This window comes from Chelonia mydas, chromosome 9 (assembly GCF_015237465.2).
Source record: "Chelonia mydas isolate rCheMyd1 chromosome 9, rCheMyd1.pri.v2, whole genome shotgun sequence".
NCBI lineage: Eukaryota > Metazoa > Chordata > Testudines > Cheloniidae > Chelonia > Chelonia mydas.
This window is the reverse complement of record NC_057855.1, coordinates 96,257,163-96,317,102: the sequence shown is the minus strand read 5'-3', so window position 1 is coordinate 96,317,102 and position 59,940 is coordinate 96,257,163. Positions and strand designations below refer to the sequence as shown.

Here is a 59,940-nt window from a genome sequence, read left to right as displayed (position 1 = left end):
CATCCAGACCACACCACCCGATCCATTGTCTACAGTCAAGTTCTACGATACAACTGCGTTTGCTCCAACCCCTCAGACAGAGACAAACACCTACAAGATCTCTATCAAGCATTCTTACAACTACAATACCCACCTGCTGAAGTGAAGAAACAGATTGATAGAGCCAGAAGAGTACCCAGAAGTCACTTACTACAGGACAGGCCCAACAAAGAAAATAACAGAACACCACCTTCAGCCTTCAGCCCTTCGCCCTCAGCCCCCAACTAAAACCTCTCCAACGCATCATCAAGGATCTACAATCTATCCTGAAGGACGACCCATGACTCTCATAGATCTTGGGAGACAGGCCAGTCCTTGCTTACAGACAGCCCCCCAACCTGAAGCAAATACTCACCAGCAACCACACACCACACAACAGAACCACTAACCCAGGAACCTATCCTTGCAACAAAGCCCGTTGCCAACTGTATCCACATGTCTATTCAGGGGACACCACCATAGGGCCTAATCACATCAGCCACACTATCAGACGCTCGTTCACCTGCACATCTACCAATGTGATATATGCCATCATGTGCCAGCAATGCCCCTCTGCCATGTACATTGGTCAAACTGGACAGTCTCTATGTAAAAGAATAAATGGACACAAATCAGATGTCAAGAATTATAACATTCAAAAACCAGTCAGAGAACACTTCAATCTCTTTGGTCACTCAATTACAAACCTAAAAGTGGCAATTCTTCAACAAAAAAACTTCAGAAACAGACTCCAGTGAGAAACTGCTGAATTGGAATTAATTTGCAAACTGGATACAATTAACTTAGGTTTGAATAAAGACTGGGAGTGGATGTGTCATTACACAAAGTAAAACTATTTCCCCATGTTTATTCCCCCCCCCACACACTGTTCCTCACACGCTCTTGTCAACTGCTGGAAATGGCCCACCTTGATTTTCACTACAAAAGGTCCCCCCACCCCCCCGCTCTCCTGCTGGTAATAGCTCACCTTACCTGATCACTCTTGTTACAGTGTGTATGGTAACACCCATTGTTTCATGTTCTCTGTGTATATAAATCTCCCCACTGTATTTTCCGATGAATGCATTCCACTGTAGCTCACGAAAGCTTATGCTCAAATAAATGTGTTCGTCTCTAAGATGCCACAAGTACTCCTTTTCTTTTTGCGGATACAGACTAAGACGGCTGCTACTCTGAAACCTAAAAGCAGATAGTCGTTTATATCTGGCCTGCTGATCTCTGACTGATCTCTGTCTGCTCCTGGCCCTGCTGGATACATAAGGACCAACTCTCAGTGGTTTTCTCTGCATCTGATCATGGGATGGTAACCTTAGGTAACCCCTGGAGACCTGAACTCCTAGCCATGCACCCAGAGGCGTTCCTTGGGTAGGGTGAATGAGGGTGACCGCTCCGGGTCCCGTGCTTTGGAGGGCCCTGTGGGCCAGTGCATTGGCCAGCGCGGTCGCTCCCAGAAGAGACGAATCTGTCACTTCTGTCCTGGACCCTGCACCCCCCTAGGGATGGCCCTGCAGGCATCTTCATAGGGTGGTGGGTGCCAAGGCAATGGTGCATCTGATAAGGGTAGCAAATTCCTAGTACACCCGATCACATATAGGCTTTGGAATTATGGCACCAAAGAGAAGGACAAGGTCTCAGCAGTCTAAACTAAGATCCCCTTTTATTGTGGAAGTCCTGTCTCTCCTAACCCCTGCTAGAACACTACTATACTGTATCTGCACTCGCTCTGTTTGAGGGCTGTTGCTCCATCACTTTCACAAACACTAAACCTACCCCTATGTCTTTACACAAATGTGTGAGTGGGTGGGGGTTTAAAGAGTGAAGAAACTAAGAGTAAAGACATTGGGCCAAATCTCTGGTGTAACTCCACTGGTTTGTAATTTCTGTGGGATTATATTAATTGATGAATCTGCCCTATTGGCACCAATGATTCTGAAAATGGCTTTAAAAATTAACATTGTAGGTCAGTTTATAGCAACATTTGCTGCTATTCTTCAAGAGGGTGCTGGTGAGTTATGGGGAGTGATGGTAGAAATTGTTGATCCTGATTGGTTGGGAAGACAAGAGGGCTACTGTTGTTGGTTTATCTTCTTACATGTTGTGTTTGATTTTTACTGTTCTTACACCTAGAGCCTGGGATAGGGACAGCTTAAAAATGAAATAAATCCTGTCCAGGTGATGAGATGGATTGTATTGATGCAACACAGATAACAGCGGGGTTGCAGACAGTCTCATTTTGTTGATGAATCATATGACGAACTGCTAGTTACGCTTGAGTGACCTTTTCTTTGTGTTGGGCTTAAGCAGTAACACCTACCTGAGAGAGCTGTGTTATGTGATCTGTCTCTAGTACATGTCACTTGACAAATACTATGTTTCATAGGGTGGTGAGAGAGTCGTGTGGCCAGATTCTGATTTCATGCGGGTGTAAACCTGGAGGAACTCAGATGAAGTGACTCTGAATTTGCCTCCAGAACAGAATTCACCCCTCATTCTATGAAAATTAACTTCCTAACAACCTCTTTTTTCTTGACTTGCTTTCATTTTTTTAATAAACAGTTTATTTCTTTGGCTTTTATTCTTTCTTCCATTTCAGCACTTCCCTGGCAAAAACCACCTACTGGGCACTTAATAAAAGTTCTTTCAGCTATAATTGTGTGGGGTAACAGTGACACCCAGTGGGTACTAAGATTAGTGTCAGGTTTCGGAGTTGCAGCCATGTTAGTCTGTATCTGCAAAAAGAGAAGGAGGACTTGTGGCACCTTAGAGACTAACAAATTTATTTGAGCATAAGCTTTCGTGAGCTACAGCTCACTTCACCGGATGCATTCAGTGGAAAATACAGTGGGGAGATTTATATACACAGAGAACATGAAACAATGGGTGTTACCATACACACTGTAAGGAGAGTGATCAGGTAAGGTGAGCTGTTACCAGCAGGAGAGCAGGTGGCGGGGGGGGGGAACCTTTTGTAGTGATAATCAAGGTGGGCCATTTCCAGCAGTTGAGAAGCACGTCTGAGGAACAGCAGGGGGAGGGGAATAAACGTGGGGAAATAGTTTTACTTTGTGTAATGACACATCCACTCCCAGTCTTTATTCAAGCCTAAGTTGATTGTATCCAGTTTGCAAATTAATTCCAATTCAGCAGTCTCTCATTGGAGTCTGTTTCTGAAGTTTTTTTGTTGAAGAATTGCCACTTTTAGGTTTGTAATCGAGTGACCAGAGAGATTGAAGTGTTCTCTGACTGGTTTAGAATGTTATAATTCTTGACATCTGATTTGTGTCCATTTATTCTTTTACGTAGAGACTGTCCAGTTTGGCCAATGTACATGGCAGAGGGGCATTGCTGGCACATGATGGCATATATCACATTGGTAGATGTGCAGGTGAACGAGCGTCTGATAGTGTGGCTGATGTGATTAGGCCCTATGATGGTGTCCCCTGAATAGATATGTGGACACAGTTGGCAACGGGCTTTGTTGCAAGGATAGGTTCCTGGGTTAGTGGTTCTGTTGTGTGGTGTGTGGTTGCTGGTGAGTATTTGCTTCAGGTTGGGGGGCTGTCTGTAAGCAAGGACTGGCCTGTCTCCCAAGATCTGTGAGAGTGATGGGTCATCATTCAGGGTAGGTTGTAGATCCTTGATGATGCGTTGGAGCGGTTTTAGTTGGGGGCTGAAGGTGATGGCTAGTGGCGTTCTGTTATTTTCTTTGTTGGGCCTGTCCTGTAGTAGGTACTCTTCTGGCTCTGTCAATCTGTTTCTTCACTTCCGCAGGTGGGTATTGTAGTTGTAAGAATGCTTGATAGAGATCTTGTAGGTGTTTGTCTCTGTCTGAGGGGTTGGAGCAAATGCGGTTGTATCGTAGAACTTGGCTGTAGACAATGGATCGTGTGGTGTGATCTGGATGAAAGCTGGAGGCATGTAGGTAGCCATAGCGGTCAGTAGGCTTCCGGTATAGGGTGGTGTTTATGTGACCATCGCTTATTAGCACCGTAGCGTCCAGGAAGTGGATCTCTTGTGTGGACTGGTCCAGGCTGAGGTTGATGGTGGGATGGAAATTGTTGAAATCATGGTGGAATTCCTCAAGGGCTTCTTTTCCATGGGTCCAGATGATGAAGATGTCATCAATATAGCGCAAGTAGAGTAGGGGCATTAGGGGACGAGAGCTGAGGAAGCGTTGTTTTAAGTCAGCCATAAAAATGTTGGCATACTGTGAGGTGATGCGGGTACCCATAGCAGTGCCATTGATTTGAAAGTGTACATTGTCCCCAAATGTGAAATAGTTATGGGTAAGGACAAAGTCACAAAGTTCAGCCACCAGGTTTGCCGAGACATTATCAGGGATACTGTTCCTGACGGCTTGTAGTCCATCTTTGTGTGGAATGTTGGTGTAGAGGGCTTCCACATCCATAGTGGCTAGGATGGTGTTTTCAGGAAGATCACCGATGGACTGTAGTTTCCTTAGGAAGTCAGTGGTGTCTCGAAGGTAGCTGGGAGTGCTAGTAGCGTAGGGCCTGAGGAGGGGGTCTACATAGCCAGAAAATCCTGCTGTCAGGGTGCCAATGCCTGAGATGACGGGGTGTCCAGGATTTCCAGGTTTATGGATCTTGGGTAGCAGATAGAATACCCCTGGTCGGGTTTCCAGGGGTGTGTCTGTGCGGATTTGTTTCAACAATTTCCATCCCAAAAGGTTCCCCGCCCCCCGGCTCTCCTGCTGGTAATAGCTCACCTTACCTGATCACTCTTGTTACAGTGTGTATGGTAATACCCATTGTTTCATGTTCTCTGTGTATATAAATCTCCCCACTGTATTTTTCACTGAATGTATCCGATGAAGTGAGCTGTAGCTCACGAAAGCTTATGCTTAAATAAATTTGTTAGTCTCTAAGGTGCCACAAGTCCTCCTTTTCTTTTTAAGATTAGTGTATAATTCATAAACATAAACATCCCCAGGCTATGGTCTATTTTCCCATTTTCCCATGCTGCGTGTTGGACAGAGTAACTATTATCTTGGCACATTTCGTGCCAGGTTATAATGGATAGCTCCAGCTCTAACAATGCAAGGATTAGCATCCTTTCAGAATAAAATAAAAATGAAACCCCACTCAGTAATATTTTTCTTTGCATACATAAATGCATTGTAAGAAAAAGCCATTACTAATATTTGACACAGTTATATTAAAAAGAATAAACAAATTGCTGCTTTGGTAGCTTATATACACAATGCTATACAAATATACTGCCATCATCCGATAAGGGGCTCTTGTTAAGATGGAAACCCTTGCACTGCATATTCTGGTCTCAAGGACAAGTGTCAGGCCCCGGCGTGCTGTAGCTAAAGTCTGCCTCACAGTGCACTTAATTCAGTCACTTGTACAGTAAGAAGAGTCACCACTTTTTCCTAAAAGCCCTACCTGGGCTGGTCCCTAGCATCATGGCCACCTCTCAGTCAATGCCTCTTCATGGCAGCGCTCAGTGGATGGAGCTGAGGTTCAAACCCCTTGGTAAGGGCCTTGAGATCCTGCGCTTACGCCAGCAGCAGCATAGCGTGGCAGTGGCATGGGCTAGGTTCCTAAGTACAACACCTCCCCACACCCCAGGACTCTCAGGCAGCTAAGATGCGCCGCAACTCATGCTGCTGCGGCTACATGGCTATTTTTACTTGAGCGAGCTTTGATCTAGCTGATCGAAGCTAGCTCGGATATATTTACAGGAGCTGCAGTTACACCTCCTGATCACGCTGAAGCATGCCCCTCGTGCCACACCGCAGAGTGGAAGGTGGTAGCCAGCACACTCTGTGGGAATTGGGCCAGCTGGTGTATATCAGAGTAGTTCAATGGAGCTATACTGATTTATACAAGGCCTCTTATCTAGGCTGCTTGCATCCCTGCTTTGGAACATTTCCTCCATTTAAACAAAGTCTAAAGCTAGTGCCCATCAATCCCATCCCTAACACAAATCCCTACAAAATACATTTATGAATATACAATGGAGAGATGTCTCTACTCTGCCTTTAGCATAATGCTCTTCAAGAGGTCCAGGAAACCCTCTGGAAGGGAATCTGTGTGCAGAGTACAACCGCAAAGACAACAGAGCCCTTGCCGTATCTGTGGGCATATCTGCACAGCAGCTGGGAGACCTGATTCCCACTGTAGGCAGACATACACGTGCTCGCTCTGTTATCTGTGTTGCATCAATACACTAGTGCGGTAAAAACGGCCGTGTGGCCGCAGCAGCGCAGATGGCAGCTCGGGCCAGTCTGACGCCCTCGGTGCATACCCGGGCAGCAAGCCCGAGCTCGTTGCCTATGCTTCCACCGCCACACGCTGCTATTTTTAGGCGCTAGCTCAAGCACAGCTAGAATGTGTATGTCTACCCAAGCGGGGACTCACATCTCCAGCTGCACTGTAGCCTTGCCCTGGATTTCCTCAAGAGGGTTGAAGATCCTGGAGTCCTTTGTGGAGTTAATCCCATATTCTTCCCTTTGCTATTTATCTCAGGGACTTTATATGCAAAAAGTATATAAATATATAAGCATATATATAAAAAGCTCAGTTCTCTCAACCCCTCCTGGATTATTCATTATTAGTATTTTGCACTTTTAGCACCTTTAATCCAAGGCTCTCAATATGCTTTATAAACATTAATTAATAAGGCCTCCCACAGATGGAGAAATGGAGGCTAAGTGACTTACTCAATGTCACACAGTGAATCAGTGCTCAAGAACAGAGTCTAGTAGTCCTAACTCCCAGTCCTTGGCTTCAGCCACAAATTATATATTGCAACAGGATTTCTTTGGGAGATGGGACGTGATAAAATGAAGCATTACTATGCATCACAGTGTAACCACAGATGGCCAGCTTGACTGTGGGGGAAAAGAAAGCAAAAAAGAATGACCCTCTTAAAGTATGTCTACACTGGAGCTGGAGGTATAATTTCTAGTGTAATTTCATGCCTGTGCCGGCTCTGATTGAGTTAGTTTGCTAAAAATAGAAGTGTAGCTGCAGCACCATGAGTAGTGGGAGGGGCTAGTCACCGGAGTACATTCTTAGGGTCTCAGATAGGATCATACTTGGGTTGACTAGCCCATCCTAGTGTTTGTGCCACTGTAGCTACACTTCTGTACTTTCCACTTTATGCATCCGATGAAGTGAGCTGTAGCTCACGAAAGCTTATGCCCAAATAAATTGGTTAGTCTCTAAGGTGCCACAAGTACTCCTTTTCTTTTTACTTCTATATTTAGCACAGGAGCTTGATCAGAGTTGACACAGTTATGGAAATTAAACCTTCCAGCTACAATAGAGACACACCTTAGGTTGGTGTGTATTGTAGTAGGCATGGGTTGGGTGTTGAATGCCCTATATCTAATAAAGATTTAAGCATGTGCCTAATTTTATTCACTGTGAGTAGCTCCCCTGACTTTCAGTGTGGGGGCCTCAGATTAATGGGAGTGTCAGATGTCCCTCTCAGGCTAGTTAGTGGGCCATACAGCACAGATTTCTGGAATAAATGACATTTATTTATTCATTTTATTTGCAAATCACTTTTCTCATCAAGAAGCCATGCCTCTTAGGTTTGTAATGACTAAAATAACTCTAATCATGGGAATCTCAGTGTCTGTATCCTTATTTCCCAGCTGCTTTATTTACTGTTGAGAAAAACAAGCTGTAATGTGATGAGATCATTTACCTGAATTGAATGGATATTCTGCCTTAGGCTTCAATCAATAGGCTGTTCATATCAAGCAAAGAGTGTTTAATAGCTTTTTGAGCAACAAATATTTGTTAATATTTCTTTTTTTAAATCAGCTTTTCTCCCCTTTTTTATACCCAAGTACCAGTCAAAAAGCAATCCTGGAAAAGATTCTTGTGATGTGATGCCTGCTGGTTTTCAGAGAACTGCATGGTAGAGAGCTTTAGTAGGGTTCTTGAAGTGTAATAATTCTGAAAGTGGTCTAATGAAAAATACAGAAAAGTGAAAAGAAATATTGCTAAAACCAGGGCTCCAGGGATGGTAATAAGTTATGGGTTGTGAGCTGGTGGAGGCTCCATCCAGCTCCACACAAAAACTACACAACTGGAGAGCCCAAAAGTTACCCATCTGGGAGCTTGTGTATTTAAGAAAGGCAGTTCCAAAATAAAACTACATATACCTACAAAAGGAGCCTTCCCTATAGACTTGGCTACTCCAAAGGGTCCCTCTCCTCTCCCAGACTTTAGTTCTCTCTGTCAGGGGCTTGTAGGGTCCCTCTCCTCTCCCAGAACCTGGTTCTTTCTGTCAGGGGTTCGCAGGGTCCCTCTCGTCTCCCAGACCCTTGTTCTCTCTGTCAGAGGACTCATGGGGTTCCTCTCCTCCCCCAAAGCCTGGTTCTCTCTGTCAGAGGGCTGTTTTATCCCCAATCATCAGCATCTGCCTCAGTGAATCAGCCGTAACTAATCTGCAGCTGCCAGTTTGGTTCCAACATCTGCTAGTTGAATGGGCAATAGGAGAATAGGTCCCCTGGCTAGTGGCTTGTCTTTGACCCAGTTCAGATGTGAATGGCAGAGTTTATCACCAAAAAGAAAAGGAGTACTAGTGGCACCTTAGAGACTAACCAATTTGTTTGAGCATAAGCTTTCGTGAGCTACAGCTCACTTTATCGGATGCATCCAATGAAGTAAGCTGTAGCTCACGAAAGCTTATGCTCAAACAAATTGGTTAGTCTCTAAGGTGCCACTAGTACTCCTTTTCTTTTTGCGAATACAGACTAACACGGCTGCTACTCTGAAATATATCACCAAAGTAATTTTTTGGTCAGTTCTGCTCCTTTCTGGTCAATACCTAAGTTACAAAACCATCATCACAGCCAGCTCTAACTGGCTCCTTGGATGGCAGTCTCAGCAGACAGAGCAAGAACTGAATGGGCCCCCCTGCCTTTACACTCCCAGAGATTGCTCTTCCTATCAAAGTCATAGTTCACTGGAGGGTTGATGCAGTGACTGCTTGCACTATTGCTGTTCCCCAGGTGGTATCTGCTGTGTCGGCAAATAAAGGAATTCAACTTGCTGCTAACTTTCATCAGCTCTAAAACACGTGGGAAGGAGAGTCACAATGTTGAGTAATTTAAAGATATCAGACATTATTAAATGCAGATATTTATCCACCTGAATTCCAGTAAGGATCACTGAAGGCCTGGCCAGTGACTGTATAAGTCAACTGTACATGTAAAACTAGTTTTAAACAGATAATTTGATATTACACTTCTGTATTTCACTTAACTCTCATTACTCACTTATAACCCTCTCCGCCCAGCTCACCACCATCTCTCCCACCTCCACCTCTGCGTTCCCTCTCTTTCCTTGTTGTCACTATTACATATAAATCTCACCCAAGATTAATCTATTTGCTTCCAGGGCAGTAAATGTCCATTCCAAGGTCTCATCACATCAAGTTCTTTCCAAGGCAACACTGTATTCAGAATCGATGATTCCAGCAAACCACAGAGAGACTCTCCTACTAAAATCAGGTATGAAATTGACTTCATAATTCATGTCAGTGCCAGTCACTAGTACCACTGCCAGGGTTATAACTAAGGAGTGGAGGTCTGGCGTGTTGAATGGAGGTAGCTGTTTCTGTCCCAGCAATCAAATGTTTCAGTTCAGTAGAAACTTTTTGCCTCCTTTCCACTTAATTTGCCTTAAGAAATCTGGTGATGATGGTGGAATTTAGCCTGAAAGTCTTGATCCTAAGGTCCAATTGCTGGCAGGGCTGGCAAAGGTGGTGTTATGGTCCCCAATCCTGAGCCCAAGCTCAGGCCAATGCAGCCTCCCTGACATAAGTCAAAGCAGCTTCAGAGTTGCTTTACCGCCTATCAGTTACAGAATGCCCAAGGGGCCATTGTCAAGCTGTGGATTGCTGAAGTGCAGTGACGCTCCAACCACAATCTCTCCCCTTCCCACTGGCCATCCCTGACATACCTCCTACACTGGAGGCTACAAAAGGCCAGTCAATCTAGCTCTACGCTACTTAGAGCTTCCTCCAAGCCAGGGGAATCTCCTGTGAGCTTTCCAGTACTGTGAGCTTTCCAGATGCGATACCATTCACAGTGCCCATCACCATGTATCTGAGCAGGGCAAAGTAGCCAGAATGAGGAGCCAAGGACTTGGATTTAAACCTTCACCATCTTTAAGATCTAACAGCTCACTGGCATTAGTAGTTTCTGTACTTTGAGATACAGTCTCAGCAGCTAGACTTCAGTGTATGTAATAGTCATCATCAGGTTGAAAGTCATGATGTTTTTCACACCTTGAATGCAGCAGATGTGTCTCTAAAATAAAGCAGGTAAATAAAGACAATGTAGCTGGAAAGAGCCTTTCACTGAAATTGTTAGAACATGGAAACACAGCCAGAGAGAGCAGATGACACTAAACTGGGAGGAGAGGTAGATACGCTGGAGGGTAGGGATAGGATACAGAGGACCCTAGACAAATTAGAGGATTGGGCCAAAAGAAATCTGATGAGGTTCAACATGGACTAGTGCAGAGTCCTGCACTTAGGACGGAAGAATCCCATGCACCGCTACAGACTAGGGACCAAATGGCTACGCAGCAGTTCTGCAGAAAAGGACCTAGGGGTTACAGTGGACGAGAAGCTGGATATGAGTCAACAGTGTGCCGTTGTTGCCAAGAAGGCCAATGGCATTTTGGGATGTATAAGTAGGGGCACTGCCAGCAGATCGAGGGATGTGATCGTTCCCCTCTATTCGACATAAGTGAGGCCTCATCTGGAGTACTGTGTCCAGTTTTGGGCCCCACACTACAAGAAGGATGTGGAAAAATTGGAAAACGTCCAGTGTAGGGCAACAAAAATGATTAGGAGACTAGAACACATGACTTATGAGGAGAGGCTGAGGGAACTGGGATTGTTTAGTCTGCGGAAGAGAAGAATGAGGGGGGATTTGATAGCTGCTTTCAACTACCTGAAAGGGGTTCCAAAGAGGATGGCTCTAGACTGTTCTCAGTGATAGCTGATGACAGAACAAGGAGTAATGGTCTCAAGTTGCAGTGGGGGAGGTTTAGGTTGGATATTAGGAAAAACTTTTTCACTAGGAGGGTGGTGAAACACTGGAATGGGTTACCTAGGGAGGTGGTGGAATTTCCTTCCTTAGAAGTTTTTATGGTCAGGCTTGACAAAGCCCTGGCTGGGATGATTTAATTGGGGATTGGTCCTGCTTTGAGCAGGGGGTTGGATAGATGACTTCCTGAGGTCCCTGCCAACCCTGATATTCTATGATTCTATGAAAAGGGAAAAAGCCCAATGGCTTCTGAGGGCAACCGAGAAGAAAGCTCAAAGCCGAGGATTTTTCAGATGTGAAATGCCAAAGGGGGCTAGATGGTGCAGTGAATTAATGAATAGCCATTCACCTCTGGGGACAAATCTTTACCTATGTCAATGCTGAGAATGAAGTGGGTGAAGGCATGGCCACAGCATGCTGCATTCCAGCAATCCCCATGGGTATAAGAGCTCCTATGAGCCTTCACAACTTGATGCAATGTAGAGCAGCTCTGAAGGTTGCACCAAGGGTCTGAAGGGGCAGAAAGGTGATAGAAAGGCAGGGTGTGCTTAGCACTGCATAGTACAGCGCGGTGTGCACCTGAATCTTGTATTACGAGCATTGCTGTTTTAAGCAAGAGCTTCATCATGGGAGAAACTGTTGCTAGGTGGTTAGTGTTTTTCATAACACTTCACTAACTCTTTTAATGTTTATAGGACTGCATCCTCTTGCATGTGCTTACACTTAATAGCAGCAATTCCAAGAATCTGACTGATATATTCCTTATATCTTTATCCTCCCAGGTAAAAGCCATCAATGCCGCATTTAGCTCCCTTCTTTTTCTACCCAATAATGAAGCCTCAGAAAGTGATTTCAATTTGCAGCATTGTTGCTTAAGTGAATCACACAAGGTTAGGTTCTCTGCTGCATTCAGTTTATGCTGGGCACAGCAGAGAGGACTCCCTGATTCTCTCCCCACACCTAGCCCCTTGCAAAGTTTACAGTAGCCAGAGGGCTTGCTCTAATCTGCGCTAGCTGAGTATGGTCCCATAGAAACCATATGCTAGCTGTGGATTGCTGGAGTGCATTGGACTCTGGCTACTCCCCTCCCCCTGAATGGAGGGCTGTGGTGATGGAAGGCATAGGAACCAGCTCCACTGGCTTGATATCGGCTGGGGACTCCCCACACTGCGAGAGAGAATGGATGGTCCAGTGCTTAGGACACTAGTCTGAGGAGCTGGAGGTTCTATTCCCTGCTCTGCCACAGATTTCCTGCAAATAAAGCAAATCACTTAGTCTCTCTGTGCCACAGTGCCCCTTCTGTAATATGGTGATGATATTCCTTCCCTATCTCACTGGGTGTGGGGGAGAGGATTTTGAAGTGCTCCGATACTTTGGCAGGTGGGGCCATATAAGTAGATAAGATAGATTGATGGGGATCCACAGATGGGGTCTAAAGGGAGCAGAGCAGTGCCAAGAATCTGTCCCATATAGTTTGTCCTGCTACAGTGAAGTTTTCTGTAACAGATACAATTGTAATAATGCAGAACAAACTAAAAGACTAAAAAAGACTGTTATGAACATTGTTGCACCAGCATGCTGGGCCCGATGCTCAAATAGCAGTAGCCAATGATTAAAGTGATAGTATGACCTTCAGCAAGCTCCAAAGTGGCTAAACTAATCAGGATAAAGTTGCTCCCGGTGAAGGAATCAGATCTTCATGAAAGATAGCAATACAATGGTGCTATGATGGCAATAAGAGAGATACAAAAGACAATGTTCAGGGAATTTTGCCAAACAGTGTAGCTGTGTTACTTTGAAAATGTAAAAGAAAGCTGGAATTATTTTGCTGAGCACAGAGGGGTGAAAGAACATACAAATGGGCACACTGGGTCAGACCAATGGTCCATCTAGTCCAGTATCCTGTTTTTCAACAGTGGCCAATGCCAGGTGCTTCAAAGGGAATGAACAGAACAGGGCAATTATCAAGTGATCCATCCTCTGTTGTCCAGTCCTAGCATCTGACAGACAGAGGCTAGGGACACTCAGAGCATGGGCTTGCATTCCTGACCATTTTAGCTAATAGCATGGACCTATCCTCCATGAACTAATATAATTCTTTTTTGGACCCAGTTATAGTTTTGGTCTTCACAACATCCCATGGCAATGAGTTCCACAGGTTGACTGTACATTGTGTGAAGAAATACTTCTTTTTGTTTCTTTTAAACTTGCTGCCTGTTAATTTCATTGGATGACCCCTGGGTCTTGTGTTATGTGAAGGGGTAAATAACACTTCCTTATCCACTTTCTCCCCACCAGTCATGATTTTACAGACTTCTAACATATCCCCCCTTCGTCGTCTTTGTTCTTAGCTGAACAGTCCCAGCCTTTTTAATCTCTCTTCATCTGGAAGCTGTTCCATGCCCCTCATTGTTTTTGTTGCCCTTTTCCCATTTCTAATATATTTTTTTTGAGATATGGCAACCAGAACTGCATGCTGTATTCAACGTGTTGGAGTATCATGGATTTACATAGGGGAATTATGATATTTACTGTCTTATTATCTATCCCTTTCCTAATGGTTCCTAACATTCTGTTGGCTTTTTTGACTGCTGCACTTTGAGCGGATGTTTTCAGAGACCTATCCATAGTGACTCCAAAATCTCTTCCTTGAGCGGTAACAGCTCATTTAGATCCCATGCTTTTGTATATATAGTAGGGATTATGTTTTCCTATATGTATTCCTTTGCATTTATCAACACTCAATTTCATCTGCCATTTTGTTGTGCAGTTTTGTGAGATACCTTTATAACTCTTTGCAGTCAGCTTTGTACTTAACTATCTTGAGTAATTTTATATCATTTGCAAACTTTGCCATGTCACTGTTTACCCCAGTGGTAGGCAACCTGTGGCCTGTCAGGGTAACCCACTGGCAGGCCACCAGACAGTTTGTTTACATTTGCATGGCTGCCTGCAGCTCCCAGTGGCCGCGGTTTGCCATTCCCGGTCAATGGGAGCTGCGGGAAGCGGCGGCCAGCACGTCCCTGTGGCCCGCACTGCTTTCCACAGCTCCCCATTGACCGGAAACGGTGAACTGCAGCCACTGGGAACTGCGGGCAGCCATGCAAATGTAAACAAACTGTTTGGTGGCCCGCTAGTGGATTACCCTGACGGGCCACAGATTGCCCACCACTGGTTTACCCCTTTTTCCAGATAATTTATGAATATGTGAACAGCACTGGTCCCAGTACAGCTCCCTAGGGGACAATGCTATTTACCTCTCTCCATTCTGAAAACTGACCGTTTATTCCTATCTTTTGCTTCCTGTCTTTTAACCAATTACTGATACATGAGAGGACCTTCCCTTTTATCCCATGACGGCTTAGTTTGCTTAAGAGCTTTTGGTGTGGGACCTTGTCAAAGGCTTTCTGAAAGTCCAAGTATACTATATCCACTGGATCATTCTTGTGCACGTTTGTTGACCCCCTCAAAGAATTCTAATAGATTGCTGAGGCATGATTTCCCTTTACAAAAGCTCTGTTGACTCTTCCCCAAAAAATCATATTCATCTGCATGTCTGATAATTCTGTTCTTTACTATAGTTTCAAACAATCTGCCTGGTACTGAAGTTAGTCTTATCGGCCTATAATTGCAAGGATCACCTCTGGAGTCTTTTTCAAAAATTGGCACCACATTAGCTATCCTCCAGTCATCTGGTACAGAGGCTGATTTAAGTGATAGGTTACATACCACACTTAGTAATTCTCCAATTTCATATTTGAATTCCTTCAGACCTCTTGGGTGAATACCGTCTGGTCCTGGAGACTTATTACTGTTTATCAGTTTGATCCAAAACTTTCTCTATTGACACGTCAATCTGGGACAGTTCCTCAGATTTGTCACTTAAAAAGAATGGCTCAGGTGTGGGAACCTCCCTCACATCCTCTGCAGTGAAAATCGATGCAAAGAATTCATTTAGATTCTCCGGAATGGCCTTGTCATCTTTGAGTGCTCCTTTAGCACCTTGATCGTCCAGTCGCCCCACTGATTGTTTGGCGGGCTTCATGCTTCTGATGTACTTAAAAAAATTTGTTGTTAGTTTCTGAGTCCGTTGCTAATTATTCTTCCAATGCTTTTTTGTCCTGACTAATTATACATTTACACATATCTTGACAGAGTTTATGCTCCTTTCTATTTATCTCATTAGGATCTGACTTCCAATTTTTAAAGGATATCTTTTTGCCTCTAACCGCCTATTTTACTCTGTTGTTTAGCCACGGTGGCACTTTTTTTTGTCTTCTTATTATTCTTTTAAATTTGGCATATACATTTAATCTGAGCCTCTGTTATGGTGTTTTTTAAAAGTTTCCATGTAGCTTGGAGTCATTTTACTCTTGTGACTATTCCTTGTAATTTCCATTTAACTAGTTTCCTCATTTTTGTGTAGTTTCCCTTTCTGAACTTAAATGCTAGCGTGGTGGGCTTCTTTGGTATCCCCCCCCCCCCAAATGTTAAATTTAATTATATTATGGTCACGATTACTGAGCAGTTCAGCTATATTAATCTCTTGGACCAGATTCTTTGTTCCATTTAGGACTAAATCAAGAAATGCCTCTCCAGTTGTGGGTTCCAGCACTAGCTGCTCCAAGAAGCAGTCATTAATGGTGTCTAGAAACTTTATCTCAGCATCCCATCCTGAGGTGGAATATACCCAGTCAGTATGGGGATAGTTGAAATCCTTCATGATTATTGAGTTTTCTATTTTTGTATTCTCTTTTATCTCCCTGAGCATTTCACAGTCACAATCACCATCCTGGTCAGGTGGTCGGTACTATATTCCTACTGCTATACTCTTATTATTCAAGCATGGAATTTCTAGCCACAGAGATTCTATGGTACAGTTTGATTCATTTAAGATTTTTACAATATTTGACTCTTATGCTTTCTTTCTCATATAGTGCCACTCCTACCAGCATGACCTACTTTGTCATTCCTCTATATTTTGTACCCTGGTATTACCATGTCTCATTGATTGTCATCATTACACCCAGTGTCTGTGATGCCTATTATATCAATATCCTCATTTAATACCAAGCACTCAAGTTCACTCATCTTAGTATTTAGACTTCTAGCACTTGACACTTTCATCACATATACACCAAATACACTGGAAAATATTGTAATTTTAGACTGACATTGTTTCTTCCTAGCTCTATAGGACATGGTACCACAAGAGGGATGCAGCACTGAGGCTCAAAACTTGGATATTTACACCTGGGACATGCAGGGACAATAAGTGTTATGCAGGCAGAGTGCTCAGCCCCTAACCCTGGGACCAGAGGTCACCCATGCCCATCTGACATGAGTCCTGTAGTTCAGAGTTGCAGCTGTTTATGGACTATCTAATATGTTTAGTACATTCATGGGGTTCTTAGCTCTCTTGATTCCCCTGCTTCAATTGGTCTCGGAATGTGGAATTTGGGGAATTGAAGAGACATACATGCTGTGGCACTTCTGAACTCTACAATGAATTTTAAGGCTCTGGTTTAGCTGGTCATACATGCTTTTTTAGGTCCACATGAGGCCAGTGGTGCATTATGAAGTGTGCATGGCCAGCTGTCCATGCCATCATTTTAAATGATCAACATAAATCAGCACGGTTGGTGAATACAATGTTCAGTATGAGTGGATGGTACAGAAAACTTCAGTTAATGGGATGTGAAACCTTCAATGCCAGTTAATCTCACCCAAGAATAACTGATAACCATGCGCTATAATCAGGGTTATCCATAACTGATAATATTGATGTGAAACCTTCAATGTCAGTTAATTTCACCCAGGAATAACTGACAACCATGGGCAATAATCTGGGTTACCCATAACTGATAATATTTTTAATCAAATTAGAGGATTCATTCATTTTTCCTTGGATCTTTAGTATGCATAGAGTGACCTGCTAAAATCAAGCTGTATTAACATGAAAGGGACCCCAAAAATCTGATTTTTTGTCACATTTCAAAGCAAATAATTCTTAAAGAGCTGTAACAATAAAATGATTTGGTTGATTCCCTAAAAATTTCCAAAATAATCTACTCTGGTTCAAAGATCCACAAATGGTGAAAAGATTTTCTCTGTCCAAAGTTATAAGGTGAGTGAAAATTTTAGTCTTACAATTGAAACCTATCTATGACATTAACATCTTGTATGGAGCAGCTCCCAAATGGTGGCACGATATATTATTATTTATAGCTTCAAGAATTTTGAAGGAATTTTCCTTCGTAAAAGCATTCATCTTTTCCCATTGCTCCTATTTTATTTTATTTTTTTAGTAAACTAATTTAATCTTTTACAATATAGCTCAGTAGATGGGTTACGTTTTATGATCTAATACATTACTTGTAATCTATTCTTTTGCAGTCATTAAGCACTCTGAAGGTTAGCGATCAGAGGTCCCTCTGAAGTTCCATCCAGCCTGTTAGTTCTGCATATGGGCCCTAATTCAGCAAGGTGCTTAAGCACATGTTTATGTTTAAGCACCTGAGCAGTCCCCTTGACTTCAATCACTGCAAACTTGAGCTAAGATTTTTGCCATCTTCTTAGTGACATCAGAGAAGAAATACACAACTCAGAATTGGTCCTCTGGGGGCTTGAGTAGCAGTGGTTATTAAATCTGTCTCTGTAATATTGCTCTGCTCCTACATGAGAGCTTTGTTCTGCTCTTCATTATGAGCCAATGATGTGAGCGGACTGCAGATATTCAAAGTACATTCAAAACCAACAGCAGCATTAGGTCAATCTTTTCTCAATTCTGTAAATATTCTCTTAGGGAGATGTGGCAGACACTCATTTGATTGGCATGGCCTTTTTTTGAATATTTAGATTTTTTTTTTACCCTTTTTCTCATTTTATTTAGATTATTGGCATTCCACAGTGCAAAACCACAATTTACCTTAATTATTACTTCTACTGTAATTACTGGCTCTCCAAATATTACAGAAACATGGTAGTAACATCAGCATTTGAACTTGTAGGACAGTTTCCATTAGAAATGATATTTTGAACCTCCCTCTCTAATCTTCTGCCTGAAGTTTAGTTTTAAGTCATCTGAGAATTGTGGGAAAAGATGGATGTTATTGGGATAAGCCATTTTTGTCTAACTTTTCTATTTGTAAAAGTATGTATACAAATATCTTGCTCTATAAACTTGTATGCAGTGTAGTTGTAGCTGTGTCGGTCCCAGGATATTAGAGAGACAAGGTGGGTGAGGTAATGTCCTTTATTGGACCAACTTCTGTTGGTAAGAGAGACAAGCTTTCAACTTACACATTTCAGAGTAGCAGCCGTGTTAGTCTGTATTCGCAAAAAGAAAAGGAGGACTTGTGGCACCTTAGAGACTAGCCAATTTAGAAGTGAGCTGTAGCTCACGAAAGCTCATGCTCAAATAAATTGGTTAGTCTCTAAGGTGCCACAAGTCCTCCTTTTCTTTTTGCGAATACAGACTAACACGGCTGTTACTCTGAAACCTGTCATATTTGAACATAATGCATCCAATGAAGTGAGCTGTAGCTCACGAAAGCTTATGCTCAAATAAATTGGTTAGTCTCTAAGGTGCCACTAGTACTCCTTTTCTTTTTTCAAATTACACAGCTCTTTGTCAGATCTGGGTAAGGAACTCCCAGCATTACAGCAAAATGCAAGGTGGAATACAGTGTTTAGCGTAAGTAGTTAGCAAATATTGTAAGGGACCATTCAAGAGAGAATGGCTCATTAACACCTCTGAAGTCATAGGACAAAAAGAGGCGGTTAGTGAGTTACAGATTACTGTAATAAACCATAAATCCATGGGTTTTGATATCTAGCAGAGTAATGAATTTAAGTTTCCTGGCTCATCTTTTTAAAGAGTAGTGCAGGTTTCCTTTGAGGATGAAGACTGATAGGTCAGATATAGAGTGATCACTTTGTGAAAAGAGTTCACCCACAGGTGATAGTTTATTTTTGTCTTTTATCATTTTCCTGTGTGAGTTCATTTGAGAGCACAGTGACTGTCTAGTTTCACCCATATAATTATTACTGAGCCATTTAGTGCACCGGAGGAGGTACGCCACATGTTGTAATAGGCATGTGTGGGAGCCAGGGACGTGCACAGGAATAAAAATCTGGCCGCTTTTCGAGGGGCACTTTCTGTGCCCCCTGCAGCTGGAAGAGCTCACTCTCCCTGGCCCTGGAGTTCTGTGCCGGCCCCTGCTCCCCCGGCCCCCCACCCGCGCACACCTCTGGGGTGGGAGCCAGGGGTCTTGAAAGGTGTTTTGTGGGGGGTGTTGTAGCAGATGCTGTAGCAATGGAGATATGTCTGCAGGTTTTGCATCTGTTGTTATGGCAGGGTCTGGTGCTGCTTTGAGTTGGTGTGTCCTTATCTTTGTGGAGCTTGCTTCTGATGATGAGCATGGAGAGATTGTGGAGGGGAGGGCTGAAGGCCAGAAGTGGGGGGTTCAGGAAAGATTTCTTTCAGGATGGGATCCCCACTGAGTATGGATTGTATTTGTTTGATGATACCCCACATGGGTTCCAGTGTGGGTGGTAGGTGACAACTAAGGATGTGCTGTCAGAGGGGATTTGTTTCTGTACTGAAGCAGGTTCTCTCGGGGTACTTGGGTGGCCCATTCCATGATGCAATCTACTTGTCTGGTGGAGTGTCCTTGTTTGGTGAAGGTGGTTTAAAGTGTGTTAAGGTGCGTATCCCAGACTGTCTCCTCAGAGCATATTCTGTGGTATCCGAGTATCTGGCTGTAAATACAGATTTCTTGGTGTGTTTGGGGTGGTTACTGGATCTGCGAAGGTAGGTGTGGTAGTCTTTGGGTTTCTGATATATGGTTGTCTGTAGGGTTCCACTATTGAAGCTGATTGTGATGTCTAGGAAGTTGATTCTAGTGTGGGAGTGTTTCAGAGGGAGTTTAATGGACAGATGGCGGTTGTTGAAGTTGTGGTGGAAATCTATAAGGGAGTTTAAGCCATTTGTCCAGAGGATGAAAATATCTTCGATGTATATCAGGTATATAATTGTTTTTTTGGTGCCATTTGCCCAGAAATTCTTCTTTAAGGTAGCCCATGAAGATGTTGGCTTATTGGGGAGCCATCCTAGTACCCATGGCTGTTTGGACAAAGTGTTTGTTGTTAAATGTATAATTGTTACGGGTGAGGATGAAATGGATGAGTTTGGCAATGTGTTTGGGGTGGATATCTGAGGGCTGTCCATTGTCTTGTAAATATCTGAGGCAGGCAGCTATGCAGTCATTGTGAGTGATGTTGGTATACAGAGATGTGACATCCACGGTGACGAGGATGATGTTCTAAGGGAGGTTGTAAATATTGCAAAGTTTGTAATGGAAGTCAGTTGTGTCCTGGAGGAGCTGGCCCTTTGTGTGGTGAGTGGTTTGAGGATGGTTTCTATGAGTCCTGATATTCCTTCAGATATGGCCAGATATGATAGATCTGCCCAGTAGTGCAAGTAGGGTGGTACCTTCCAGTACACAGTACTGGCAAGAGATTTTTAGCAGATACGGGGTACCGGAAAGACTTGGGGCTAGCCCTCCTCCCCTCTGTGGGGGGGTGGTGAAAGTGGGGCTGTGCTCTGGAGCAGAACGCAGCTAGGGAGGGCATTTATTCTTTATATGGCTTTAACAGCACAATATATGTGCTAACAAACTTAAACAAAGGCTTTGTTTAAGTTTGCTAGCACATGTATTATGCTATTAAATTGGTCAGGAGAGGAGGGGTGGGGAGACGGAAGGTGTTTAAAAAATGTTTTTGATTCTGTATTAGGGTGACCAGATGTCCCGTTTTTATAGGGACAGTCCCGATTTTTGGGTCTTTTTCTTATATAGACTCCCATTACTCCCACCCCCATCCCAATTTTTCACATTTTCTGTCTGGCCACCCTATTCTGTCTCTCCCCACTGGTCTGAATTATCCATGACATTCATACTGCATCGCATCAAGTCCAAATCATTAGAGGAATGCCTCTGCTTGCAGTGACCAGAGGATGTTTGGATTCTGGTGTCAGCCCAGTTCTGCAGCCTGACAGGAATTAGGTGTTGTCCCCAATGTACATATAATTCTTCTTTGCAGCCAAACTAGTCTAACATGCATTTTGTTAACTACGACTGGAGCAGCCAAACAACGAAAACTAATGCCTCATTTTCCAGCTTTGTGGGTGAGAGAACTATAAGTGAAGATTATAATGCTGGACACTGACAGCCTTAAACCAGCTGCCTCAGGAATCTGCCAAGAACTTTGCTGAAAATATGTTCCTAATCTTAGCAACGGAGCTAAGACTTATCACACATCTGCCCACCTTTATTCAAATGAAGCTCCTTCTGATCTGACAGCTCAGGCATTGTCAGTTCCATCCAGAAAAATTTACAAACTTGGAACCTAATCCTGTAAACCAGGGGTCAGCAACCTTTGAGAAGTGATGTGCCGAGTCTTCATTTATTCACTTTAATTTAAGGTTTTGCGTGCCAATAATACATTTTAACCTTTTTTAGAAGGTCTCTCACTATAAGTCTATATATTATAAAACTAAACTATTGTATGTAAACAAGGTTTTCAAAATGTTTAAGAAGCTTCATTTAAAATTAAATGAAAATGCTGATCTTACACCACCGGCCCACTCAGCCCGCTGCCGGCCTGGGGTTCCATTCACCTAGGCCAGCAGTGGGCTGAGCGGGGCCTGCAGCCGGGACCCTGGCTGGCAAGGGGCTGGCAGCCAGAACTCCAGACCGGCAGCGGGCTGAGCGGGGCCGGCGGCTGGGACCCCAGACCAGCAGTGGGCTGAGCAGCTCAGCCTGCTGCCGGTCTGGGGGTCCATCCGCCGGCTCCTGCCAGCCAAGGTCCCGGCTGCTGGCCCCGCTCAGCCCCGCTGCCGGTCTGGGGTCCTGGCCCTGTCCACATAGAGTAGGTACCTACCTTCTCCCTGGTTCTAGCCATTCTTTTCCATTCTCTGCACTGAGCTGAGGGTGGGAGTGCGCTGAGTACAGGGCTGGGGGTGAAGGAGCAGGCTGGGGGTTGGGGTGCAGGGTCTGGCCAGGAGCTAGAATGAGGGAGGGGGCTCAGGGTTGGGGCAGGAGGTTTGAGTGTGGAGCGCTTACCTGGGCAGCTCCCATTTGGTGCGAGGGGTGCAGGTGGGAATGTGGGTGTGTGTGCGTGCAGGAGCTCCCATTTGGTGCTCAGGGTGGGGGTGGGGATGTGGGGGGTGCAAGAGTCAGGGCACGGGGTGGGGGGGCTGGGTATGTGTGGGGGGTGCAGGAGTCAGGGCAGGGGGCTGGGGGTGTGTGAGTAGGGTGCAGGAGTCAGAGCTGGGGGGGCTGGGTATTTGTGGGGGGTCCCGGAGTCAGGGCTGGGGTTGTGGGGGGGTGCAGGGGTCAGGGCACAGGGCTAGGACATGTGAGGGGTGCAGGGATCAGGGCAGAGGGCTGGGTGTGTGTGAGGGGGGTTCGGGGAGAGGGCAGAGGGCTGAGGCTGTGTGAGGGGGGTGCAGGGGTCAGGGCTGGGGGTGTGGGCTGGAGTTGTGGGGGTGCTCCCAGCCCCCTGCCCTAAGTGGCTCACGGCAGGGGGCTGGAGGGGATATGCCGATTCCACCCACTTCCTCAAGGTCCCCGGAGCAGAGCGCGCGAGCGCGCTGCAGCTCCACTTTTCCCTCTCCCCCTCTGTATCAAGGGCCGTCAGCTGATCGGCTGCAGGGAGGGAGAGAAGGAGGAGCAGGAACCCAGCACCCCGGGGGAAGAGGCAGGAGGAAGCGGGAAGCTTGCCTGCCCTGCAAGGAGAGAGCGGTGGGCGGGGGGTGGAGAAGAGCAGGCTGGGCCGGGCAGGATTTTTAGTGGCACGCTGCTGTCTGCTGGGGTCCCCAGCAGACAGAAGCGTGCCATTAAAAATTGGCTTGCGTGCCGTCTTTAGCACGCATGCCATAGGTTGCCGACCCCTGCTGTAAACCCTTAATCATTTGATCAATCCCATTGAAGACAATGACAGGTTTCGGGGTAACAGCCGTGTTAGTCTGTATTCGCAAAAAGAAAAGGAGTACTTGTGGCACCTTAGAGACTAACCAATTTATTTGAGCATAAGCTTATGCTCAAATAAATTGATTGAAGACAATGGGACTATTTGCATGACTGTAGACCAATTTTGTGGTACGAGTTTCAAGGGGCTGTTCTGTTCCTATAAAGGAAGCTGAATCTCCCACTGAAATGCAGTGTTTGGGTACAATACCACACAGCAGTTTAGGATACAGTTCTACTTAAAATATGTCTTTTAATAAGTCATAGATATGCTGAAATGGCTCCTTACCCAGCTCCCATATTCCATATTAACAGACTGAAATACTACACATTTGGAGGGAAAGTGAGTAGTTAAGCATGTTGATATTTGTATATTCAAACACCCATTTCATCACTGTACTGGAAAATATAGTTGAACTTAATTTTCTACGGAATTTGAAGAAAGTTTAACAGCCCCAATTGTTTTCTGTGTTAATGTGTGTACCTGAAAAAATGACATGCCTTCTAAGAGAAAAGAATCAGTCCACACTTACTGAAAAAAAAATTCCTTCCAACTGGTGTTCAGAAGAGTGCTACAAGCCACATACATAACCTCATGAGCAGAGGGCAGAGAGGATACCCTCTCACATTATGACCAGCAAAAAATACATAAATAATAATCATAAAATCTCAAAGAGGCAGAGGTCCACAGATTTGCAAACCTAAAAACCTGTGTTATGCTTCAAACCACCTCAGCACCTACCAAGTTTATGAACAATAAAAAGTTAACTGCAAAGGAACACTGAAGCCCATTAGCCTGAATGTGTGCCAGCCAGTCTGCCCTCACTGACTAAAGATGCAGTCACACCTGAACAGCTGAAAATTAACCTTGCCCTTTTAGGCTAAACAGAGTCATGTCACTGGGTCCATCTCTGTTATTACGTAACAGATAACAAAACTCTAGTGGGGAATGGTGCTGGCACATAGGGTCTCAGGTACGTGGTGTGATTTTTCAGAATCTCTTTTGGGAATACTCATGTATGTGAAATAGCTGGTACTTATGATTATGCTATTTCTATGCATGTATATTCATCTTGGTATCTGAAATTATGACTATTAGTTATGTTTACTACATGTTTGCTCCTGTGGTAATGCCCACAAGGTATTTAGCCAGCACATGAAGGGACAAGTCAAGTTGAATGGCCCATTAAGGAACACTTAGCTCACAATGGACCCTGGAAAACGTCTGTCTACACTTAATGGACTTTTTGTGAATGGTCTAACTAGAATATGGGTGGGGGTGATGGACATGTAACTTGCCCATGTGACTCCAAACACCATCTTTCACAGTGAGAACAGAATTCCCTTTACTTGGCACTTGGCAGAAGCTAAAAGGCCCTGGCTTGGAAACATCTCCATTTTGCCTCTTTCCTGCTCCGGCCTCTTTCCTGCTACAGCCTCTGGACTATGAATATATACTAATGGGAGCATTCTAACCAAGGGACTGAGGACTTTAAGGTAATCTGAAGCCTTCATATTTCCTTGATCCTTTGCAGATGGACTTATGAGTTGGATATGGTACAGAGACTGTTCTAGCCTCATTGATTGCTGATTTCTCCCTTGCAATGGACAAAGATCAGATGTCTGCTGACTTTCTTACTAGTCAGCAGACTTTGATACCTGTGGTATAAGCAACATAGCACTTGCTTGAGTGGTTTTGTTCTTTCCTCTCCAAATGTCAAAGCCTGTTCCCATTGAACTCAATAGCAAAACTCCTTTTGATTTCAATGGGAACAGTACATTGCCCCAAGAGATCAGAGAATGTGATTTTGATCGATTGCTTATTTGTCCAGAGCGAGTTCTCATGACTGTTCTGCCAGGCTGATTTTGATTGCCCCTCCTGTATGTCATGCTGAGGAAAATAATAAAACAATCTGGGCTGTAGTTCTATCAAGATGTACATGGCACACACAGTTCTATGCCTCTTTTCCATCAAACCCAGATGGTGCAGCATCTTTGCTTTTCTAGTGCCTGGCGGAGAGCAATACTTAGATAAAAGCAAGCTGGCAGAACCTTAGTTTGGACATAAGGGAGGCACTTATGATAGCGTGTTAAGAGAAAGTGGGGTGCTTTCATTTAAGAAGTTTTCAATTTGGGGTGCTGCTGGATTCTCAATGACACCTGGAAGTACAGGTGGCACCAGGGGCCCAAAGTATCATTTTACAACTGCATTTGTTTAACAGATGCAATTGTAAAATTTTAGACAGGTAAGGGGGGTATCGGAGGGGATGGGGAGAGCATTGGGGCCCTAAGCAAGGGGCGGGGTGGAGAGGAGTCACATGGAGGGTCACGTGGGGAGGTCACATGCCCCCCTTTGTATCTCTCCCATGAGTGCAGTACCAGCAAGAAGTGACTTCTACTTGCACCACTGGGTCTGCTTGGGTTTCCTTGTTTGTGTATCTTGGGAAGCATGTAAACAGTCCCTGGGGTGGGTTCATAGGAGATGAGTTTGTAGACTTCTCTTGGAGTGGTTTATAAACTTTACGTTTATTTTACACATTTGTGCTTAATAAGAATTAATGTATTAATAAGGAGGGTGAAACATTTTGGAGTTATTAGATGCAAATCTGAGTCTCTGGAAGTTGTTTAAATGTTTGTGCAAGCATTATAAAGTGCTTGAGCCGTGGTGTAGAATTTATAAGCAACAGAAGAGAGTCTGGAGAACGTGCAAGTTCCATGGGACATAGAGTATAAGAGTAAAGAGTTTCCATTGTAAGCCCATTTTTATACCCTCTGCCGTACACTTGGACCATAGTGGGACAGTGGGCTGTGAAAGGTTCAAGTTTCTTGCATATATTTATCAAAGTTAAAAAATAAGATGTTAGTATATCTGACCCATAACAAGTATGTAGAGTGGAGAAGGTTTGGGGTAGTGGTTGTTATATGGTGGTCTCAGATCAGTATATAATTGTGGGAGGGGATAGGCCTGATCCAAAGTCCACTGAAGTCAAGGGAGACATTCTGTTGATTGCAATGGGCATTGGATTAGGCCTATAGTGAGGGATTTTAACTCTTATTGGAAATGTACTGTAGGTGGGTATAAGCAAGCTTCTGGTCTAGAAGTGGAGGGTGATTATGGATATAGGCTCAGTAAGCTTTCTGGGGAAGGACTGGTGTCTTTGTATGTGTCTGTGTAACGTATAGCACAATGAGGCCTCTTGGAGCTACTGTACCATAAATATAAAATAAAACAATAATATTAATAAAGATTAAGGCAAATGTTAATAAAGATTGTTGAAACTTAATGCCTCACTTCTAAACATTTAGTGATATCAATATTTCCGACTACAACTGTCATAAATATAAGGGAAAAGGTAACCACCTTTCTGTATACAGTGCTATAAAATCCCTCCTGGCCAGAGGCAAAATCCTTTCACCTGTAAAGGGTTAAGAAGCTAAGGTAATCCCACTGGCACTGGACTCAAAATGGCCAATGAAGGGACAAGATTCTTTCAGATCTGGAGGGGGTGGGGAAACAAAGGGTTTGGTCTGTCTGTATGATGCTTTTGCCGGGAACAGATCACGAATGCAAGCCTTACAGCTCCTGTAAAGTTAGTAAGTAATCTAGCTAGAAAATGTGTTAGCTTTTCTTTTGTTAGTGGCTTGTAAAATAAGATGTGCTGGAGGGAATGTGTATTCCTGTTTTTGTGTACCTTAAGGTTTTGCCTAGAGGGATTCTCTATGTTTTGAATCTGATTACCCTGTAAGGTATTTACCATCCTGATTTTACAGAGGTGATTCTTTTATCTTTTCTTTAATTAAAATTCTTCTTTTAAGAACCTGATTGATTTTTCGTTGTTCTTAAGATCCAAGGGTTTGGGTCTGTGTTCACATGTACCAATTGGTGAGGATTATTATCAAGCCTTCCCCAGAAAAGGGGGTGTAGGGCTTGGGGGGGATATTTTGGGGGAAGACGTCTCCAAGTGATCTCTTTCCCTGTTCTTTGTTTAAAACACTTGGTGGTGGCAGCATATTGTTTGTACCTAAAAGCTTGTACCTTGGGGAAGTTTTTAACCTAAGCTGGTAAGAATAAGCTTAGGGGGTCTTTCATGCAGGTCCCCACATCTGTACCCTAGAGTTCAGAGCGGGGAAGGAACCTTGACAACAACAATCTGAGTTTTTTTGGCTTAAAAGATATATATTTGCATTTTGTCCAGGGATACACATATAGCTACAGTAGATCTATCTTCTAGAAAATATGGAGACTCTAACAAGAAAGCTGTTTGTACACGTCCATGCTTTTAACATTCAATCAGTTGTGATAGAATTAAATAACAAAAGTGAATAAATGTGATAGCAACTCTCCCATAATTACACATAGTTTAGTTTGGGGATCAAATATAAATGTCCAGCTGTATAAAGGAAGCTCAGGCCAACTGGGAAATGAATGTTCTCCAAACACCATTAACTGATGCATAATGCAGAGTTGAGGTATTCTGAAAAGGGCACACCCATTTACTTAGACAATGATTCATGGAGTTATTTGGGAAGGAGGACAGCCATTCTGTGCTGAAAGGTCTAACAGAAACAGAAAGCAGCTATTAAGGCTCAGGGCATATGAATCTTTTCATTTCAATAAAATGGTCGGTGGCAAGATATGCTAGTGAACCAGACACCCGCATTCCTCATTCTGACAATCAGACTCCCAGCAGACAGGCTTTCGACATAATTACAGTACACTGAAGTTTGGAAGATTTTAAAAATCTCCATAGCAACCTCCATGGCAAAAATCTTTGCATATCCAAAGAGGAGCAAAAACACCCTAAGAAGGATAGTGCAACTGAACATTCTATTTGGGTCTGAACAGCCAAACGTGGTCTTTGTGGCGGACCCATTTTGTACAAGCTTCATTTCATTACATTTAGTTCACATGGAGATTTTTTAGCTTTTTGTGTCACGTCTTTCTCTAATCTTCCCAAAGAGATTTTTCACTCGAGGACCTGGGGCTGTTGGCTATTACACCAGACCTCTGATGTAACTTGTCAGAATGACGGGTAGTTGATATTAACAAAGCCTATCCCAGCATGGTTCTCCAGGCTCTCTCAATCACCTTTAGTAAATACAAAAAACCCATTATTTAAAGCACAGTAAAAATGTCAATGAGATTAAAACTACCTCTGAACTAAACACCAGAAAAACAAATAGAGGGGTATGGCAAGGGGGAGAAAGGGAAGTTCTGTGTGCTGTTCTGTGTGCTTTGTGTAACAGCACACAGAAATCACAATAAAAACACTTGCACCTCTAGGGATGCAAAGTAGCCATAAACTCTTAACTGGTACAACCTGTAGGTGGCTTTTAAAAGCCTTGCTCAGGGCTACATTTGGAGAGTACCTGAACACAGCTGCCAAGTGTTGTGCAGCTCCTTGAGGGATAGTTCATGCAAATTATTTCAAAATAGGCAATTTAGCTTATTAAATATTTTGTATATCTGCAGTATAGCGTTTTAAATAATTTGCATATCCATAAATTTGTATGGCCATAAACTTCAACATAAGGTCAACAACCCTGCCCAAGCAGGGGTGGGAGCAGGACATTGCACTGCACAAGGCTTGGCAGCTGTGGCAGGTGGATGAGACCTGAAGGGTGTCTGGAGAGTAGGGGGTGTTGGAGGGCAGCAGTCAGGGAGGCAATGGGTTTGTGAGGGTATCCAGGGGGAAGCCAAAGTAGCTGGGAACTGGATGTAGTTAGGTTTGTGGAGCTGTCCAGGGGAGAGCTCAAGGGAGAAGCTGGAGACAGCGGGGCTTGTGGGAGGTGTCTGTGGAAGAAATGGGGGTACCTAAGGAAGGAGGCTTTGTGGGAACTAGGGTGGGATGCCTGGGGAAAGAGAGGCAGATGGGTAGCGTGGCTGAGGATTGGATGGAAGCTGGAGGCAGCTGGGGCCTGTTTAGGCCTCTTGCTGAATGGGGGACCCAGTAATGGGTCCCCTTCACCTGCCTGGCTGCTCCTTCCCTGCTCAGGTCCAGCAATGGGAGCTAACTAGAGTGTGAAGTTTGGGAGCAAGAGGCAAGGCATTCTGGGCGGGATACTATCCACTCAGAAGGAGAAACGAATGAGCGCCATCCAGACTCCTTTCAGGGCTCTGTTCAAACCTCACTTTTTCTCCAAAGCCCACGAACAATAACAGCAGTTGGAAGATGGAGATGCCAAGTGGAGAGGAAGAGGTAAAGGAATGCCAAGCTCTAGGATGGCAAGAACCTGTCCATCTTGAATTAAAATGTTATGTCAATCTTCATACTGTATCAGATACCTAGATACCATGGAGAGAGAGTAAAATAACCTGATGGTACTCTTTTGAAAGACTGTCAGCCTCTGATCCATAGAGTCTTTCCTGGCTTAATTAAATGGTTTTAGAACCAAGTAGTGGGGAGAATGAAGTATTGAAAGGGCAGATGGGCCCAGGAGAGGATCTTTGCTAAGAAGTAATGCACAGAGAGAAGAGGGTGGAGAATCATTCTGGGGAAATTGAAGCCACTACTCAGACCTCTGTCACTTTCTAAACAGAACCAAGCAGAAGATGCCTTAGCACATCTTTTTCAATTCCACTTGACATTTGACAATGTTGTAAACTCTGGACTTCGCTCTTCAACGCATATCAAATTTTATCCCCCATGGATATGCCTGTGATGTCGTACAGGCTGCAGAGAAGGACAAAATGATTTGTCAGTGAAATGGTATGGCAGGAGTCAACAAATCACAGGTAGGGTAATAAAGGAGAAGGCAGGCAGACAGGTTTGTTGTTACAGCAGATTTTTTAATAACTCTAAGGGGTGAGAACTCAAAATGGAGATGGTCTGCTATTCACTAGCTGATCCACTTAAAGCTTTAAAGCATCCCATCAGATTTCCTCTTTGTGACAGTAATGCACTTTGTTGTTTGAAAGGGTGACATGTGTGCGGCGTTTGGCAAAAATCTACCTTGATTTTCATTTGCTGCCTCCCTACCAGGTGAGTTTTTGAAAAGTATCTTGTAATGGCTATAAAGTTTTTATATATAAATGGAGTAAATGTATAAGAACAACTGCTTGTGTCAGACACTAAATAGAAAGTTGAACAATTTTTGTCTAATTGCTACATTTTATAAAATCTTTTAAACTAGTTTCACAAGTGCAGCAATCTGCTTTTTTCACTGTAACTGTGCAGATATCTATTATTAGCTCAGTTGCTTTATTAAACTAAATTTATGTTTAGTTAATCTGGCTATAGAGGGACCATTTCCATTTTCACAGTGCTCAGATTGTAATGACTATTTGCACAGAATGCAAGGCAATGTCCTCAGCTGGCATAAATCTGCACATTCCCTTGAAATCACTGATTTTATTGGAGCTATGACAATTTTCATTTGCTGAGGATCTGGCCCCACAGTTTACAAGTTAAATACAACATTGTTAATTACGGGCTCGATCCTGCAGAGCTTGCACTTGAGTCCCACTGAAGTGAAAGTGGGAAATGCTGACAACTCACAGGAGTGTTCGGCACCTTCCTGAACTTCCAAGAGACAAAGCTAGCAGCTAGGGGCTTTTCTAGACACAGAATAGCACAGCTTTAACTAAGGTATTTTAAACTGACTTAGTCAAACTGGTGCGAAGCTCTGTGTAGACCCACTTATTTCAGTTTAAATCAGGCTTGCTTTGGTTTAGCTTAAATTTATTGAGAACAGGTTTAAGCTGAACAGAACTATAAGCCTCTTTTAAACGAAAATAATAGTGGCATCAGATTTACTAAACTGGTGAAAGTTTGTGTGCATTCAAGGCCTAAAAATGAGAAAAGCTGATTTTGTTTGACTTAGTTCTTTCCCATATATTCTGTGCTAAATTAAAAGATTGACTTTTCTTCCTCTCCTTCTTAAATTAAAAAAAAAAAAAAAAAAAGTAGGGCCTAGTCCTCAGCTGGTGTTCCTAACATGGCTCCCCTACCCCACTTTAAATTGTTTGTGCAGCTCAGTATTGAAGAATTATTTGTTCAATCTAATCAAATCATGATGTTTACAAATACAGTATAGACACAGGTCCTGATGCTAAAAACACTTAAGCACATCAGTAACTGTCCTTACATGTTATCTCCATTCAAGCCCATTGGGTGGAAACATTATGGTACTTTAAAGAATCGTTTTTGAATGAATGTAATGCTCCTGTGAGCTGCCCAGCTGTCAGCCTGGGACACTGAAGCTGAGATTTGCAAAAGTAGAGGCCTATGTTGTTAGGCTCAAAGATCCACATTTAGGTAACTTACGTAATTATCTGGTCTGATTTTCAAAAGTGCTGAGCATGCTGTAACTTCCACTGACGTCAGTGAGAGTTTTGCCAATGACTTCAGTAGGAGCAGAAGCAAGTTCATGATGCCCAACGACATCACTGCATAAAGGGCCTGATCAGCCCCCGAGTGCCAGTTGTGCTGGTTCAGAAGTTGCAATGTACCGTGTGCGTCTCCTACACTAGAGCAGAATGAATCTGCTACTTGCACCGAAGCAAGATCTTTAGTGCCATGATGGAGGCCTGCAGATGGATTCATAAGGTGGACTTAGTCACCTAAATCCAACATTAAGGCACCACTTGTTTCAACCAATGCTCAGCTCACCTAACCCTGTAGGTACCTGAATTCCACAGAACCATCCTCTAGATGCCTACATTTCTGGTGGAGGGCATGCACACAGTCACCTCAGCCCTGACACTGTCAAGCAGCTCAGCTCCTCTAACTCACAGCAGGATTCACAAGGTAGGTTCTCCCCCACCTATCTCGCCTGCAAGGCCTGATCTGGCTGATGCCCTCGAAGGCAGCTTCTGAGCACATCAACTGGATTGGGCCCTCCACAACACACAGAGGTTGGTGGTGCAGGGAGTGCATCTCCCAAATCCTCACTGAGTGCCCTAATCTCTGTGCTCTAGAGTCAATTGCTCTTGTTTGCTCTCTGTCTCTCTGGCCTAGTGAATTAATTTTGTAGTACAGAGGGGAATAACTTCAACAGGAGAGACAGAGAGCCACACCTCAGAATACCCCACAGCCCAGTGGTGAGGCCACTTACTTGGAAAGTGGGAGACCTGGGGTCAAGACCCTGCTCCACATCAGGCAGAATGGTATCCCACATGCTTGGTGAGTGCTCTAACCACTGGGCTAGAAGGGAGATATGATCTTCACAGTCTCTTCCTCCTTGGTTTTTCTCGAGAAAGGACTGACCTGGTTTGTGCACCTAACTCCCAGAGAGGGTTCACAGCTGTGAATCCTGGGTGGACAGAGGCACCTCCCTCCCGCCAAGGCTCAGGCCTCTAATTCCCTTTGAGGAGTGGGTTTGGCCCCCACCCCTCTCCTCAGCATTTCCTGTTGGCTAGCTTAGGCAGCTCCCCACTCAGCGTGTGGGCTTCTGTGAATCCTTTTAAAGTTCCTAGCTACCCTCATGCAGTATATAGGGAGCCTGGGTGCCCTAATTCAGGGTTGTGAATTCCATTTGGCAGAAGGGTAACTAAAAGTTAGGTGCTGCAATGCTCAGCCAAAGTCCCCTTTGGGAATCTAGCCCCGGAGACGTTTTGGGAAGATGAAAGAGCAGCATTCTAGTCCCGGCTTCCCAGGAATCTGTGTGATATATCCAGTAATGTTGATAGAGTTAGCCAATAATTTCGTCTGCAGTGTGTTCATGTGTTATAACAACTGTCTGTTAGGAAACAGATGGAGGTTACCAGTTCACTTTTCATCTGCTTTGAAGAGTCTTGGGTATATGCAACACAAGGAACAGACTACAAGTAACATCTTTTTAGTATCAAATTATTTGCTAATAATATTTAAATGTTGCAAGGTCCAGGACTTTGACCTAAATGAAAAAAATATATTTGAATAGGAACAAGAAACTTCTAAACTTGATTCTAGTTGTCTCCTGGGCACAAACCATTTTTAATACACAGCGTTATCTATGTCCTTGAGTTAAGACATTAGGGCTAAGAGGTTCAAATGAACCTAGAGAGCACTGAAATTCAATGGGATTTGGGTACCTAAATCTCTTAGGCTCCTTTGAAGATACCAACCTAGACTTACACAGTTAACACGAATTTTGCTAACAAGAGTTAAATTTCAGTCGTGTTAGGGGATCACAGAATCTCCAAAATATGGTCTAAATTGGAAGCAAACAAGGTTGTTACTGAAAATAGAAAAACTAGGGCTGTCAAGCGATTAAAAAAATTAATCGCGATTAATCGCACTGTTAAACAATAATAGAATACCATTTATTTAAATATTTTTGGATGTTTTCTACATTTTCAAATATTGATTTAACTTACAACACAGAATACAAAGTGTACAGCGATCACTTTATATTTATTTTTGATTACATGTATATGCACTTTAAAAAAAAGAAATAGTATTTTTCAATTCAACTAACACAAGTACTCTAGTGCAATCTCTTTATCATGAAAGTTGAACTTACAAATGTAGAATTATGTACAAAAATAACTGCATTCAAAAATAAAACAATGTAAAACTTTAGAGCCTGCAAGTCCACTCAGTCCTATTTCTTGTTCAGCCAATCGCTCAGACAAACAATGTCACCTGAAAGTGAGAACAGGCGTTCGCGTGGCACTGTTATAGCCAGTGTTGCAAGATATTTATGTGCCAGATGTACTAAAGATTCATGTGTCCCTTCATGCTTCAACCACCATTCCAGGGGACATGCATCCATGCTGATGACAGGTTCTGCTCAATAACAATCCAAAGCAGTGCGGACTGACGCATGTTCATTTTCATTATCTCAGTCAGATGCCACCAGCAGAAGGTTGATTTTCTTTTCTGGTGGTTCGGGTTCTGTAGTTTCCACATCGGAGTGTTGCTCTTTTAAGACTTCTGAAAGCATGCTCCACACCTCGTCCTTCTCAGATTTTAGAAGGCACCTCAGATTATTAAACCTTGGGTCGAGTGCTGTAGTTATCTTTAGAAATCTCACATTGGTACCTTCTTTGCATTTTGTGAAATCTGCAGCGAAAGTGTTCTTAAAATGAACAACATGTGCTGGGTCATCATCCGAGACTGCTATAATATGTAATATATGGCAGAATGCAGGTTAAACAGAGCAGGGGACATACAATTCTCCCCCAAGGAGTTCAGTCACAAATTTAATTAACACATTTTTTTAATGAGTGTCATCATCATGGAAGCATGTCCTCTGGCATGGTGGCCAAAGCATGTAGGGGCATACGAATGTTTAGCATATCTGGCAAGTAAATACCATGCTATGCTGGCTATAAAAGTGCCATGCAAATGCCTGTTCTCACTTTCTGGTGACATTGTAAATAAGAAGAGGGCAGCATTATCTCCTGTAAATGTGAACAAACTTGTTTGTTTTAGTGATTGGCTGAACAAGAAGTAGCACCGAGTGGACTTGTAGGCTCTGAAGTTTTATATTGTTTTGTTTTTGAGTGCAGTTATGTAACAAAAAAAATCTACATTTGTAAGTTGCAGTTTCACAACAAAGAGATTGCACTACAGTACTTGTATGAGGTGAATTGAAAAATACTAATATTTTGTTTATCATTTTTACAGTGCAAATATTTGTAATAAAAATAATATAAAGTGAGAACTGTACACTTTGTATTCTGTTGTAATTGAAATTAATATATTTGAAAATGTAGAAAAACATCAAAATATTTAATAAATTTCAATTCGTATTCTATTGTTTAACAATGCAATTAAAACTGCAGTTAATTGCGATTAATTTTTTTTTAGTTAATCGCATGAGTTAACTGCGATTTTTTTTAGTCATGAGTTAACTGGGATGTCTTTCTTTATAAGAAGGCAGCAAGTCTAGAGGTTAGGACAGGGGACTGGAAGTCAGGACACCTGGGTTGTTTTTTTTATGATTGCCACTGACTCTCTTCATGATCCTGAGCAAGTCATTCACCTGTCTATGCCTCACTTTTCCCATCTGTGATATGAGGATTATACTGTTTAGTCATCTGTGTAAAGGGTTTTGAATTCCTAAAGTGCAATGAATAAAGTGTTTCAGAATATGTCTCTTTCAGAATATGTCTAGAAATGAAGACACCTGTGTGGAGTCCTGTACACCACTTTCCTGACAAGTTTCTTTATGGCCTGATTGTCACAGCCAGTCTTTTCCTTCTCTCAGGTATAGTTATTTCTTATCTGTAAACCCTTGACTCTGAGCTGAAGCCCCCTGGCTGGTCCACAAGGAATTGGGAGGAGGGAGTGAAGAACCTCTGCTACTAGCACCCAGGGGGAGAGAGGTAATTGGCCAGTCACCCTGCCCCAGCTGGCTGCTGGCATATGCTGCAGTCAACAGCAAGTGCTAGTCAGCAGCTGGACAAGGCATGTTTTGCACCTGCTGTAAGGAGCAGGAAATTGAGTTCAGCAGCACTGCCTGCCCTCAGGGATCCTGCCTGGTACCAGCTGGATGTATCTGCCAGTGTCCTGGTTCTTATTTGCTATGTTGGCTGCTTCCACCGAGGGCAGGATCTAGCCTCTGCTGCCATATGTTGTGCAAACACTGCAGCTGCAAAGCTGTTTCTCACCATGAAGCAAGAGCTTCTCACATGGATATAGCCGCTGCCTCTCGTGGAGGCAGGAGTTATTAAGCCTAAGGAAGAGCTTCCTCCCATCGGCGTAGAGTGTCTCCACCACAAGCAGTGCAGCTGTGCCACTGTAAGTGCCGTAGTGTAGGTGTAGCCTCAGTTGCTGCTGAGCTGTGTTCTTCACAGCAAGGAAGAGATGGATTTACACTACCTTCACTCACACTCCTGCCCCAGTCTCAGAACTGGCCAAAGGTCAAATTAACTCCTGGTGCAGTTTAGAGCAGCCTGAGGGCTGCTGTAAGTTAATTGGCTGCAGTGGCTCCTAAGGGATTGCTCTATGATCTGGAGATTGCTGGAGCATAGTAGTGCCCTGGCCACCCACGAAGGAAGGATGCAGAGGTCAGATTAGATTATCATGATGGTTCCTTCTGAGCTTAAAGCCTAAGAGTTCTGCCAACCTAATGCCACCTGGGGGTTACCCTAGACTGGGGGAATTCCAGGTAGCTGGATTCAGAGCCCTTTTATAACTATGCAAAGGATGACCAAGATCTGTGCTGTGTTCTCTTGCGCTGTTTGAGAACTGAATCCACTCTACTTGGGCTGAAAATGATGATCTCCCTCTGTCTGTCCCCTTCTATGACTCCATTATAGACCTTATTCTGCAGTCCTGACAGGCGAAATGTCCACTGACTTCATGCCCAGAAGTATGTTCATGGGGATTCCCACTGCTGGGTTGGGCTCTATGTTGTAAACCAACCAATTTAGATATAAGGGCCCAGATTTTCCTGTGCCTTGAGCCTTATTTACTCATTTACATCTCAGCCCAGTGGGTGTAAAATGCTGTCTTTCTGATTTCAACTCCCATACACCCTTACTCGCAGGTGTCAATGGTGACACCACATGCAGGCCAACAGGCCTGATTCTAATCTGGACTGGTGTAGGTCAGGAGTAACTCAATTTAACCAATAGAGTTGCACTGGTGTAAATGAGATCAGGACCAGCATACTAGAACATGAGGTTGGTACAGTGACCTGAGCTTTGGAATTCAGGGACTCTCTCACACATTAGATACCAGGCCAGGCTGTGATTATGTATCACAGCAATACTTTATTGACACCGTGGGAGAAAGAGGCTTTGGTAGAAAAGCAACGCTTCAGTTTTAATTGGCCACAGAGAGTTAGACCATAATTCAATCAGTGCTTCTGATTTGAAGCATATGTAGCAGAAATTGGGGAAGTGTCTCCTGGTTTCACAAGTTCATGACCTGTGTAACCTTTATTCAAAGTGCAAACAATCACTTGAGATTTACAGGTCTGGTTTGACTCAGGGGATTTACAATGCTTGCTGTGTATGGCTAGCAATCAGGGTTTGGTGTAAATGATGTCATTAGAGAAAGGGATTGGAAAAAGCATTGAGATATGGTAATAAAGCCTTCAGCCCCCATAGCAGTTCTCTCCTAAGAGGAATAAATAAATAACATGTAAACATGTTAGGACGATAGTAAGGCAAACCTGTAAATCATCACTCCACAGACAGTCTGACTTATAATTCGGATCTAAATAGGCCTCATTGTCCCTATGCTTTGCTACATACAAGGGTCCAAATTATCTGCTGGTGTTAATGGGCCAAATGGAGCAGTGATTATTTACACCAGTAGAGAATTTGGCTCATGGCCTCTCTCAGGTGAGGACAGAAAACTGGATGCTTCTATATGAATAAATGTCATGTACTGGTGTTCTATGTTCTGTGGGGCTTTGTATAGAATAAAGAGTTCAGTTTTGCAGCTTAACTTAATTCTCTGATGGCAGCAGCCACCTTAACTCTGGGCTTTTGGAAGGGAAACAGAGTTTTATTGCTGGATTGCAGCTGATGTGTTCTTTTTCCATTAGCGCCTATTTAGGTTCTAAACAGATCATAAAGACAAAAGAAGCAACAAAATATTCCGACCCTTCTTCCTAACCAACTTCCTAATATTTAATGATTACAGTCAGGTGCTGGGAACAGCTAGCAGCAGCAAGCACCCACACTGAGTAATGACTTCATCTCTGGGAGTGTAGCTCTAGGAAGCCATGGCAGGGTACCAGTGCCTCTTGTTTCTAGCATAGCTGAAGAGAGGTTCTCTGCATTGTGCTGGCAGCCAGGGCTTCTCTGATGCAAACAGCTGGAAGGGAAGTACCCAGGCTTGCACCTATGACTGCACTGCAGCAAACATTACAGGCTTTCCTAATTTTGTGTAGGACTGGGGATTTTAATTTATACACATTTGGGAAAGGTTATGGCAAGGTGATGACTCCAGTGGGACTATTTGTTTGCTACTCAGTCTGATTAAAGGTTGCAAAATCAGGAACTTTCTGACCCAGGGTTGGGCAGGTGGATTGTTACAGACATGCTGACAATACTGCAACACTAGGGTTAAGGAGATAAGGGCAGCAAGAGCTAACAAGTGTAAAAAAAAAAATTAAGAAGAAAACTATCCCAACTTTTCTGAATACTCCCAAAGGGCCCAATCCTGTTATTGTCACTTGCATGAATGTGACCATAGAAGTCAAGGATATAAGACCCTCAGCATAGGCACCGACTTACCTGCTTTCCCCTAGGTGCTCGACCCCCACCCCCACTCCACCCCTTCCATGCGGCCCTGCCCCTTCCAACCCCTTCCCCAAAGTCCCCGCCCCAACTCTGCCCCCTCCCTACCCCTATTCCAACTCCTTCCCCAAATCCCCGCCCTGGCCCCGCCTCTTCCCACTGCCTCCCAGCATGCCACCAAACAGCTGTTTGGCGGCAGCTAGGCAGGAAACGCTGAGAGGTAGGTGGAGGAGCGGGGACGCGGCGTGCTCGGGGGGGGGGGAGGAGGAGGAGGAGGTGGTGAGGCGGGGGGTGAGGTGAGCTTGGCTGCCAGTGGGTGCATAGCACCCACTAATTTTTCCCTGTGGGTGCTCCAGCCCCGGAGCACCCACAGAGTCAGCGCCTATGACCCTCAGTTCTCCATTCTGCTATGGCTCCTTTGCACCTCTCTGATGGTGCAAAGGGACTGGGAGCGATGAGGACGTGGCCAGCCATTCGTTCCCACTGGGTAGCGGGGGACCTCCTATAGTACATAACTGGCTTGGCAGGGCAAAAGGGCCAGTGCAGAACAAAGAATGAGGCCCATGTGGCCAAATTCTGCCCTAACATGCACCCATGGGGTCTCACTGAAATTTGTGTATGATCTGAATTCCAAACCCAGATCCAAATTCTGCCAATAGCTCCTATATTCAGAGTGGGCTGAAGCAAGACCTCTGATCCAAATACCTGCACTCAGTGTTGGGGCATTTGAAATCCAGAGCTGAATTTTGTGCCCATTTCCATTTAACAGACTTGAAATCCCTGGCTTTTCTTTGTTTAATCAGACCCACTTAGGCTCTCTTTGTCAGTGGTGTAGGAGGCCTCAGCTCTGCATTTCAAAGAGAGAAGGAGCCAGAAATAGAATAACCCTTTAATTTTTTGATCATCTTGTGATATTGCTAAAGAGAGTGATTTGGAAAACGGCTGTCATGGGATGTGCACAATCCATTTACATGCAGCAATTATCCTAATAGAAAAGTACCTGAATGAGGTCATGTTGCAGTTTTCTCTCTGAAAAGTGAGATTTCTTCTTCTTCTTTTTCACACCCCCCTCCCACATTTTTACAGAAACAAATTTCCTGAAAGGAAAAAAACTGGATTTATTTGGAAGGAATGATAAGTATGTATCCTTGGCCAACAACAGCATCCCCCACTATGCCAATTCACTGTGTTCATTGATCTAAACAGAACCACAAATGTCAGTTCTTGGACAGCATTTTCATACCATACAAACAACAGCAACTCCACTGACATAAATGGTCTCGAGCTCAGACTCAGCAGTGAAAACAAACATTTAAGGCTGTATCTTTTTGGCACAAAGATAGACATTGAGCTTGCTTTAACTCTTTTTATATGGCACAGTGTGTGCTGCCTATGGGATGGTAATAAGAGACTGCTGCAAGTCTACCACAATGGCAACCTATTGTCTGATAAAGTGATTAACGGAACCATGTGCCTGGAACCCGACGGGAGCTTGGTGCAGAATGGCTACATCACTCGGGGCAGCAGCAGCTTCATTGGCAGCTTGTACTACTTTCAACTGTGGGACAGAATAAGAGAGCTGAGTGAGTTAAAGAAGTGTTCCCCAGGAAATATCATCAGCTGGAGGGAGGATTATTGGCACTTTGACAACATAGTTCCAACCACTGACCTTCATCTACGCTGCGGTGAGTAGTGAGCAATCATTTTTTCTCCCTGAGGATATAGGTAGTGATAAAAACAAGGCATATGTAGCATGAAACATAGAAATCTCCTGGAAATGACATTTTGCCATTGCACAGCGATATATAATGACAAAGAAAAGTAAAATCTACAAGCTTCACAGCTTTCACCTGTTACACTGTCTGAAGCCAAGAATGTTAAAGTGCTGTACAGACACACTTTGAAAATAACTGAATTTAGTTACACTATAAATTGTAATTCCTTCAGAGCTTAACGTTGGACCTAGCATGACCACTAGACAAACATTGTTGGCTTTTTCACTTGCATTTACAAATAACAACTCCTATGTAACGTACAGATGCTAAGGTTCATGGCTATCCAGGTTCAGAAAACCAGACCAAACCACAGAAACAACCTGGGCCAGATTCTGACCTCCATTAGGGCCCATCAACACCAAACTGCTGCTGGTGCAGAGCAACTTGAGTGCTGGCATAACTGGCCGCAGGAGGATCACCCTAGCATACAAGCATCCTCCAGCGGCACAGAGCTGCTGTAGAGGCTCCTATACCAACCTCCCTCCCTGAGGGTGGCCTAAGGGGTGTGGATGGGGGAAAATTGGTGTAGCCAGGCTCTTCCTGCACCCTGACTTTTCCTAGCTGGTATAACAGCTCCTCAGGGGTTACTGGCAGCTGGCACAACTTAGAGCAACCCCTCAGGCTGCTGTAAATTGTGCTGAGGGATTGACCTGGCATACAGCTGGCCCAGCACTGAGGGAGGTAAAAGGAGTTCAAAGACACTTCTGGATCTTCACTGTCTGAGTTACGCTGAGTACCTCTAGGCCACAGCTCAGGATCTGAGCCCTTGTAATGATACAGTCAAAAGTGACTGACAAATTCCCAGGCAACTTAACCCCTTTGACTTGAACAGAGTTAGGCCAGCAGTGAAGGTGACCTATCATGTCCTAACAGGTCCAGTGACATGCTCCCACATGACCTGGGGCACCCCAAAACACTTTCCCTTTTAGCCCATGATAAATGCTATATACTAGGAGTGTGTGTGTTAGCAAAAGGGGAGGGGTGAGGAGTGGGGACTAGACCCAATCTATACAGTGTTGCAGACTATTGATTTATATTGTCTTGTTGGCACCTACGTATTACAATTCCTCGAGATATTTTAAAATGCTTTCTTCTAACCAGATGGGAAGGCAACATCATAATTGGAATGTTAAAACAAATGGTTATAACTCATTTAAATGATCATGGGGGCCTTCAATTTGAGTGACATACTGGAGGGTCTCATGCTGCCAGTATGAAAACATCTTTTAAATTTCTAAACATTATAGATGACAATTTCCTAACTCAAAAAGTGTTGCAGCCATCCTGGTCCTAGCAGATAGAGGAACTGATCAGAGAACTAAAATTAATGTTTGCTAAAGTACAAGTGATCATACTTGATCACACTTATAATGTGCAAGCAGAATAAAGTCCAGACTGGTAATATGTGTTCTTGGTGTTTTAAGACAGCCAATTTCACAAAGCTGAAAACAATTGAGCCAAGTCAGCTGGGAGGAATAATTTAATCAGAAAAATGTGAAAGATAATTGGCAGTCTTTTAAGAACACCTAATTAAATGCTGAAAAATTCACAACCAAGGAAGACGTTACCAGTTAAAAAAATCATACTGGTGTAGAGGGGAAGTGAAGGCAGCTATAAAGACAAATGGAAGAAAGAGGAAGTTGGTAGTAATGAATATAAATCAGAAATTAGAGATTGTAAAAAACTGATAAGGAAAGCAGAGGGACACAAGGAGAAATCTATGGTCAGCAGAGTTAAGGAAAAGAAGAGATTTTTTAAATATATCGGGGAAAAAAGCATCCTAAAATGGTATTGGTCCATTACTGGTGGAAATGGTAGAATTATCAATAATAATACAGAAAAGGCAGAACTGTACTTATTTCTGTTCCGTATTTATGGAAAAAAAGATGATAATGTCATATGATGATGAGACATTCTTTCCATTCCACTAGTATCTCAGAAGGACATTAAACAGAAGCTACTAAAGTTAGACATTTTTAAATCATCAGGTCCAGATAACTTACATCCAGGAGTTTTAAAAGAGCTGGCGTAGGAACTCACTGGATCAAGAAAGTTCATTTTTAGTAAGCCTTGAAGAACTGGGGAAGTTCCAGAAGACTGGAAGAAAGCTAATAATCTGACTTCAGTGGCAGCTGAGAGTGCTCAGCCCTTCTGCAAATCAGACCCCAGGATATCAAGATGGCACCCCAAAAATGAGGAACACACAATTAATAACCCTCTGTGACAGGTTTGGTTTAAGTGATTTCCCAGCATCACATAAGAACTCTGGGCAAGGAGTCTATCCCTGCAGAGAGGCAGGGATGGACTCCACTTCTCCAGGGCAACATTCAACTGCATTAACATTGAGAACATCCTCTCTTCCACCAGTCCTCTGCCTCCTTCACTACACACCTTCCAGCTTCTGTAACAAATGAAGCAGGATGTCTATAGACAACAGCCTCCTTTACTACACAACCCTGATTCACCCCAGAGCAAGTCCATTCTGTGCACTCAGTGAGGCAGGGGTCCTATGGGAAAAACAGTATGTGATCTTCTTATAAGACTCTACCATAATGCTCAGGCACAAGGGAGCCAAATTAAGGCAACTTTAATCTTAGCATTTCCTAACTTTTGAATGCTTGACTCTGCATCTTTATTAATGTTGTTTTAACAGTTTGATTTGGAGGGAGGGTATATTTTCCAGGTTTTTTTTAAAAAAAGCAAACTGAAAAATCATAAACAGAAATTCCATCATGTGGCATCATCCTGACACCCACAAGTCATCAGCAGGGCTGGAACCTCTAGATCCACCACACAGACCTGTCCCTTGAACTAACAGAGTAACTTATAGCAGTAGTAGGTTGTCATCCTCTATGTGGACCAGCTCTAGAGGGAGATGAGATACACACTTTGCCAGTGGGATACCTGGATATCTGCTTGCAACTGAGAAATGGTGAGTTTCATTCCAGACTCTGGCGGGAAGTGTTCTGTAGCGGGCAGAGACTTTTCTTGACCCCTTCTGCCCCATTTCTTCCAGGCTGTTCTTGTCCCAGTCCTCAGGCTTCTCATCCCAGTACCAGTTGCATTGCCCAGCCAATCCTAGTTTCCCACTCTGGGCTCACTGTCCAAATCCAAATCTCCTCCCTGGCTCCTACTTTCTCCCCCAACGCCACATCCAGTTCCAGGCTCCCTTCTCAGCCAGTCCCAGTTGCCCCCTCCTGGCTCCTTGACCAATCTGTCTCTCCCTCCCCCACCTTCCCCCCACTGACTATCATTCCCAGTCTCCCTCCCTGGCTCTTCATCCAATCTCAATCTCCCCCCATCCTCTCTTTGGCTCCTTGCCCTAGTCTCTGCCTAGCCAGTCCCAGTTCTCCCCCTCCCACATACCTAGCTCCTTATCAAATCTCTCTCTTCTAAACCCCCCCCACACACACACACCTAGTCCCAGTCTCTTTGTCCAGCCCTCCTCTACTCTGCCTGGGTGACAGCTGCATGGTCATTGAGAGCACATGAGAGAAAGGGGCTCAGTTCTGGTATCTGGCCCCACTTGTCCCATAGCAGCTGGCAGCAGCAGCTACAGGGAAAGTTATTCTGCGTTTCCCTAGTTCTGGGCTGGAGCATGTTCAGCACTCTGTGGGATCAGCGCATGTGTCATCTGTTCACCACTAGGAGCTGTGAGGGGATGGAGCACGCTCACCGAGGACAAAATGTTCAGGGGATTTAGCGGCAAAAATCTAAGTTTCCGCTAAGCATCTGCAAACTGTGATTTTTCAGAGGTTTATAACTTGGCCATATTTGGGCAGATTTTCACAAGGAGGGGAAAAGGCACATTCCTGATACCAGGGTGACTCCCCTACCTAATTTCAAGCCCCTGCTCTAAAGCATGGGGGTGCTAGATTTATTCCAAGAACAGGTCGTCAGAATTTTCCAACATGGGTAAAACATGGTACTTTTCTCCAGCCTGCTTCTTAGAAATGGCAGAACTGTTTTTGGCTGAAATTTTCTAATAAAATTCAGCCGGAGGCAGACACCTGGTGTGGAAGATTTCAGATCAAACATTTAAAGTCTGGCAAAGTTATAAGCAACTGAAACCAGAGTTTTATGATGGGCAGTGCTACAAGCCCCACCTGTAATGTTAGGAAGTTCAGAAAACTGGGTAGATGTTCAGTTAGAATAAAAAGAAAAGGAGGACTTGTGGCACCTTAGAGACTAACCAATTTATTTGAGCATAAGCTTTCGTGAGCTATAGCTCCCTTCATCGGATGCATACTGTGGAAAGTGTAGAAGATCTTTTTATACACACAAAGCATGAAAAAATACCTCCCCCCACCCCACTCTCCTGCTGGTAATCACTTATCTAAAGTGATCACTCTCCTTACAATGTGTATGATAATCAAGGTGGGCCATTTCCAGCACGAATCCAGGGTTTAACAAGAACGTCGGGGCGGGGGGGGGGGGTAGGAAAAAACAAGGGGAAATAGGTTACCTTGCATAATGACTTAGCCACTCCCAGTCTCTATTCAAGCCTAAGTTAACTGTATCCAATTTGCAAATGAATTCCAATTCAACAGTCTCTCGCTGGAGTCTGGTTTTGAAGTTTTTTTGTTGTAATATTGCAACTTTCATGTCTGTAATTGCATGACCAGAGAGATTGAAGTGTTCTCCGACTGGTTTATGAATGTTATAATTCTTGACATCTGATTTGTGTCCATTTATTCTTTTACGTAGAGACTGTCCAGTTTGACCAATGTACATGTCCATTTGTGCTGGAAATGGCCCACCTTGATTATCATACACATTGTAAGGATAGTGATCACTTTAGATAAGCTATTACCAACAGGAGAGTGGGTTTGGGTTTGTGGGTGGTGGAGGGGGGGTGAGAAAACCTGGATTTGTGCTGGAAATGGCCCAACTTCATTATCATACACATTGTAAGGAGAGTGATCACTTTAGATAAGCTATTACCAGCAGGAGAGTGGGGTGGGGGGAGGTATTTTTTCATGCTTTGTGTTTATAAAAAGATCTTCTACACTTTCCACAGTATGCATCCGATGAAGTGAGCTGTAGCTCACGACAGCTTATGCTCAAATAAATTGGTTAGTCTCTAAGGTGCCACAAGTACTCCTTTTCTTTTTGCGAATACAGACTAACACGGCTGTTACTCTGAAACCAGTTAGAATAAAGGCTATGGAATCCTGTTTTGCTCAAAGACTAAGACTATAGTTTTGTAAACCTACTTACAGGAGGGCTGTAAAGTTTAATTATGTTTGAGAGTCTTGTGTCAAATCTTGGATATATTTTATAGGAACATTTGCATACCCTATATATTTCTTCCTTTGCTTTTTATTACTACTTTAACAACTGAAATTTCTGAGCAATCTCTTGTACACTAAATAGAAACAAATAAACAAAAAGGCTCACTTGGGATAGCAAGGGGTGTTACAAATATATGTGTTGCGATTTATGTGCCATTTGTCAGAATTACAAGGTTTCAATGAGCATAATTTTTATGCATTGTTTACAGTGGACTAAAGCACAGAGGCTCTGTGAGAATGTTTGTAGCATTGGTATCACTGGATTTTAGAGCGCAGAAGTCAGAAATAACTGTGCTTAGTAGATGCTATGTAATGAAATGCCATGTCACAGTGCTATTTAAATGCAAGTGACAGTCCTTGAATGGGAGTTTTGCTTGTGCATATACTATAGAATTTATGCTCTGAAAAAACTCATTACTGGTGACTGCACTGCAATTTGTTCCCATTTACAGGTGTTTGATAGCAGGACATCACTTCAGTTTACCGTGTTCAGTTAAACATAAAACTAGATAGCAAACATGGAGTTTTACAGGGGAACTTTGTAACTAGCTGTTCTGGATATTCTGCTTGAATACTGAAAAACTAGTGGTCCTGTCACACAAAGCCTTTCTGGGGAAAGTCAATGAAATTAACTCACATGAGTAAAGCAGGCGTGAGTCCTAAGGGAGTACCTTTACTCTATATTGAGTGAGACAGACATCACAAAAATACTCTTCACTTAATTTACTCAGGTTTTGCCTTATGATGGTCAGTAAGAATGTTACTTTGCCCTTAGCATGTCTTTCACCCAAAGAGCTCTCAGCACTTTAGAGATGTTAATTATTTAGAAGGTGGTGAGTATTTTTAGCACTATTTTACAGATGGGGCAGCTGACGCACAGAGAGGAAAGCTGGGATTTTCAAAGGTCCTAAGGGAGGTAGGTGGTTAACTCTATTGATAGTCAATTGGAGTCAGTGCCTGTCTCCCTTAAGCCCCTTTAAAAATCCTAGCCCAGCTGACTTATTCACAGTCACACAATGAGTCACTGAGAGAGCAAGGAAAAGAATCCTGGAACCTCAGCTCCTTATCCCATGCTTCACTAGATCATAACTCCTCTGTCTGGGACTCATCTACTGCAGCTATTTGAATATTGGGGACAAGGGACCACCATCTTAAGTGGCCTTACTGTGAGTCTTAAAGAACTGTTTGCAGGACTGACTCCACTATGTTAGCCAGTCCCAATTCTCTGACAGGGTTGCCCCACTCCTGGAAGTAGTCCCTTCCAATAAGATATGCAGGACATATGCACCAGGGGCAAATTAAGGTTGAAGAAGAAACCATAATTCTGGAATTTCCTAACTTTTGAAGACCTGACTTTGCAACCTTAATATGTTCTTTTAACATAGGAAATTGCACACAAAATCTAGGTTTTTAAAAAAGTGAACTGAGAAAAAGAGAAATCCCATCATGTGGCATTATACTGGTACCTAACATGGTTCATCAGTAAGCCGAAACCTTAAGATCTAGCACACAGACCTGCCACTTGAGCTACCACAATAACCAACAGCAGATTGTCATCCTCTGTGTGGACCAGCACTAAAGGTGGTTGGGGACTCTTTGCTAGTGGGTTTCACAGATAGTTGCTGACAGCAGAAGAATGGGTGACACTCGGGAATCTTGGGTTCCATTTCAGACTCGGGGGGGAAGGGTCCTCTAGTGGACACAGACTCTTCTGCCCTGTCCCCTCCAACCTGTCCCTGACTCAATCCTCTCTCTTCCCTACCCTTGACTCCTTGATTTAGTCCCACTCTCCTCATGCACTCAGTCCCAGCCTCCACTTTTCAGGCCTCTCATCCCAGTCCCAGTCTCCTTGCCCAGTAGATGCTGGTCTCACCCTTGCAGACTCCCCATCCCAGTCCCTTGACCAGCCAGTCCCAGTCTTCCCCTACCCCAACTTCCAGTGCCAGTTCTCCTCTCCCCCCTACCAGCCGCCAGTCCCAGTTTCCACCCACCCGCCCTTTTTGGTCTATCTTTTGTCCCCACTCCATTTAACTCAGGCAGCTCCTCCTCCATGTTGCCTGGACCCAGCTTGGGGGTGGGATACTGAGGAGAGAGAGTCTCAATACTCTCAATTCAGGTACCCAGACCCAACATTGCCTACAGCAGCCCAGAGCTGCAATTGGAGGGAAGGTCCTGCTCATCCCCAGGCTTGAGCATGCCCAAAGTGAACAAAATCATGGGGGAACTTAGCTGCTAAAATCTCTACTGAAGATGGATGAACTACAATTTTCCCAAGGTTTATAACTTGGTTAAAATTTGTCTGGAGTTTCACAGGGAGGGCAAAATGCACATTCCTGACACCAGGGTGATCCTGCTGCTAAATTTCAAGTCCCTGCTCTAAAGCATGGGGATGGCCTTTCTGTCAGGGAAAAAAAGAGGTTACCAGATTTTTTTTTAAAAAAACATGGGCCAAACAACATTTTTCTCTAACCTTATTCTTGGAAACAGCTGAACCATTCTGGCTGAAATTTTCCAAAAATAAAGAAAAGTCAGCCTGAGGCAGATACCCAGCATGGAAAAAGTCAGCCCAAACAGTTAAAGTCTGGCAAAGTTATAAGCAACGGAAAACAAGCGCCTAACAATCTTAATAACAAGCAATAGTACCAGCCCCACTGATAATGACAGAGGACCTCACTTTCCAAAACTCAGTTAATCTTTCACAATTAAAAACGTGGGTCCTGATTCTGTTACCAAGTCAATGGAAAAACTCTCACTGATTTCAATCAGAGCAAGAGCAGAGCCTTTAATATTAATTTAAAAGAATCTCATGGTAATGACCATGGACTGTGATACATAAAGCATACTGGATATTACAATTCACATGCTCACTTATTTGCTGGTCTAATTTGTACAGCTCTTTTATTGGAATTATGCATGTTTTGGAGAATGCCAAAGAGAATGCCATTTGCTAAAGCACTAAATTCAAACTCCATGATTTGGATATTATAATTTCAGTAGTATGGTATTTTTCTAGCTGCAGATCACATCTGTCATCTCTCCTCAACCCTCATTTTATGAGCAGAATTTTGTGCAGGTTAATCAAAACAAGTGATGTTATGGGATGCAGGTGTCTAGCCCTACATCTGTGAAACAGTAACGATCGCTGACATGATAAACACAGATTTTCTTTTTCAGGTGATAATGAGGGAGAGGGATTTGAATATGTTATATCGTAATTATACTTGATTTGTCATTATTTAAATGAAAAATGCATCATGAGATACGTCTCTAATTAGAGTGGGTTTGATTTTTGTTTAGCAATTTATGTATCTTTAGTCCCCACCCCCAGACTTTGCTGGATCATTATACCTGACCCCCTTTGACCTTGTACATAGCCCCAAGGCAACACTGTTTGAAACATGACACCATTAACACTGGAAACCCGAATGTAATCTACAGCAATTAAGTTCTGGTCATAAACTTCCATTATTTGGAGAAGAATCAGCAGCATATGTCACAACTATAAAGACAAATTAAAACCTAGACTTTGTGCAAAGCACAATCAATTTAGTTTAGTGCTTGATAAATCTTATTCAAACAGCACTTTTGTATTTCTACAAACTAGTTGGGGAAAGAACTAAAATGAAAAAATAAAAATTTATTCTAAGAAGAGGGCCTGGTAAGGTGACATTTCACTTTTATGGTTTCTCATTACTTTCCCTAGATCACTGTAATAAGCGGGAGTGGATTAAGGCTAAGTGAGACCAAGGTCACGATACCTTATTAATAGATTCCAAAGCCAGAAGGGACCATTGTGATGATCTAGTCTCCTGTATAACACAAGCCATAGAACTACCCCAAAATACTTCCAAGAGCAGATCTTTTAGAAAAACATACAGTCTTGATTTAAAAATGGTCAGTGATGGAGAATTCACCATGACCCTTGGTAAATTGTTCTAACGGTTGATTACTCTCTGTTATAAAATTACGCCTTATTTCCAGTGTGCTTTGTCTAGCTTCAACCTCCAACCACTGGATCTTGTTATAACTTTCTCTTCTCGAAGAGACCATTATTAAATATTTGTTCCCCATGTAAGTCACCCCTTAACCTTCTCTTTGTTAAGCTAAACATATTGAGCTCCTTGAGTCTATCACTATAAGGCATGTTTGCTAATCCTTTAATCATTCTCATGGCTCTTTGAATCCTCTCCAATTTAACAACATCCTTCTTGAATTCTGGGCACCAGAATTGGACACAATATTCCAGTAGTGGTTGTATCAGTGCCAAATACAGAGGTAAAATAACCCCTTTACTGCTACATAATGTTCCCACTTTATGCACCCAACGATCGTATTTGTCTTTTTGGCCACAGCATCCCATTGGAGCTCATGTTCAGCTGATTATCCACCATGACCCCAATTTTTTTTTTGGTCAGTGCTTCCCAGGATAGAATCCCCAGTTGTGTAAGTATGGCCTATATTCTTTGTTCCTAGACACATACATTTAGGCGTATTAAAATGCATAGTTTGTTTGCACCCAGCTTACCTTCTTCTGTTCCTTCTCTCTCAGAGAGAACGTTGTCCTCCTTGCCCTGACAGGTACAGTTACTGGGGGCAGACGATGGGGGTCTGGTCCTCCTCACCTTATTAGCCTATAGATATGACTGCAGGACTCATGCATTTTCACTCCTGGTTCCCTCTGCCACTTTATGCACATGGTTGCACCTCTATAGACAGAATCATCCTCCCTGCTTTCGGTGGATGACTTGATATGGCCCTCCTAGGGCTTGAACCTGCACCACTCATGCAGGATCCATCTTTTGTTTATTCCATGATTCATTGCTGTGTCAGGCCCTCTGAGAGTATTAAGCCAAGCTCCCATGGACTTGGAGCATAAGTTAAGGGGCGGGGGGGGGAAGCTATGGGAACCCCCTTGTGAAATCTCAATGTAAGGCTCTTCAGTTTGCCAGCTGCTGTTTAGAGCATGGACCCAGACTCACAAATCTCTGAAATATTAAAAAGAAAATCCTTGGTGAATGTGGATTCTGTTTTGTAGAGCAAAAAGGTTTTCCTATGAGATGTCATTCTTATTGTATGTACCTCCTGGAGTTACTGTGTTGAATAGTGTCTCTGGCAGGAACCATTTGACTCATCCTGTGTATATTTTATAGGCCACAGGATTATAAGGGAGACATATAGTTAGACAAAATTTTTCTTCCATTACTGCAGTCAACATGAAACCAGAGATAGAGGTTTGAATTAGTGAGATGTGGATTTCAGAGAGCTCAGGTTTATTTTAGGACTACAATATAGCTAACAACATCTAGATTTCACATTCCCCTGTGGTACTGGGGGATGTGTTTTCCACTGCCTTGTTTTGCCTTGTCACTGTAGAGAAAAAAAGCACAGCACTTTCCTTTAGGGTTCCTCTACTTGTGTTATTTTTCTGGCTTCTTCTCGTCCATATACTGTGTGTGTTAAACAGCATTTATGGAAAGGGTTAACCATGCCCTCTGGTTGAAGGCCTGTATACCGAGCTTCTGGGTTTGGGTTTGTCTTGTAGTTGGTTGATTTGAGACTGAGGAGTGAGGACATGACAATTTGTTCCAAATAGCGGAGCAGCAAATAATTATTTGGTCAGCTCAAGTTACTGTCCTACTGCAGTCTGCTGAAAGAATGTACCTTGGAGTCTAGAGGAAGGGAGAAAATGGAGGTAGAGCAAATGAGACCTTTTCCTTCCAGAAGTTCAGTGGCCCCTCTGGAGCAAGAGGTCTGAATAAACAAAAGCAACCCCCAAAGCATATGCTTCACTATACCACAGTATCATGATCCATCAAGTACTGTGTGAAAAGGTGTCTGGTTTTTTTATTGCATCCTAGTACAGGTTGGGAGCAGCAACAAGAAGTCAGTCTCTTGGTTAGGGGTTGGGTTACAAGAGCAATATTCTATAAAAGGACAGCTGACTCCCCTGGCATCTGAAAATGCCACAAACAAGGGTGTGAACTGACTGCTGGACTATGCTGTAATACTTGCTCTGGAGTGGCCTGTACACCATTATGTTTTTCCAACCATCCACCACTCTGTCTGGTGGACTGAAATAAGGAGACCCAGTTCTTTGCCAATTCTGAGTGAAGTGGCTCCACTGTTATTACAGATATCTCGTTCCTAAAAGTACTGTTTCCCACTTGCAGCAATTCTTGGAATTGCACTGAAAACATGGACACACACCCAAGAGGAGTGGACCTTACACTGGACAAGAGCAGGAAGGGGTTAATGGACTGACTCTTGAAGCTGGCCTGTAACACCTTCTAGTGCTATCAAGGCTGGAAGATATGAAAAAGGAGAAAGGAGACCCCAGAATAGGATTCCTGAAAGAGGGATTTTGAGTCTGAGGCAGCGAGGACCCAAGAAATGGCTTAACAGCTTGGAGCATGGAACTCTAGGGGAGAAAACTGGAGTCTGGACTTCATGTTGTCTGTAGGCTATGTCTATCTTACAATGCTATAGCAGCACAGCTTCAGTGGAGACAGTCACTACAGTGATAGGAGGGATTTTCCTGTCACTGAAGTTAATCCACCTCCCTGGGGGGGTCTGTCTACACTTAAAATACTACTGCAGCACAGCCAGAGTGCTCCAGTGTAGACACAACCTACGCCAACAGGAGAGCTTCTCCCATCGGTGTAGGTAATCCGCCTTCCCGAGAGGTGGTCGCTAGGTTGCTGAAAGAATTCTTCCATTGACCTAGCACTGTCTACACTGAGGGTTAGGTCAGCATTGATACGTCTCTCTGGGGTGTGGTACCGATGTAAGTTCCCAGTGTTGACCAGCCCTTATTGTTCATTTTATTTGTTAATAAAGTCAGACCTCAGGAAGAGATGAATTTTGACTCTACACAGAGTGCATGGCCAATGCCTTAGAGAAAATGGGGGTAGGGGGCGGGAGTGAGTTTATAAGATTTCACAAAATACCAGCTCTAGGGAAGAAACAATTACTGAAGCAGAGCCATTCAATCAACATGCATCAAATTCAGTACTCACGGGCTCCAGCCCAAGTCTGAACGTCAATACTCCAGTTTATAGCCCTGCAGCTCAGCTGTGAATGTTTTATTGCAGTGTAGACATACCCCACATTACTCTTACTCAGGGCAAGAATGCCAGTCTCTGAATTTCCTCTGAGTGGAAAGACGCATCAGAAAGTTCAAGCAGAGCAGCACAATTGCACCAGGAAGGCAAAGTGTTGTGAGTGTGCTATTTTTTTTTTTTTTTAAATAATCAATACCACCATGCAATGCATCTACAGTGATTCAGTTCATTGCTGTTTTCTGTTGAACATATGAGTTTGTATCATCCATTTTGCTCTTGTCTGGCTGACAATGAGGCAGGTTGCATATGAAATATAAAGACTTATCTGGTTTGACAAGGTGAGTCATTTTAAGGATAATTAGCTGACTAATTCTCAGTTCTCTCCATTTGGAAAATAACAGGAAAGCTGCCCAAGCGTATATGATGGGAATCCTTTACGACATGTTATCATTAAACATTCAGAGGCCGTGCATTTCACATTCTCTACTGCATGTTAGCCAGTTACCTCTTTGTATTCAGAAAAGTTTCCTCCTGGAAGCTAACATTTCAGTTTAGCCAAATCAGAAGCAAACACAGATTTCAGTCTGCATTCTAATTGGAATGCAATATTCTCCAAACTTCTCTAGTATTTTCCTGATGAACGGCTCCATGCTACCTTTCACCAAACTGGGCAGAGGTGGAGGGGGTTATAGAAGAGAGAATTATCTGTGCTGTATAACACCCTGCTCCCTGAGAAGTCCCAGAATCCCTTCTACAGCCACTCCATAGGATTGCACGTCTATTAATGTTATATATGCCATCATGTGCCAGCAATGCCCTCTGCCATGTACACTGGCTAAACTGGACAGTCCCTACTTAAAAGAATAAATGGACACAAATCGGACATCAGGAATAGTAATATACAAAAGCCAGTAAGAGAACACTTCAATCTTCCTGGACATTCTATAACAGATTTGAAAGTAGCTATACTTGAACAAAAAAACCTTCAGAAACAGACTTCAAAGAGAAAGAGCAGAACTAAAATTCATTTGCAAATTTAACACCATTAATTTGGGCCTGAATAGGGACTGGGAGTGGCTGGCTTATTACAAAAGCAGCTTTGCCTCTCCTGGAATTGACACCTCCTCATCTATTATTTGGAGTGGACTACATCCACCCTGATCGAATTGGCCCTGTTAACACTGGTTCTCCACTTGTGAGGTAACTCCCTTCTCTTCATGTGTCAGTATATTTATGTCCGCATCCGTAATTTTCACTCCATGCATCTGAAGAAGTGGGGTTTTTACCCACGAAAGCTTATGCTCAAAGAAATCTGTTAGTCTTTAAGGTGCCACCGGACTCGTTGTTTTTGTGGATACAGACTAACACGGCTACCCCCTGATTCTTGTCTCCATAGGATTAGGCTTCCGTTGCTGTGGGGGTGGGAAGCAGCATCTCTCCAGCAGGTGTTCTGTCAGATATCCATGTCGGGCTTAATGCTGCTTCTCACTCCCAGTCACACCCAGGAATGGGAACCAATGTCAGCATAACTCCTAAAGGAGTCTTTGTCAAGAGGAAGGGGTGAATGGGCAGCACCATGGACAGACAGACGCACTCCAAAGGCATTCCTTCCTCTGGATATCCTGGGATGTGTAGGGTTTGGAGACCTCCCCAATGAGCCCAGGAGAAAAGAAGGCTGAGGGGAACCTGAGAACAGTCTATAATTATCTCAAGGGCTGTTATGAAGAGGCTGGTGATCAATTGTTCCGCATGTCCACTGAAAGTAGGACAAATAATGGGCTTCATCTGCAGCAAGGGAGATTTAGGTTAGATATTAGGAAAAATGTCTTACTATTAGGGTAGTTAATCTCTGGAATAGGCTTCCAAGAGAGGTTGTGGAATCCCCATCACTGGAAGTTTTAAAGAAGAGATTGACAAATGCCCATCAGGAATGGTCTCGGTTTACTTGGTCCTACCTCAGCACAGGGGACTGGACTTGATGATCTTTCAAGATCCCTTCCAGCCTGACATTTCTGTAAAATGCCTCCCTACCTCGGGTTAGAAGGGGATATCAGAGGTGAAGTGTAAATATATATTTATTTCTGGATCTCTTATTTCATCTCCTCATAGGAATATAGGTTTAAAAGAAAACACTTAACAGCTTAGTGGCCAGAATGGAGGGAGAAACTCATAATGTACGTGATAATTTATACCAAGAACATGTTATAATGATCAAGTTTTATTGTTCTTTAAGATAAATACTGACTTTGGATTTGTTTCTGTCAACAGTCTCCTTTTGGGTCAATAAATCTGGAAGGGACCTTGAGAGGTCATCTAGTCAAGTCCCTTGCACTCATGGAAGGACTAAGTATTATCTAGACCATTCCTGACAGGTGTTTGTCTAACCTGCTCTTAAAAATCTCCAATGATGGAGATTCCACAACCTCCCTAGGCAATTTATTCCAGTGCTTAACCACCCTGACAGTTAGGAAATTTTTCCTAATGTCCAACCTGAACCTCCTTTGCTGCAGTTTAAGCCCATTACTTCTTGTCATATCCTCAAAGGTTAAGAACAACAATTCTTCTGCCTCCTCCTTGTAACAACAAATCTTCTGGTTCACTTCAAAGGAAGTCCGTATCTGCTTATTATCCTGCACCACCTGAGCACAAGTATGTTCCTTGGTGTGGGGGTTCTGCAGAAGTCCCTGTAATAAGAACAGTCCTCTGTTGTACTGGTCATTGCTGAAGTTTAGTCTCTTTTACAGTAGCTTTTCTCTTGCATATTCATTTTGCCTCTATCGATTTTTACATCTTTTATTTATCTTCTCAACAGGCTCAGAGGAAGCATCGTCAACAGCTGCTACTCCATTATCTCCACCCACATCTACTAATGGTAGCACTCCAAGTATGTGCCTTTCTTGAAGCAAGGGCTGTAAATGTTAAAGTGATCATCACTGATAAGTACCTGATTCACGTTACATCCATAGAAACACAGACTTTTAAAAATGTCCATTTATTATTGTTTCATGTAAAAATACGTATGATTCTAGATAGCGTGTAATGCAAAGTGAAAGATGGCCCTGATATGTTCACTGGTGTGAAATTAGAGTGAAACAGTGGTAAGTTGGGCCATATATCTAATATCAATAAATATTACACAAGCTCAGCAGAAAGAGAGACCCTGTTTAACACACAGTGCCAAATCCTCAGCTGCTGTAAGTCAGTATAGCTCCATTGGTCCCTCTGTCTTCTGAGGTCAGAAGTCTGGTTCAGCACTGGATTACTCTAATTTTATGCCAGTCTCATTCTATTTAAATCAGTGGAGTGACACAAGCATAGAACTGGATCAGCACAGTACTGAACCAGGCCCCAGAAGAGCAAGGAGGACACAACTTATGATAGAAAACTTAAGCAAATTAGTCTGATATTCCATAGCGCCATTACATGTACGTTATGCAATCTGTGTTTGGTTACAACATATTGGTATATATGAAAAGTTACCCTGAAATCTTCAATTCATGTTGGCTTTAAAAAGTAATTCCTAAGTGTTAATTATTCACCTGTAATGACATGAGTTGGTTTTCTCCAAGTTATTTTTCCCTAACAAGATTTGTTAGTACAAATGGGCTGATCCTGCAAGGGGCTGGTCAGGTCCAGGAGTTGATTTCAGCTGGGGTTGAAGATGCCCAGCACCTCACAAGATCAAGCCTAAAATGGAGGACTCCTGGTAGCAGCCAAAATGTGCCTGTATTTGAAGGTTATTATATCTGGATTAAGATGCATTTCAAAATGTTTTGCTTTCATAGCTTCCACTGGAGATGCAACAACTGAAGATATGACCATAACTGTTCCTGGATATACTACTGTACATTATACAACCATACCTGTCCCTGAGCCAACAGAGATGACAAGAGCTGAATCCTCTACTACTGCTTCAATACCTCAAGCACCCAAGACCACATCAACAGTTAACCCTGATGGGACCACACATAAACTCACATCTTCTTCCATAACATCAATGCCCAGTACCACAGTTACCGTGCCCAGGACTACGCATCCATTGATATCTGCTGGGACCACAGCTTCACCCACATCCTCTTCCATAACATCAACGCCCAGTACCTCAGTTACTGTGCCCGGGCCTACCCACCAATTGATATCTGCTGGGACCACTGCTTCACCCACATCCTCTTCCATAACATCAACGCCCAGTACCTCAGTCACTGTGCCCGGGCCTACCCACCAATTGATATCTGCTGGGACCACTGCTTCACCCAAACCTAACGAGACTGTTCCTACCTCCACACTTGGTGAGGCTACATCACAACCTATTGTAACTACATCTACTGCTAAACCCGCTAGTATTTTGCCTGTTTCCAGATCAACAGTGACAAACCATCCCGATGAGTCGAAAGAATAGTAAATATGGCAGGCGACCAGCTTGGCTTAACGGTGAAATCCTAGCGGATCTTAAACATAAAAAAGAAGCTTACAAGAAGTGGAAGGTTGGACATATGACCAGGGAAGAGTATAAAAATATTGCTCGGGCATGTAGGAATGAAATCAGGAGGGCCAAATCGCACCTGGAACTGCAGCTAGCAAGAGATGTCAAGAGTAACAAGAAGGGTTTCTTCAGGTTATGTTGGCAACAAGAAGAAAGCCAAGGAAAGCGTGGGCCCCTTACTGAATGAGGGAGGCAACCTAGTGACAGAGGATGTGGAAAAAGCTAATGTGCTCAATGCTTTTTTTGCCTCTGTCTTCACTAACAAGGACAGCTCCCAGACTGCTGCGCTGGGCATCACAACATGGGGAGTAGATGGCCAGCCCTCTGTGGAGAAAGAGGTGGTTAGGGACTATTTAGAAAAGCTGGACGTGCACAAGTCCATGGGGCCGGATGAGTTGCATCCGAGAGCGCTAAAGGAATTGGCGGCTCTGATTGCAGAGCCATTGGCCATTATCTTTGAAAACTCGTGGTGAACAGGGGAAGTCCCAGATGACTGGAAAAAGGCTAATGTAGTGCCAATCTTTAAAAAAGGGAAGAAGGAGGATCCTGGGAACTACAGGCCAGTCAGCCTCACCTCAGTCCCCGGAAAAATCATGGAGCAGGTCCTCAAAGAATCAATCCTGAAGCACTTACATGAGAGGAAAGTGATCAGGAACAGTCAGCATGGATTCACCAAGGGTAGGTCATGCCTGACTAATCTAATCGCCTTCTATGATGAGATTACTGGTTCTGTGGATGAAGGGAAAGCAGTGGATGTATTGTTTCTTGACTTTAGCAAAGCTTTTGACACGGTCTCCCACAGTATTCTTGTCAGCAAGTTAAAGAAGTATGGGCTGGATGAATGCACTTTCAGGTGGGTAGAAAGTTGGCTAGATTGTCGGGCTCAACGGGTAGTGATCAATGGCTCCATGTCTAGTTGGCAGCCGGTGTCAAGTGGAGTGTCCCAGGGGTCGGTCCTGGGGCCGGTTTTGTTCAATATCTTCATAAATGATCTGGAGGATGGTGTGGATTGCACTCTCAGCAAATTTGCGGATGATACTAAACTGGGAGGAGTGGTAGATACACTGGAGGGCAGGGATAGGATACAGAGGGACCTAGACAAATTGGAGGATTGGGCCAAAAGAAATCTGATGAAGTTCAACAAGGACAAGTGCAGGGTCCTGCACTTAGGACGGAAGAACCCAATGCACAGCTACAGACTAGGGACCGAATGGCTAGGAAGCAGTTCTGCGGAAAAGGACCTAGGGGTGACAGTGGACGAGAAGCTGGATATGAGTCAGCAGTGTGCCCTTGTTGCCAAGAAGGCCAATGGCATTTTGGGATGTATAAGTAGGGGCATAGTGAGCAGATTGAGGGACGTGATCGTTCCCCTCTATTCGACATTGGTGAGGCCTCATCTGGAGTACTGTGTCCAGTTTTGGGCCCCACACTACAAGAAGGATGTGGATAAATTGGAGAGAGTCCAGCGAAGGGCAACAAAAATGATTAGGGGTCTGGAACACATGACTTATGAGGAGAGGCTGAGGGAACTGGGATTGTTTAGTCTGCAGAAGAGAAGAATGAGGGGGGATTTGATAGCTGCTTTCAACTACCTGAGAGGTGATTCCAGAGAGGATGGTTCTAGACTATTCTCAGTGGTAGAAGAGGACAGGACAAGGAGTAATGGTCTCAAGTTGCAGTGGGGGAGGTTTAGGTTGGATATTAGGAAAAACTTTTTCACTAGGAGGGTGGTGAAACACTGGAATGCATTACCTAGGGAGGTGGTAGAATCTCCTTCCTTAGAAGTTTTTAAGGTCAGGTTTGACAAAGCCCTGGCTGGGATGATTTAATTGGGGATTGGTCCTGCTTTGAGCAGGGGGTTGGACTAGATGACCTCCTGAGGTCCCTTCCAACCCTGATATTCTATGATTCTATGAACCTTATCTACAGATACCAAAACCACATCCAAACCCTCCGAGTCCACATCTGTAGCTACACCTGATCTGTCCACTACAGTAAAATCAGATAAAAAAGGGATGGAATTTGCATAATTTTCTGTGGGTAAAGAGTAGTGGACTATACAGAATGCCAGATTTAGTCTAAGCTTCTACATTAAACCATGAAGAGAAATACCCCTTCTAATGATCCAGCCCTAGTAGCAAGGAAATGAGATAAGAACTCTGATAGTTCTTAGGCACTGTTTAGCCAGCTAAGAGCATCACTTTTAATCCATAGTATACAATATCTTTCTTAAAATGAATGGAAACATGACAACCTGTTTGAGTTTCTCTTTTTTGCAGGCTCTCACATTGTTGTCCCTGCAGATTCATTGTGGGCACAAATTAGCAAGTCATGATTGTTTGGGTTTGTTAGTCGTTAGCTGCCTAGCTACCTGTTTAACTCAGGTAGAAGTGATGCTTCCAGCTGCAGTTCATTGCTGACTAAACAAATACAGCTGCAGTTGTCTCCATATGATTATCTGGCTGTTAATCCCTGCCAAATACATCTATACATTTTGACTACATATAGTATGCCTAATTTGTTGAGATTAACTATTTTTCTTAGAAAAGCAATTTAAGCAGCTCCCTGATGTAAAGTAGGCAGAAACCCTCACAGCTGCTATATATCTAAGAGTTAGATTGTGCCTTTAAGATCAAATATATAGAAGTGAAAAGGTAAATTGCGTATCTTCCAACGATCACAAAAGCAGAGCAATCTATCATCTGTGAAGGCTTTTTTATGTCTCTTATTGTACATCTTCCCTACAATGTAAATCTAAATGAAAAGTACTATTATTTTTTATTAGAGAGAGAAGCTAAGTGAGGTAATAATCTTTTATTGAACCAACTTCTGTTGGTCAGAGAGACAAGCTTTCAAACTACACAGAGCTCTTTCAGGCCTGGAAAAGGTACTTAGAAGGCATGTCTACACAGGGATTAAAAAACCCATGGTTGGCCCCGTCAGCTGACTCAGGCTCATGGGACTTGGGTTCCAGGGCTAAAAAACTGTTGTGTAGACTTTTGGGCTCGGGCTGATGCCTGAGCTGTGGGACCCTGCCAGGGTTGAAAGTCTCAGATCTCAGGCTCCAGCTTGAGCCCGA

General features: G+C 43.5%; 1 protein-coding gene across 1 annotated transcript; it reads left to right on the top strand.

The window, feature by feature from the left end:
* The first annotated feature begins 35,033 nt into the window (after positions 1 to 35,033).
* On the top strand, positions 35,034 to 59,186 carry LOC122461849 (cell wall protein DAN4-like). The gene is made up of 4 exons (XM_043523060.1): positions 35,034 to 35,259; positions 55,191 to 55,262; positions 56,164 to 56,764; positions 59,165 to 59,186. Exons 1-4 carry the CDS (start codon positions 35,169 to 35,171, stop codon positions 59,184 to 59,186), a joined length of 786 nt encoding a protein of 261 aa, XP_043378995.1. The 5' UTR covers positions 35,034 to 35,168.
* Positions 59,187 to 59,940: the final 754 nt, after the last annotated feature.

Coding starts and splice junctions, on each gene's coding strand:
- LOC122461849 (XM_043523060.1), top strand. CDS start 35,169: ATGAAGACACCTGTGTGGAGTCCTGTACACCACTTTCCTGACAAGTTT. Junction 35,260..55,190: donor CAGTCTTTTCCTTCTCTCAG/GTATAGTTATTT, acceptor TCTTCTCAACAG/GCTCAGAGGAAGCATCGTCA. Junction 56,765..59,164: donor GTGACAAACCATCCCGATGA/GTCGAAAGAATA, acceptor TTGTCCCTGCAG/ATTCATTGTGGGCACAAATT.